This window comes from Microtus pennsylvanicus, chromosome 2 (assembly GCF_037038515.1).
Source record: "Microtus pennsylvanicus isolate mMicPen1 chromosome 2, mMicPen1.hap1, whole genome shotgun sequence".
NCBI classification, from domain to species: Eukaryota; Metazoa; Chordata; class Mammalia; order Rodentia; family Cricetidae; genus Microtus; species Microtus pennsylvanicus.
In genome coordinates this window covers 111,708,264-111,780,352 of record NC_134580.1, presented here as the reverse complement: position 1 = coordinate 111,780,352, position 72,089 = coordinate 111,708,264, and the positions used below count along the sequence as shown (strand labels likewise).

The window sequence follows — 72,089 nt, the reverse complement described above, 5'->3', positions numbered from 1 at the left end:
GCTTCTCTTTTGGTGGGTAAAAGTGAAGGCAGAATTTATGCAAGGTTGAAATACAGGGCAATCTGTTAGACACCGGGTCCTTAACTGGTTATGTATGCTACTCTTCCCTGAGAAGAGGTTAGACAGAACATAGGAGCCAGAGGATAGGGAGAAGCCAGAGGATGGGGAGAAGCCAGAGGATGGGGAGGATGCTGTGAAGCATCATCTTCCAGACATGGCATGCCTGTTGCACTCAGGAACTCACTGCAGCCTTGGGGACTACGTAATCCTGAACCTTGCAACAACCCACTGTGCACGGGGAAGGGCTCGTGAAGATCCACCCTTTGTTAAGGAGCTATGGGCAGCTAATAGTTGTTGGAGCAGAGGGAAATCACTCCTTACAGTGAAGCCACTGGTAATGTTCCTTTAGTGGACTAGATAACCTCCCACCCACAGTTCTGCAGACTACCTAACTAAATGTACTGGTTCACAAACAAAACAAAAAACCCACAAAGAAATGAAAATAGGAGGGGGACTTGGTTGAGGAAATGGTTCAGTGGGACTAGACGAGCCATAAAGGAGGAGGAGGAGGGAGAATATGATCAAAGTATTTTGTATACATACATGATATTGTGAGAGACTATAGTTAATAACTAACTTTTTTCAGAGTTATTTATGTACTTCTATGTATGTGTGTGTGTACTTTTATGTATGTGTACATGCACATGCATACCAACACGTGTTTACAAGTACCACATACGTGCAGGTACCTGATAATACCAGAAGAGGATGTCGGATCCCCTAGAGCTAGAATTGCAGGTAGTTGTGAATCACCTTATTCAGGTGCTGGAAACCAAACCTTGGTCCTTTGCATAAGCAGTAAGAGCTCTTGACCACCGAGCTATCTTTCCAGCCCCAAGGACCATTTTCAATAATAATAATAATAAAATGTTCTGTGATACTGTACTAACTAGTTGGAGGCAAGATGCTGTCTGCTGGGGGCTGCACTTTTAAAAAGAGTGGAGGAAACGTGGTGAGGAGAGTTTCTTTTGCTCTGATCGGTCCCCTTTCTGAGTGTGCCACCACAGTGATGGCTTGCGCTACTGTGGCAACCATCTTATGATGTGGGAGCAACAGAGTGAAAATACAGACTGCACACATTGGCTAGAACTTAGTTTCAGCTCCTGTTATTCACCTCAGAGAAATATCTCTAAATCTAAGCCCCACTGACTGGAAGGAGGCAGGGGGTCTGCACTTAACGCTGCAGCTATCCGGCTCCTGGCAGCTCTTCCGATTCCTTGCATAGATCTTGGTCTATATTCAATCTCAGTACTGTTCCTTCTCTGTGAACTGGTTTTCCTGTTTACACACAGGTCCCGTGAGTCCCGACTCTTTGAAACACAACAGCTAAAGGATTCTTCCAAACCACCTGCCAGTTTCTGTCAGTTCTCTGTCAAAATCTCTCAAGGCTTCATGTCAGTCAGGCTAAAAAGACTTTCACAATAGCTGGCAAGGTCCTCAGAAACCTGTCGACTTTGCCACCGCTGACTTTGCTGACTTGCCTTGGCTACACTGTCCTCCTACCCCAAGACCTTTGAAGATGCTGAGACCCGTGCTTGGACAGCTGCTCCCCAACTTCCCACATGGCATCCCCTCCCTTTATACCTCTATTAGATGCCAGGCAGACTAGGAGGCTTCGGTGCCCTTCATTCCTGAAGCAGAAACACTCCTCCTCCCACAGCCTCACTCTTATGTTCCCTTTTGGTTTTGACTTAAAAGTCCATCAGCATAAACTGGGAGGTGCCTTTATGTGCCTGTTGGCTAGCTTCCTCCTGCTGCTCTCTAAAGCCTCAACAGTAGGAATTCTGTTCAGACAGGCCAGCTGCTCAGTGAACCTTGTTGAGTGGATGAATGAACTGATGAATGAAGAATGAATGAATGAGTGAATGAATGAATGGGTAATGGAGTCTCATCACTGCCCTGTTGCTCAGTTTCCTCAACTATAAAGCCCAGGAGTGGAAATCCAAGGACTTCTCTTAGTGCACCTGAATCAGAGCAGGGCCTCCTCCGCCTCTGCAATCAAGGAGAGGAATATGGGCCCAGAGCCAAGATTGGGGAGTTTCTCTCTGGCCTTCCATGCCTGGCTCACCTGGCTCACTGGGTGGCCATGGGCAAGTCACTTAAGTCTGTTCTTTGAGTTCTCCATTCATAAAACCAGGCTAACTTACCTACCGCATGGAGAAGATGGGCGCATTAATTAATGCTTATAAAGCTACGTGGTAGTTCTCGATTAAAAGATTCAATTATAGTAAATTGTTACTATTAGGTAAAGGAAAACAAAATAATGAGACTGGTCTAGGCATCATAATTCACACCTGAAAGACCAGGCTTAAAAATAAAAAGCGTCAGCTGTGTTCTGATGTAGCCACTCTGGTTTTATTCAAAAGGATGGAGTTTGAGGAGTCAGAGAAGCAATGTAGCTCCCTCCTAAAGGGAACATAGCAATCTTTATTAATCTGGGTTTTTTGGTTGTCAAACCCGGGTTTATACGTGGATAGGAATACAATAAAAAGATTTACTGTTAAAGGAAAGAACTGAGTATATTTTAGTATGATGTTTACTTTGCCTATCTTAAAGATCAAAAAAAATATTTTAAGGCCAAAATATTTTAGGATCTACCTATCCTAAAGATCCCCCCTCAAATATTTCACAGACAATTTTCATGCAATAGCTTAATCTTGTGAAGACAGCCATTATTAGAGGAAAAGAGAATGCAAAAGTCTCTGTTTTGAAATAATAATAGTGAGAAGATGAGCTACTAATCTTAGCTAAACTGGCTTCTTTATTTTAAACACTTCATTAAATTAAACATTAAATCATTTGAAAATTCGCCCAGCCCTCCCAAACTGCTTGCCAAAGGCTCAGCTACATTTTAAGCAAGTATTTATTTTTAGTTGAATTGCAGTACTCCTCTCTCTGAAGAGAACTTGGTGGTGTAGGTACTCCAGCCTTCCCATCTCCAGCCTAAGACATCTTCCTTGTTCCCCTCATTTTCTCTTTCCCCCAGGAAGCACCCTGAAGTGGCTCTACATGCCTATGGCTTCAGAAATCCGAGAGGTGGCTTTCCTGCTGAAAAACCCAATTGGCCTCTCAAGATGCCAATGTTCAGGGCATCCACACCATTCCAGAAGCACCTGTGAACTTGGCAATGAGGATGCAGCAGCTCACTGCCAAGGAAGGACACTGCAGTGCAGGGCTGGCGGATTGGATGATGCAGTCCTGGTCCTTCAGCTCCAGCCTGGAATCTCCACTGCACCCAGTCCCTTGATTCTCTAAGAATGAGACAGACTGGTTTTGCCAAGAAAAGAACACCTGTCAAACCTTCAAGATTCTTGGTATTCTCTGGTACTGCCTTTTGAAAACAAAATTTTATAACCAGGTTGAATAGATGAAGTCTCCTTCCAGAAGAGACTTAAACAGAACTTTATATGTGATGGGGGTTGGGTAGGATAACTCTAAAAGTCAAAATCTCAGATACTGATGTACCCAAATCAGGAAAACTACCCTGAAGAGCTCAGCAGAGGGCCTTCGATGGTACTCTGGGTTATAAAAGCACGAACATTTTCCTAGTGGGTTTTCTGCTGTTTCCATCATGTTCCCAAAGTGATTTGAGGTCCATCTTCCCATAACTGCCATTGAGAATAGCTGAGCATAGATACTGGAAATGTTAAGTGTGATCACTACTTCAGACCAGTGGTTCTCAACCTTCCAAATGCTGCGACCCTTTAATACGGTTCCTTGAGTTGTAGTGAACATAAAAATTGTCTTATTGCAACTGTAGTTTTGCTACTACTATGAATCGTATTGTAAATATCTGATATGAAGACTATACTTTCAGGGATCATTTCTATAGTTCGTAAATATCTGATATGCAGACCCCGTGACGGTTGCGACACATACATTGACTATCTCCTCAGTCAGCTGTTTTGTGCATTATAGAGACCACAAGTCTTTTCTCAAACAGTAATGGACACAGAATACAGCCGCAGGTCATTTTTAAATGCTCTTGACTCCATAGGTTGGAGTCTTGCTTCCTAAACCAGCTCCCAGGTCGTACCGTGCCAACAGCCTGGTCACACTTCGAAGAACGAAGATCACTGAGCAGAAGAAGCGGCAGGAAGTGTTCCTTCCCCCACTCACCAATTCATCCCTTTCTACCAGACTGGATTCATCACACATGGATAAAGTGAGGAAATGGTCCACAGAAATGTGACTGCACAGGCAAAAATATCAAAAGACTCTGACACAGGTCAGCTGAGAGAAACGCCAGGTTAGTGGTAAACTCACGCACAGCTTGACTGGATTTTCCCCTTTGGTGTCAAGTTGTATTGATAAAGACCAAGTAGCGTAATCACTGCATGTGTATGTTGATTCACACAGCCAAGTTCTCAACATGTGGGTCATGGCCCCTTAGGGGGGGTCACATATCAGATATCCTGCCTATAAGATATTTACATTATACTTCATAACAGTAGCAAAATCAGTTATGAAATAGCAACAAAATAATTTTGTGGTTGGGGGCCACCACAACATGAGGAACTGTATTAAAGGGTCACAGCATTCGGAAGGTTGAGGATCACTGGCCTTGAGTCACAAGGTTATATATTTTTAAGTTAATTGCTTTTTATTTGTGTGTACATTTATGTGGATGGACATGTGTGTGTGCCACGTCTTTAAAGCACCCAGAGGGGCCAAAAGAGGACATTGTGGCCACTGGATCTGGACTCACAGGCACTTGTGAGATGCTGGGTATGGGTTCTAGGACCTGGACCTGTGGCCTTTGAAAGGCGACAAGAGCTCTTAACTGTGGAGCCATCTCTCCAGTTTGTCAGATCACCAGTTCTGACCCAAAGTCAGAGTTTCTGGGGAGGCAGCTGCCTGCGTTTTATGTGCACGCTGCAGCCTTTGTGCTTCCCTTTCCTTCCTTTAATAATACAGCCTGGGCCACTTACCTCCCTCGTTCACCCCTGTAAACTACCGGGCAGAGTTCTATCCGGCTCACCTTTCTCATTAGGATTTCTCACTGCTCTTAGAGTGCGGCTCCCCAGGCAAGGTGCTCATTCTGATCTCCGGTACTTACAGCTCCCTCGCAGCCTTTCAGAATGGTGGCTTTTAAGAACTTCATACTTCTGCTTCAAGTCCACACGTTAATGGGCATCGGTAAACTTGAGCTGAGGGAGTTTGCTGCTGCTTGCAGGGTCGTTTGTTGAAAATCGATTCCCTGAGTTCTAGTTCCCCTTCTCCAGTGGTGTGTTACCTACCGTTCTGCTGTTGTTGTAACAGATGAGCGTTGATTTCCAGAGACTGAAACATTCTTGCCGCAGGCAATATCGGCCCCTGGCATTCGGGGATGGCCCATTTTTCTCAATAGGGATGTAGAATGGGTTGTCTTCATGCCGCAGAAGCTGACTGAGGCGTGGGAAAGAGCAGTAACAACAGGTTAGGGTCTGAGCTTCCTCCAAACCCTCCCTGGAGTGGCTGCACTGTCCTACAGAGAGACTCTCGACTTTGTAAGCAGGGGCCATCATGTAGACTTCACCAGAGCTCTGCATGAGCCTGGGCTCCTGCTTCCACTCTGGTCTGTGACACTGGGGAAGGACTGTCTATGCTTTTTGGAAGGAGAAAATTGGATCAGTGGTGATATCAGCTCAAAATGTCACTTCTGTAAAACTACCCAAGACATCAGGAGAAGCCAGGTATCCAGTCAAACACCAGAGAGTGTGTCTCAGCAAGCTCCCTCTGTGAGGAGTTCTCTGCTTGCATTTATTAACTGTTAGGTAACCCAGCTGCTGGGCCCTTTGTGGACAGCTAGAGAAAATTAAGACAGGAAAAAAAAAAAACCTTTGGTATCTAGATCTAAATAATTTACTTGTAGGGAGGCAATTTGGCAGGTTAGAGAAAAAAAATCAAGAAATAAAAATCAGTACTACTACTACTAGTAATAATAATATCACATATACATGTAAGAAGAAAAACAAACTCCTAATTTAAATGTATGTAAATATATTCTTTTCCCAATTAGAATGGTAAAGACATATCCAGTACTTTTACTTTTTGGTTGTCATATTGAAGGCCCCACTTGTTACTCTGGCTTTCCTTTCCATTGCTTTCCAGTGATGGATGAGCTGTGGCTGCCAATGAATATATTACTAGGTATCCCCATCTTGAAGTGCAGGGCTGCCTCTTTCGTCCAGTCACAGTGTGTTAGGGACAAGGCAGCACCGATGGAGTAAAGAACTCCTGTTTCTACAGTGTGACCACCACATGGAAGGGTTCACCCTCCACTCCATCACGAGAGCAGGCCCTGCTTCGTACTTTTTTTTCTCCCACAATAACAAATCTCTACAAGGAATGTGTCCAGGGATTCTGGTTCCCTGAAAGACAATCTCTCTGATCCGTATCCAACATCACATTGAGAACTCTTTTTCCAAGAGTAAATCCTGCGTCTTGTCATGTGTCACTAAAATGCCCACGGTTGCTTCAAGGTCTTACCAGTTCCCAAGGCAATATTCCTAACACACGCTGTCTTGCCAACCACATTCATACATTGTCGGGAACAGGGATAAATGACATTTCTTAGTTTTCCTGCAATATCAGGATGGAATACAAAACAGAAGTCAGAAAGCAGAGCTTGGAGCAAACGTCTCCCGTGGGAACCTGATAAGCCAAAAGGTCTCCCTGCCTCTTGTGTATGCCTACCCTACAAAGTAGTGAGTCCTTCTCTGGCCGCTGCAACCATCTTTCAATTTTAAGGAAACCTTGGAGAAGATATATGCTAATTATGCTAAAGTAGAAAGATCAAGCGAGAGTCAAACCTTAATAGATAGAGAGATTTTTTTTTATTACATCTTTGTTCTACATTCTTCCAAACTTCAAATAAATCAAGGAAAAGAATCTTAGTTGGTTTAAGTCACTGTGCCATGAGACTCTAGCTTTGAAGCCCCAGATGGTGTGGCCCGAACATGCTATAAGTTATAGTGAGACTCAATTATACGCAGCCAAAAAAAATTGAACCTAAAAAAAAAAATTCCTCTGAAACTTCATCTAGTTCCATAAAAACCATGGGCAAAAATCTATATATGACTCTTTTAAATTGAATTGGGAAAATATAAACCAAATATGTCTGGAGAGATATGGCTCAGAAGGTAAGAGTGCATAGTGCCCCTACAGAGGATCTGGGTTCAGTTCCCAGTATCCGCATGGTGGCTAACAACTGTCTACAACTCCAGCTCTAGAAAACCTGACAATCTCTTTTGAAGTCCATGGGAAAGGCTCATGTGATTCACAGACAGACAGACAGACAGACAGACAGTCATACACTAACATGCATAAAATAAAAATAAATAAATCTCTAACTATATATTTAATATATTATTTAATATATTCACATTGCTAATATATTATCTAATATATTTGTGTTATTAATACTTTATTTGATATGTTAATATATGTGTATATTAAGGTATCTCTTACTGGGAAGTCTTGTGAGTTATCCTAATACATCACTCTTTATGCTATTTCATCTATAAATACCTCTGCTCTGGTTATGTCACCCACCGGACTACACAGAAGACAGCCTGTAGGGAAGACTTGAGGCTCTGCTCCCTGTGTGACAGCTCTGATGGTTTTTGGAGCAGCACCTTTGAGAATTCCCCTCTCAGGACCCTGGTCAGCAGCCTCACCCTGAATGTCACCCTCCCCTGTTCTTTGGCTCACAACCTACCCTCACTTGGTCATTCTGGTATGAGATAGGGCAACCAGAAGGTCTGAAGCAACCGCTCCTAGAGCGATATCATGGGCAAATGGGCTTACTTCCCCTTGAAGAAAAAAACTGTACACAGTCACTAAATTAGTTCATTTAAAGTGAATTTCATTTTTTTTACTGATATTTTCCATCTTCAAGAATAGAACTTTCTAAATTTTTTAAAGACAACATAAATATTTTAGAAATCATAGTCTTTATCAAGGTCTGGCAATGTGTTTTAGCGAGTCTCACAGAAGAATGTTACTGCAAAAATATTAGTCACCTGTTTTTACAAAATAAGGGATAAGAAAACCCCAGATGAAATCAAACAAAATACTCAATTCCCGTTCTACAGGAAAACAAACAATAGTACTGGACATTACAGGTCATAATATTTTGATACAGAATTTGTGTTATGCAGAAATTCCATCTGTTATCCCAAATGTCTTGATGGGCTTGAAAGAAACCACACGATTATTAAATAATTCACACCCTTCGGTTGCTAGCTCCTTAGTTAGGATATTTTTTTCAGTGAACTGAATTCTTGTCCAGAGATGGGATCTTTTCCATTGTTTGATTTTATTTAGACACGAAGAATTTATTTAACTTAGAAAATTTAAATTGAGTACTTTGTCCAATAGAGTCAAAAACATTTCTGTTTGAAGAAGGTCTTCTGAAGTAGGCCAGGAGACATCATCAGCCAGAGATAACAGCCACCAGGGAGCGGACCTTCCCCACCGTCTGCACTCCAACCTCAGCAGAACAGCAGCAGGTGTAGCTGCTGCTCCATTTCCTGCCGTCCGTGTGGAAATCTACCCGTCTGCACCAAGAGGAGTGAGGGAAATGTTTTCGCACCTTCCCCATCAAGGGAAAAGAAAGGTTAAGTAGCAAACTGCCCATTGTCTTTTTTCCAGTCCCAACAGTCCCCCAGTTCTACTCTGGCCACCCGGTGTCCAGTCTGAAGACCAACAACACCTTGACTTGAGAGCTTGTTAGAAACACAGACTCGTAGGTTCTCATCACACCTGCCAGACCTTCGCTTTACACAGGACCTTGTGGGGCTCTCCGGAGCCTGAGAAACACCTGTTCCTCAGCAGCACTGAAACTGGATGGCAGTGTAGTCAGAGTGCCCTGGCTTGCCAACCAGAGTAGTCAAAACTATTCTCATCCAGAGTTGTGTGGACTTTCGACTCAGACGCTGAATTTAAACTCACCTTCTGACTGATGAGAGGTCGCTGTTTCTCTTAATCCCTGCCACACATGCAATCAATTAACATAAATTAATATTAATGATGCTTAATATTAAAGTTCAAATGAGTAAGCCCTCAGAAGACAAGATGAAACACCCCAGATTCCCCGTTCATCCCCTCCTCCCCTGGTCCCAGGCACACATAGTCCTGGTGTCCAGTTGTCTGCATAGTCTCCCTGGATTTCATCTTTAGATCTGGCTTAGCTGTTCTTTGGTTTTTATCTTTTGAAAGACTCAATGTTAAGCATACACAGGCCTGCCCTTAGGAGTGATGTAAGAGACTTTCAGTGTTCATGTTTTACAAAAACTTGAGCATGTGTAAACCTATTAGCCACTTAATGTCTCTTAAAAACTTGTTCAGCTTCCTAGTTTACTAGCTCTCGTGTTGCTCTTTTAAATATTTGTTTACTTTATTCTATGTGTAGGAATGCTCTACCTGTATATATTTAGGTGCCCCCTACCCAGGGAAGCCAGAAGAGGGCACCAGATTACCCGATACTGGAAATACAGATGGGTCCTGAGCCTCCCTAAGGGTGCAGGGAACCAAACCCAGGTCCTCTGCAAGAGCACCAAGTGCTCTTAACCCCTGAGAACTCTCTCCAGCCCCACGAGTGCTTTCTCAATACATATCTTGTCAGGAACGTCTTTGTCTCGGAGAGGTTTGCAGCATTTGCACAACGCTTACACCCCACCAGTGCGCAGTAAAGTACTCGCGAAACTCATTGCGGTGGGAGGATGGATGTTTAAATAGTTATTGCCTAGTTTGGAGAGGAGATTGGCATATTAAGTAAAAAAAGAATAAAAAGAATGGGTGTGAGAAAGGGGGCAAACGCCGGAATGCTGGGGAGGGAAATGAAACCCACAGAAGTCAGGAAATCTACGCTTTAAGGCTCCCATTGCGCCTTTAATTCTGCCAGGAGTGGTGCGCACACCAGCGCTGTGTGTATCTTGCAGCTCCAGGTCCCTGAGCGCTTAGCAACAGAACCCACTTAGGATGGCAATGAAGAGGCATGTGGCTTCCTGTGAACCGAGCTTTAAATGCATCGAAAGGTTAACAGCTCGTCTAACAAGGTGCTTTCTCCTATAAAAGTTTAATGTTAATTATAAAATCGGATGGTGTTGTTATTGTGTGAAATATGTAACACACAGGGCAGTACTCCCCGGAGGCATAGTCGACACACAATGTGTTCACAGTGGAATTTTCCCAGGTTCAATGTTTCTTCTTGCTGGGAAAGAAATGAGAATTAGATTAAGTAGTGAAATGTCAGAGCCCCCCATTCCCTTCACTTTATGTAAGAAAGAAAATTCCAGTCTCTAAACGATAGTTAACAAAATATTAACAAACAACTGTAGGGTAGGAGACAGCAAGTGACTCCAACGCCCCCTCCCCTGATCTTGGAAAGTTGCTATTTCATTGTCTCTCCCTTCCTGCTTCTCTACCTAGTGATGTGTATTCTTGACAAATGAGCGGAGCTCGGAGTGTACGGGAAGAAGAAAGGATCACTGCATGAATGTCTCCCCTGGATATAGAAACAAAAGCAGCCAAGGCAGAAAGTAGCAATTATCATCTTCAAAATGACGGCTCCTCCCCCACAGCACGAAGACACAAAGACACGGTAAGTAGTTGCTGGGAAATGCAAGATGGAGATAGGCACATGCTGAAGCAAACAGGAGCTTCCGGAATGGAGGGAGAGCCTAGGAAGATAGTCACAGCAGGTGAAGTAGAATGGGTAGCCGCACTCTTGATATTCAATTCTAAGACTGTTTGAGGACTCCAGTGAGGAAATAGCAAGCAAGGAGAGGCGACAGGTTTATTTGATGATGTGTTACGGTCTCTACACCCGGGATTCCTGCCGCTGTCGCAGCACTTACTGAATGAAGGTGGCACCATAGCACTGGACACCCAAGAGCTGGAGAATGATGCCAGATCAAGGACCTGCACCAGACCTGCCAAATCTACAACACCAGAGCGGTGATCGCCTGGGGAACCAGACCTCGGCAGAAATAAGACCTAAGTGCGTTCCCAAATGAATTTCAGGGTCAGAGATCTTCACTGCCTGAGGCTCATTCCTCCACCTGGGCAGAGGGAGGGTGCTGGAGGCCACTGCTGAAGGAACCATGCTGAGTTCTAAGATTCAGCACCAGGCCTTTGGGGAGAAGGACATAAAAGGATTGTTTGTTTTCCTTAAGTATTGTTATGCCTTTATCTATAGGGTTTTTTTGTATTTCATATACATAGTACATTCTTCCTGTGGGCTTTAGATGTTTTAAAAGCATGGGTCTGGGTAAGAAGAAAGGGACCAGAATCCCAGGATCCTGAGGTCCCACACAACAGTGAGAGCTGTTCTCCAAGGGGCACAGAACAACCATAGTCAATGGATTTCCAGTGCAGGGACTTAAACCTTTCTGCCCCTGGGGAAATCCTGACAGCAGGGCCTCTAATTCCATGAAATAAGCCAGGTTGACCTGAAAACTGTGGGCAAGGAAATGGCCCAGGCGCCTCACACAATTCTCTCTTCGGGGCTTTCATTCTTTCGAGGTCCGTTTCCATGGAGATCTACACCTGCCTATTTCCCCTGGGATCTTTGGGGAGTCAGGGAGCAGAGAACAGGGATGACGTTCATTTCCTAGGCTTGCTTTTCTCGGCACTCTTGCTCAGAGTGTTTCAAAATCCTGTCCTGAGGATGCAGAGAAACTCTATTCCTAATACCGCCTTTATTCAGTGTGTTCCTGCTGGTGGGAGCCTTGAGAGCATGGGATAGGAAAGCAACTGTGCAGAGTTATCTGCTGTGTAGATATGAACCTGGGTCAAATGCCAAAAAACAGCATTGGTTTTTTTTTTTTTAGAATGTTTTGGTAACGATAAGCGTTCTTGGTGTTTACAATGAGAAATTCTTACTCAATAAACCGGGAACCTTGAAGTCTTTAAATAGTTGCCTTCAGCAAAGTAAGAACACAGATTTTTTTTTTTACTACTTTCAATGCAAAGTGTTGAAGTCACTGAGACAGGTGGTCACCAGCTGGTTAGCAGGAGCTCAGCCAGAGGTACCTCTGAAACCCCCTTAGCAGTAAGAATGCGTGATGATCTTGGTTACACCCCAGAATGGCCTTGCAGGCCACTGCCTGAGATTCTGTCCCCAGCAGATACCTGGCTCCATGCCCTGCTCCCCCCACAAGAATTTAAGTGGGGAACGGATTGTTTGTGGTTCTCCTCACACACACGGAGGGGACCGGGTGCTGTTTAAGGGGCATCCGTCAGCATTGCCTGACCTATGGCTTTTTGTGAATTCCTAAGGTGAGAGGGCTTGGGGGTGATGAAAAATAAAGAAAGAGACAAGTGTGTGGATTTGCTCACAACTCTTTAGGAATACACTGTGTGACCTCAGGCAGCAGCTCCAAAGAACAGAGAACTTGTGTTGATTTTTTTGCTCTCTGCAAAATTAGCCTTGCTTCGCTGGAAGCGTTTCAGCCTTGATCAAGATACTCAAGGTAAGGCTGACATATGTATTTGCGTACTGAATTTTGATATTGCAGAGATTTTTTTTTTGCATTTGGTTTGTGTCTTTATTGTTAGTTTTTGTTTCTTTTTGTTTTTAATCAACATAACACAAGCTAGAGTCACCAGAATAGAGAATACCTCCACGGAGAGAAGGCCTCCATAAGAATGGCCTGTGGGGCATTTTCCTGATGGATGCTTGCTGTGGAAGGGTTCAGCCCACAGTGGGTGGTACCAACCGTGGACAGGTGGTCCTTCAGCATATAAGAGAGCAAACTGAGAGGCCCAGGAGAGCAAGTCAGTAGGCTTCACAACTCCTTGGCTCCTGCTTCATTCAGTTCTGCCTCCAGATTCCTACCTGGAACGCCTAACTCGCCCAGGGATGGGGTGTGCCCCGGAAACTGTAGGTTGAAGTGAAGCCTTTCTTTCTCCAGCTGCTTTTCACAAGAAAACAAACTCTAGCAGCACTCCTTTTCTCTGTTTTTGATTGGTTTGACAACAGAGCTTTGGAAATTCCTTAAACAGTTTTAATGAGGTCAAGCTTACACACCATAATTTGCCAAGTTTCAGTAATTTAAGAGTTTTGAGGACACCTATAGAATTGTTTTACCATCATCAAAAACCAATGTTCAAACATTTTCTTCATCCCAAGAAGATCCTTTCCTCATACCACTTGCAGCCAATCTTTACCTTAGAAGGCTCTGCCTTCAGTTTCTACTGATTTCCTTTACTAAGAGTTCATATAAAAGAAATCTAATTTGATATACAGTCACATGCATACATATATAGTATATTATATTATTATACAATATTAAAAGTATATGTGTATATACAATATTAGTATATACAGATAAATGTTATGTATCTTTTGCCTCTGGATTACTATACTTAGCATACTTGCTTTTATTTTCATCCTGAGGCTGTAAAGTAGTTTATTTGATTACCAAGTAATATTCTATTGTGTGAATATGCCACACTTTATCTATAAATAGTTGATGGCATTTAGATGATTTCCACTTGGGCATTTTTATATAAAGGTAGTATAAGCATCCCATAAAAGTATTTAGGAGCAGAATAAAGTTGGATCTTTATTTAACACTATTTAAAAACAAAAAAACTCAAAATGCAACACTCAAAAGCTTAAAAGAACCCAAAACTCTAACTCCCTGAAGAAAACACAGACAAAAGTCCACAATGTTTCTTAGTGATTTCTTAGATATGACACCAGAGAAAGACAAAGACAACAAACAAAGTGGGGAAATCACATGTCATGAAAAATGGATAAGACTTTTGTGTCAGAAGCTAAAATCAGTAGAGGAAGTTGACAGGCAATGGAGGATATATATTTATCAGTGAGGCATTAATGAGAGGAACTGACACAGACCCCTGAACAGTCAACAACAAACCTCAGAAGTCTAACTCAACAAGAACCAACAAACCAGAGCAGTCCTTTCTCCAAACAAGGTGGACATATGAGCAATAAGCACACAGACAGGTGATCACTATGTTCACTATGAGGGAAATTTCCGATATTAACTACTTTGTCTCCTAGGGAAAATGCCATACGGACATGCTGCACAGCCCTTTACCTGTGGGATCTGACTTGCTAATAGTATTTCATGTGTGTTTTCAAAAGATATTGGTTTGCAAAGTCTTTCCCCCACCACTTTTAAAAAAAATAAACTCTAGTATTGAATAATACTGGTCTCACAGAGTGAGTAGAAGTGTTCCCACTTGTGATTTCTGCAAGAGGTTGTAAGATCAGTTATATCCCTTGACTATGTGATGGAACTCACCAGTGAACCTCTCTGAACCAAGGCTTTTCAATACAGGATGTTTTTATTATTATTCTGTCAGAGTCCTAGCCTTATTTTTATTGGCTTCCTGGGTCAGTTTGAGTCATTCTTGTCTTTGTGCACTTCTCATTTCACCTAAGTTGTCCTTGTTGTTGGATGAATATTCTTCACAGCATTTCCATAAAAGTCTTTACATTTCCTTAAGGTTGGCTTTGCTCTCCTTTTCTGGTCTTATTGAGTTTTGTCATTCTTTTTCTTGGTCAGTCTAGACAAATGTTCATCAATTTTGTATGTTCTAGTTTCTTAAGGCGAAAGCGTGGCTTATATTTATGCTACTGATTCGGTTCTAATATGGGTATTTAAACTTTTACATTTATTGCTTCTTCTAACCTCACCCTGCAGTCTTGACATTGTGATTTGATTTCTTCCCTCGGCTTAAAAAATTTTCTGATTTCCATGTGGTTTTTGTGAACCATGGACTATGATAAAATTATTAATTTATATTTATGAATTTACAAACTATTGACATGGGTTGGTGATGATTCTGACTGTTATTGTTAAATAAACCTTTATACATACCTTTCCATGCTTTCCTTTTTTTTTTTTTTTTTTTTTTTGATTTTTCGAGACAGGGTTTCTCCGTAGCTTTTGGTTCCTGTCCTGGAACTAGCTCTTGTAGACCAGGCTGGCCTTGAACTCACAGAGATCCGCCTGCCTCTGCCTCCTGAGTGCTGGGATTAAAGGCGTGCGCCACCACTGCCCGGCTTCATGCTTTCCATTTTTAGATCATAAATTTGTGATTTGGTGTTATGTGCGTATATGTTGATTGCTATAATATCTTCAAGATAATGGGCTATTTTACATGATAAAATATTGTTTTTCATTGCCTCCTTTTTCTGTCCCATCTCTTTTGCTTCTTTGTTTTCCTTAACTCTTTCCTTTTGTGGTCACTGTACTCTGATGAATAATGTTAAATTATTTTCATATATATATATATATATAAAACCTACATGTATATGAATTTTTAAATGGCTAATTCAAGACTTTCAATACAAATCTTCATTTACAATCTATCTCAGAATATATTAATTCTTATAAAACATAGGAACTTATTCTGATATAGTCCATTAGAATGGACTTTTTAACACTCATTTTCATTTGTATTAAACTTTTATATGTAATAAGAACACAAGTGTGTGCTGGCCAGATTTTCATGGCTGTGACAAATATATAAGAAGACATCTTAGAATGAGGATGGCCTTATTTAGGTTCATGGCCTCAGAAGCTCCAGTCTGTGGTTGACTGGGTCCATTGCTTTGGGCCTGAAATAAGAAGGAGCAACCAGTGTGATAGGAGCAACATGTCACAGAGGAAGATGTTCAACTCATCTTAACCAGGAGAGAGAAGGCCAAGAAGGGGCTGGGGACAAAGTAGAGCCGTCTTGTTATGATTCAACTATGTAACGTACCCTACAAGCTTGTTAGCTGAGTGTTTGGTCCACAGATGGTGTTGCTATGGGACGGGGGGGGGGGGGGGGGGGACTCTAGAAGAAAGGATCACTGGGTGGGAGGGAGAGATGCCCTTGGGGTGTATTATCTCTTCCTATCCTAAGCTCAGTCTCTAAGTCAGCAATTACCTTCTACCACTTGCTCAGCACATCAAGGTGTTCTTTCCAAGTGTGTCGGGCCAAGGGTATTGGTCCCAACCCTGATTTATCTGATAAAATAAATTATCTGATAAAATAAATCTCATGCCCTTAAGCTGCTTCTGCCATGTACTTTGTCACATGTGATAAGAAAGGAGAGGCAGGACTTTAAGGGTATAGGCTGGGTGATGCCTCCATCTCCCAAGCTCTACCTAGTATTAGCCTGGGGTCAGTAGGAAGTCATCCAAAGAACCAAAGATGCAACAAATGAGAGTCGGATCATTTTCTATCTAAACTACACCATGAGGTACAGTTACAAATGGACGCAAACATATCTTTTAAGGAAAAGAAAAGCATTTACTCTATTTTATGTCTTTGTATATTGATCTTTTAGAGCCTTTTGCTTCTTCCTGCAACTTCTAGTTATCAGTTTGTATAATTTCTTTTCAGCCAGAGGATTACCTTTAGTGTTTATTGTGAGACAAGTTGGCTAGCAGTGAATACACTCGTTTTTTGATTTTTTTTTTTTTTGGTAAGGTTACTTCCACCTTCAGTTTTGTGGATGGTTGTAGTAGATTTCACATTCCTGGTTGGCAATCATTTTGTCAAAGTCCTGGAGTGCTATCCTCGTGCTTTCTGGTGCCATTTTTTTTTCCAATGAGTAGTCAACTGTTAATAATGTTCTTGTTGCTTTGAAAATGATGAGTCATTTGTTGTTCTTTTCATGATTTTCATCTTTAGTTTAAGCAGTGTGCAATAGCATGATCAGGTGTGGCTGTATGTTTGTCTATGCTAAGTGCCCTTGTTGGCATGGTAGAATCTGTAGATTAGTTTTGGGGTGAAATTTGAAAATAATTTGGGCATTGGTTCTTTATATGTTTTCCTTGATGTTTTATCACTCCCTTCTCCTTCTGACGCTTCCATAGTTTTTTTGTGTGTGATCTATAGTAACTACGTCACATAACTGAAAATTGTTGTGATTGACACGAGGTGGCTTGATAGTGCCAGAGGAGGTCTTTAAGGTTTCTTCATTTTCAGAAACTGGTGTTTCAGTTTTAATAATTCCGATTGCTCTAGGTAAAGTCTTTTGATTCTTTCTTTAATGCATTTGAATCTGCTAAGGTAATTCTTCACTTTACTTGGTTTCTTTTCAGTTGTTAAGTTTTTACTTCATTGTTTTATATAAATTATAGTCCCTTACTAAGATTATTTGGTTAATCCTGTCTTATGCTTCTCTTTAATTCCTTAAAAGCTACATTGTTTGTTGCTTTCAGTAGCTATTGGAAAGAACAGCAGTCCATCAGGCCTTCCTGAAAATAGCAGGAATCAGCTTCTTCTAAATGTTGGTAACATTTTCCTGTTTCTGGGTTTATCTTGCCTTTTGTTGTTAGGAATGGTAGATAACATGGCAACTCTGAGGTTTCTATTGTTTTATTTGGGGGTTGCTGTCAACAGGCCATTGTTCCCTTCTTTGTCTGGTAATTTCCCTGACCTAATTTTGTAGGAGTCCCGCCTTTCCCTAAGTAGATAGCTTGCTTCTATCTTTGCTAGATCTTTGTTGTTTCTGTTTTTGAACTGATTTGTTGACTGGCCTCCTGGGGAGGTTGTGAGTCAGCACTAGCTCAGTGGAAACTCAGTGATTGGCAGAAGTCAGGCTAAACACTTTGAGCTAGCGATGCTTCTGTCATTTGACATTGCTTGTGTGGGGATTGGAAAATGTATTTTGAATTCAAGTGGTTTACAAGATTGCTCTAGTTTTGTTTTGTTTTGTTTTGTTTTTATGTGTAGGACACTGACTGTGCCTGTAGTCAGTCCCAGTGAGCGTCTAACTAAGCAACTTTCTCTGGCTCTCCAGATAATCATAGGTACCTTGATGTTCACCACATTTATTGTAACAGTGATTTTCCTGACTGAATTTCTCTTCCCCTACCAGCATTGCAGTTCAAACACAGTTATAATGTTGCTCCCTCTGGCCCGCACCCTCTTTTGTTTGCCTGGGATGATACTGTTTTCAGCAACAATGAGAGATGGGTGGTTTTCCTATACTCCAGTGCACACCTTGCTTCTTGTCTTTGCTCACCCTAGGAGAACAATGCTCACCCTAACACTGCCATGGCTCTCCAGATGGAATAAATGGGAACACCAGGCCAAAATGCCATCGATTTTCTCAGTATTTACCTAAAATTTGTTAGAAGTCTCTTTGTTTTGTTAGCATGGCATCTATTTTAAGGGTTGCCCTTGCTTTTTGTAGGGTTGTGGGAAATCTTACCTCAAAGGACAGACTTTGTGCCTTGGAAGTACTAGCAAAGGGGCTCCTGAGTGGAAGAAATCTAGTTACTATCACCCCATTCTAGAGTAAAAATCAACAATTAATTTGGAATTTGGAAATATTGGTCAAATAGCTCATTCAGAGTGCAGTCATATATAATACGTGCATGCTTCTCTTTACATATGCTATTTTAGTGTGAGACTAAGGTAACCTTGTTCTGGCACTGATGTCATAACACACAGTGGGAATAAGCAATGCATTCGTTTGTAAGACAGGCTATCATTGAGAAAAATCATATAATCAATTTTTACAAATGAACATTTCAGTTTTGGGAGAACTCTGTTTAGTATTTGTTGACATTTATTCTTCCGAGTCAAAAAGTAGTTATTTTGGCCTCCTCTGTTTGTAACTATTCCTCCCCTCCCCCATCACTCAGGATTTGGGGTATTTTTCTTTTTTCTTTCTTTTCTCATTTTTTAAAAAAAGAAATGTAGAAGGGGCAAAATGGAAAGGAAAGCAACAGCTAAATTCCCAAGGCTTCGCTGGAAGCCAAGGCTGCATTGCTAAGAAACTTTGATCAAGTAAATTGCCCCTAAGTGTCTCAAATTTTCCCTCTAGAAAACCGAAATAACGGATTACCTTTGATGTGAGGATTTGTCAGAGTGTTTGGAGACTGAATAAGACCCATCAGTTGGGGCTGCTCTTTCTCGGAAGTGGCAGTTGCTATACTTTGCCCTCTTTATCCCTGGGCAGTAGATAAACGACAGACAGACAGACAGATGATAGAATCACTGAAAGGTGAGGGAGAGGCAAGCAGTATATGAATATTGGGGCCTGGAAGACAGGTTTTTGGTAGTTTCTTTTTGCTTCATATGTCCCATACAAGATGATGAAGTCGTAACATACACACACATACACACATGCATGCACACACACATACAGACACTCAGTTTTTGTCTAAACATCCCCAGAAATGATTCCAAGGTGGACCATAGATTTATTTTTCTTTTCTATTTTATTTTTATATGTTTTAATTAAATTGCATTAACCCCCCTTCCCTTCATCACTCTAGCCTCACCTAAATCCTCTCCCTTCAACTGTTGCTGTATCCTCTCTCTCTCTCTCTCTCTCTCTCTCTCTCTCTCTCTCTCTCTCTCTCTCTCTCTCCTTTGCTTTATTTTTCAAGACAGGGTTTCTCTGTGGAACAGCTCTGGCTGTCCTGGAACTCACTCTGTAGACCAGGCTGGCCTCAAACTAACTAAGATCCGCCTGCCTCTGCCTCCCAGGTGCTGGGATTAATGGCGTGCGCTACCCCTGCCTGACTCCCACACTCTTTTATCAGTAGACAATTTTATTGATTAATATTGTTACGTAACTATAACTGGACAGCATGGCTTCCTTTAAGCTACCTACACATTCCTAGAAGTTGTGTATAGGTCAGCAGTGGACAGTGAGAGAGAGCTCCCCTTGTCCCATCATCTCACCCGCATCTCTTGTCAATTGCTTTTTTGATCTTGGTTATTCTGACTGGGATTAAATCTCAAAGTTGTGTGAATTGGCATTCCTCTAATTGCGAAGGATGATGAAGAATTTTTGAGGTCTCTCTTAGCCAATTTTATTTCTTCTACTAAGAACTAAGTTGAGATCCTAAGTCCATCTTTTACATTGAGTCACCTGTTTCCTTGACTGCTTTTGAGCTTTCTGTATATTCTGGGTATTAGTATTCCATAAGATATATGGCTAGCAGCCGTTCTCTCCCATTGTGTGGGTTTCTTCTTCATTTGGTCGATTGTTTCCATAGCTGTACAGAAGTTTTTTAGTTTCCTGCATTCCCACTTGCCGATTGTTGGTGCTAATGCCTGGACAAAGAGTCTTATTCAAAAAGTCTTTCCTATACCTAAAATGGGATATTGCCTATGTTCTAGCAATTTTGACACCTATACCTATCTTGGGTACTAGAATAATTAATGCCAGCTTTATAGAATGAGTTTGGGGGTGGTCTTTCTATTTCTATCTTTTTTTCATAATTTGAAGTATTGGTTGTAGTTATTTGAAAGTCTGGTCAAATTCTGCTGTGTATCCATCTACGCCTGGATTTTTGTTTTAAGTTGAAAGATTTTTTACTGTGTCAATCTCTTCTCTTATGGGTCTTGTTAGGTTGTTGATATCTTCTTAATTTAACTGTGGTAGTTTAGGTAAATGAAGAAATTCATTTGAATGAAACCTAGTTGTTAGTGTTTGTATAAAGGTTAACAACTGAACTATCACTTGTACCAGTTAGGAGAGGGACAATCAGTTTTCTACGATGAGGGACACTGAGCATGTCAACTAATTCAGGGCAAGTCTCACGTTCAGGAGTAATTGACCAACAACATATAGTTGGACTCCACAGGATTTTGTCTGTGCTTTTATTTGGTTACAAGTTGGGCTTTTTATTTGTTTTCATTTTTTTCTTTCTTTTCTTGGTATGACTTTCTTGTTTCTAAGTTTTGGAAGATTTTATTGTTGTATAGGATTTTTGCTTCTTGTTAAAGAAAGAACTTAAAGTTGGGTGGGTAGGGATGGGGGAAAGATCTGAAGGGACTTGAGGAAGAGGAAGAATATGATCAAAGTGTATTTGAATTTGAAAATTGTTTTAAATAATAAAAAATATAATAAATTAATTTAAAATTAAATTCATTCATTTCTTTTCTATTTTCTAGCTTGATTGGGTATAACATTTTAAATTGTACTCCCTTAAATGTTTCCTATCTCTTTTATATCTTTTATAATGTCTTTTTTCTGTAATGTTCATTCCTGATTCTGCTAATTTGGGTCATCTCTTTCTTTTTCTCAGTTGGGCCAGAGGCATGTTAATGTTGTTTAACTTCCAAAATAAGTCTCTTAGATTCATGGATTTTATTTTGTGTGTACCAGTGTTTTGCCTGCATGTATGTCTGTGTACCATGTGTGTGCCTGGTACCTTTAGAGGCCAGATGGCCCCAGAGCTCTGTGGGATTAAAATTGCAGATGATCACGTGCTACCATGTGAGTGCTAGAAAATGAACCCGGAACTTCAAGACTTGGGAAGAGCAGCCTGTGCTTTTAACAATTAAACTATCTCTCCTGTCCCTCATTTATTCTTTGTATTGTATTCTATGTTTTTTGTTTCAGTAATTTATGTTTTGATGTTGTCATATCAAAGAGTTTCACAATAACCCAGAATGGAGGATAACAAAAGTTTATTTATTTGGGAATAAACTCATGGTAAGGGTAGCACTCCACAGTCGTCTGTATATGCTGGGACCCCAGAAGGATATAATACTACCTAAGTGAACAGAAAGTGCACTGTAAGCAACTTCCAAAACTCTAAAATTAATAGAGACATCTCACTGCCTGGACAGTCACCCAAAGTTCTTCTGTTACATTGGGGCATCCATCTTCAGCCTACAGGCCCATAGCAGGAAATTTGAAAGACTGTTTCACCTATATTGGCAGTTTGTCAGTAACTTTCTTTTCTGTCTTGCATAATGTCTGGCAGTTTCTTCTGTGAAACATGAACCCTGAAGGACGATTCTGTCTTTTGGAAAGTTTAGCAGTCACTTTTCTGTGGGTCCTACATGTCCAGTTCATGTAGCATACTGTCAACCAATCCAGGCAAGAGCACTTTCTTGCCCAAATGGCTAGCTTTGTCACATGGAGAGCAAATTCCATAACAAGTTTCTTCAATGCCCATCAATCTCTCTGAAGTAATTGGTGCTGTCAGAAGCAGACATGTCTCACTGTTGAAAAAAATCTAAGATTTTAAAACATTTTGAATGCCATATTCTGCAGGTCTTTAAAGGTTTGAAGAATACCTATCCATCTGAAACATATCTTTGTACATCTAGAAAAACTTAACATGACTACAAGTTTGACTATTACAGATGACTATCTGTTAATCTATAATTTTTAATTATACATTACATTTTAAAATGAGCTGCACAAACACAATACCTTAAACAAAAGCAGAAAAACAAAATTGACCTTAAATTTGTATCAATAGACCAAAATCCACATCAATGTAAAGTATCCATCTCTATATCATATACCCCTTTAAATGAAAACAAACATTTTTAAACAATCATTTTGGGAATTTGGGTGTTGTTTTTTTTTCCCCAAACTGCTTTCTGCTGTTTGTTGGGCGAACTATTTTTAAGGTTGATGAAAACTTTCTGTGGGGTCTTGTTCCATTAAACCACATTAGCCTAGAATGAATTTACAGCTTTTCATCTTCTATGGAAACAAAAGCAGAACCTCTTTTCCAAAGCAATATATCCTTAGACCCAAATTTTGAAGTCAAGATACCTTTAATTTGGTTTAACTTAGCAGCCCCCGGAATCAAATGTCTCTCTAAGGTCAAAATTTTCAAAATAATAATAATAATATGTATAATCTAGACTCTTTGTGTATTTTCTGTCTTTACATGGCATTTTTTACTTTATTGCTTTTTAGTATTATTGTATTGTCTTTAGTCCTTTAATCTATGACTGTCCATACTCTTGTTTATACTCTTTTCCCTCTCTTTCCCAAGCCTACATACATTCTTTAAGTACACTGTGACCCATTCAGAGGTTCATTTTCCTCTGAATCTGTCTTTATTGTGCATCTATAATCATTTTCTTACCAGGAGCACCTTTTTTCTTTTTTAAAGTACGAAGTGAGCATAGCTAGTACAAACTCTGTGGCCCTACCTGTTGGATGCATCCCATTCAACATGGCAGAAGTATGTTCACTGCTTCTGTTAGCCATGCTACTGCCCCAGCTCCAGGGATGCAGCAGGTCTATGCTGTCATTAACTAATATAAAACTATATACAATAAGAACAAATATCAGCTATTGTCCGGGGAAAAGACGAGGCAAAAACATACCTAAAAATTTCAACCAGCATGAACAACAACAAACACAAAACATATGTTAAATATCTAGATGATGTGGGATTTCCCTCTGTATATTGTGCATATGTTTTATTACCATTTGTCAATAAAGAAGCTGCTTCAGTCTATGGTAGGGAAGAATATAGCCAGGCTGGAAGAGATATATAGAGTAGGCAGAGTCAGGGAAAAGCCATCTAGCTGATGAAGGAGAAAGATGCTTAAAGGTAGGCCACAGCCTTGTGGTGATACATAGATTGATAAATGGGTTAATTTAAGATGTAAGAGCTAACAAGGAATATGCCTAAGCTATTGACCAAACAGTGTTTCTGTGTGATTATTCAAATCTGGGTGGCTGAGAAACCAAAGTGCAGTCCCTGTCTATATTCTTCTCTTTTCCAATATTCTGCTTGAGTTTTTTTGTTGTTGTTGCTATTGCTGATATGTATTTTTTTAGGCTGCTTATATCATTTGATTTCTCCTTCAACTATAGAAATTTTTGAGCACAGTAGTCTATGTTGGCAGCTGTGATCTTCTAGAGCCTAGAGTACACTGCATCAGGCTCTCTGGCCTATGAATCATATATTAAAATATAAATTAGCAAATCATTTAGAAGAAAACAGGCAAAAATCTTCAAACCTCAAGCTTAATGAAGAGGTGTTAATTATAATAGCAATCCACAGGAGAAAAATAAAATGTTTGTGTTATGAAACAACCTGTCAAGAAGATTAAAAAGTGAACTATAATATATAATATTTACAAACAAAATACCTAACAGACCCATGACTAAAACATACAAAGAACTCTTAGAACTCAAAGTTAAAAAGCAAGTGAGCAATATAATTTTTAATATGAAAAAAAATCCAGAGACATGTTTCATGGAAGAGAAAAGAAAGAAGCAACAAATAAGCACTGGGCATTAGGAACTTACCCAATTACACCTGCCTAGAGAAGTCTCAGATGCTAGAGGAGATCTTACTACTGCCATTGTCCTAAGTCAACATAATTCTGAGTTGTGTTCTAAATATTTACCCTAGAGCCATAACTAAGTTTATATTCCATCCCTCAGCTAAGAAACTTCTTTATACAACAGACAGATACTACTACAAAAACCCCAACTGGTAAAAATTCAGAGAATAACCAACAATGAAATTCCTAGCCCCAGCTGGCACATCTATGATGCAACCACACACCTAAGACTCAGGAGACATGGTGGAAGAGGAAAGATTGGAAGAGAAAGAATTCCAGGATGCCTGCTGTCATCTATGTGGTACAGGGAAGTTGTGGCCATGAAATCTCATCAATATGGTAGTTCAATCAGGACCCAAATAATGAAAACACTAGTGAACATAGCAAGGCAGATAGGGGGAAATTAATAAGGTATCACTCCTAGATAAAAACCTACTGGCAATCAGTGGCTACTAAGAGAAGGAGACTCAGTCTTCTTCAGGGATGAGGTCCCTGATAAGTTACCCAGTCCCAATCAGTCAACCCTAAACATGTGCATAAGAGCAACACTAAATTGGACCAGTAGGTTGTGTGTGTATGTGTGTGTGTATAACAATAATAATTATAGAAGATGGAGTCTTGAACTCAAGAGGAAATGGGGAGACATGAGAAGAGTTAGAGTATGGAGAGGGAGGAGTGGAAATGGAGTAAATACTGTACTCACGAACAAAATTATAAAAACAATTTCTAATTCTCATTTCTAAAGATTAGAACACACTTTGAGTGCAGCTAAAATTTGAAGAAATATTATAAGGAGACAGAGAATTATATTATAATGCAGTTGTTCTGGAGAATAGTGTGATCCTTTCATAAGAAAACCAAAAAGTGATCATACCATGTGATCTAGCATTTATCAAAGAAAATAAAATGTACATTCATACCAAATTCCAATGCCTCCTAGCAACAGAAAGCTGTATTTTTGTAACAGTCTTATTCACAAACGTCTACTTGGAATTACTCAGATGTATAGTCAAACCATAGCACATTTACATAATGGAACCCTGCTTGGCAACCAGCTGCTGCTACGTTCAGGGATCTCCTCCAAGGAAGCAGGTGGAGTGGAAAAAGGCAGTATGAAAAGTTTGGGCACTCCTTGATCTCATTCATATAATATTTACTAAATGATGAAAATATAAATAAAAAGCAGATTCATGGTGTGGGAGGTCTTTCTGTCTATGCATGGGAGGAGGAAGGCAGAGTTAGAGAAAAGTCATGGAGCCGCCAGAGATAGACGCTGGGAACTTTGCCTGGTAAGCCATAGTCATATGGTAATATACAGATTGATAGAAATGGGTTAAATTAATATGAGTTAGCCAATAAGAAGCTAGAGCTAATGGGCCAAGAAGTGATTTAATTAATACAGTTTCTGTGTGGTTATTTTGGGTCTAAGAAAGTCAAGTGTCCAGGAAGCAATAAGCAGCCTTCTCCAACAGATTCATGGGTAGAGAGGGTTAGAATCTTGGTACCTGTCTTAGTTAGGGTTTCTATTGTTGTGAAGAGACACCATAATCACAGCAACTCTTGTGAAAAAAATCAATTGGCTTATATAATTGTTTATAGTTCAGAGATTCAGTCCATTATCATCGTGGTGGGACATGACAGTGGTGCTGGGGAGGTAGCTCAGAGTCCTATATCTTGCAGGTAACAGTGTGCAGTATCTTGGGCATATATGAGACCTCAAAGCCCATCTTCACAGACACACTTCCTCCAATAAGGTCACATCTGCCATTAGTGCCACACCCTTTGAGAGCCATTTTCTTTCAAACCACTATCGTACAGTATCTAGAGGAAGTCACATAAATACACTAATGCCACATTCCAGGGCTTTGTGAGGAAGCCTTGGAAATGGACATGCAAATCTCTAATTATAGTATGTCCACGTTCTTTTTGTTTGTGTGTTTTGAGATAAGACTTCTCTGTATAGCCTTGGCTACCTGGAACTTTTTCTGTAGACCAGGCTGCTTTTTGAGTATTGGGATCACAGGCCTGCACCACTACTGCCTAGTGTATGTCCATACTATTGTTTCTGAGTTTCACCTAGAAAAAAGTGAATGCTTCTACATATTCTCCATCCAGCTCCCTTAAAACTTTTCAGAGACATGGCTCTGCTTGAAAGATTTTTTTCTCCCCGGTTATTAACAATTTTTTCTTAGCATATGTTCAAGCGTATGTTCATGAGTTAGTATCACATATTAAACATGCACACATAAACTCATGCATATATATATATACAGACATACACACATATACAGACATACATACACATATATAGATACATATATACATACGCATGCACCTATATCCACTCACATACACATGAATACCCACAAACATACATGGACATCCAGACTTACACATACACATAAAAATACACACAAACATACACATATATGCATACATTCATATACAAATGCATATACGCAGATATATATATACATACACACAGTACACGTATACAAATCATACACTTACAACATGATATATTTAAGTATACACATCCACATATATAACACAAAAATACATAAACTTCTTTCAGCCCCACAAAGCCCTGACAGTACTGGCTTGTCACTTTGCTCCACTTTGCAGACAGACATCCTCAGTGAACTGTTTCTGCTCCATTCCCTGCTCACCTGACCCACCTACCATGGGTGTCCTTGACAATGCACATCAGTCATGTGACTGAGCATCCCAAGTATGATGTATGCTTTCCTCTCCTGTGCCTGTAGAGATGTGTTCTCCTTGCTCAGAGGGTAGCCTTGTGGTTCTCAGGACAGTCCGTGCTCTGCCTAGACTTGCCTTCTTTCCTTTAGGTCGTTTCTTTTCAGTACTTCAGGCTTCTTCGTTTTGGCTTCTGCTTTCTTTCTTGGCTTCCAGATGTCAATGCTTCTAAGACAAAGCTTCGTTTCCTTCCTTTATCCTGTTTGTTTTGCCTGGCCTTCAGCACTCTTCATATGCTAGTGAGTGCCGAGTTTATATTCCTAATCTAGAGTTCTCGGAGTTCGAGTCTCGTAGCCACTGGTCACTAACAATCTTCTAGGAAGCCCTTCTTATCTCCCTTTTGTCACACCCAGACTTGTAGTGGTTTCAATAAGAATGTCCCCAGCGGTTCTGGTGTGTAAACGCTGGGTCCCCAGAGGTTTGGGTGGCCTTACTGGAGGAAGTGCCTCACTTTGAGATTACAAATCCGTGCCCACTTAGAGTTTGCTTTTCCTGCTTTGTGCTTTTGGTTCAGGATGTGAGCTTTCAGTGTCTGCTCCTGCTGCTTGCTGCTGCTCCTCCCTGCTGCATCTGACTCTGCTGGCTTGTTTGTTTTTCCAGATGAGGTTTCTCTGCGTAGCCCTGGCTGTCCTGGAACTCACTCTGTAGACCAGGCTAACCTCAAACTCAGAGATCCGCCTGCCTCTTCCCCTGAGTGCTGGGATTAAAGGCAAAGCGTGCACCACTGCCACCTGGGTCACAATGGACTCAACCTCTGGAACTGTAAGTCCAAGTCACTGCTTCTCACAAGTTGTTTTTGGTCTTGGAGGTTTGGCACAGCCACAGAAGTGTAACTGATTTAAGACTGAACTCAGAAATCTGGTCCTCCTACATGCCCCTCTCCCAAACAAACTGCAGCGCTAGACATTCATTTGTTCAACGGAAGCATCCTTAAGCATTGAATGTTACTTCTTCCTTCTTCTCCAACACTTAACACATCAGCCCTTAACGTCAAATACACTTATAAAACAGATCTGGACTCTGTAGGTCTACACCCTCCTCACCTCAAATACCATGAACAGCTTATTCCTTCATCGCCTATAGAATGGTAACTCAACAACTTAAACAAGTAACACAAATTTATTACCTTGTCTTTTACCTGGGGCAGAAGTCCAGGTACAGGACCTGCTCACTGGTATGGGCTTCAACGGGGTGTTTACTGAGACTGTGGCTTCACCTGAGGACCATAAAATGCTATCCTCATTTGAACTTATTGATTGTCCTCAGTGTTTATTTTCTCAGGGGTCAATGTGTCTGCTTTGTTGTCAGCCACTGACCTGGGATGGCTCGGAGCAATCAGAGGACCCCCTACATTTTCTAGTCACATGAGTCCCTATTGTCAGACTGCTGTTTGGCTTTTCTCAGTTAACTGGTGTGCTCTTGCCTTCTACAAACGGTTCAGCTGCCTAGGTCATTCCACTCAGGATAATCTCCTCTCGACCAACTCAAACAACAGGTTTTCTTTCATCAGACTTACAGGCCTACTGCCCCGAATGGAAGGGCAAGCCCTTCCGTCGGATCTCTTGGTAGGCATCTTAGAATCGCTCCAAACACAGCCTCTCCACTGTTCTTCATTTTCCTTTTCCTTCTCCCATCCATTCTTCATGTAGCACTTTGGCACCTTAAAAAGAGAAACCTGCCAGGTGGTTGTGGTGCACGCCTTTAATCCCAGCACTCGGGAGGCAGAAGCAGGTGGATCTCTGTGAGTTCGAGGCCAGCCTGGTCTACAAGAGTTAAGCCCCAGGATAGGCTTCAAAGCTGTAAAGCTATAGAGAAAACTTGTCTCAAAAAAACCAAAAAAAAAAAAAAAGTAACCCATTCGAATGAGTCCAATTTCATCTGCCCTCCTTTTTAGAAATTTAAATAATTTTCAGTCAGATTTAGGTCAACAAAGGGATACAATATGGCTTCTGCTTACTTCCCAACCTTACCTTACATCCACTTTTGACTAAGATGTTTCTCCTACAACCATTCCCATCTTCATTATAGACACTAAAGTACAGAACTCGGGGGCGCACACTGGACCTGTTTTTAAGTTGGTTTTAGAAAGGTAGTTTAATGATTGAATATTTATAGTGAATGAATATGAGAATAATCTTACTTCTAGAGGTAAGTTAGCAGCCAGGCAGTGGTGGACTGCCTTTAATCCCAGCACTCAGCAGGCAGAGGCAGGCGGATCACTGAGTTTGAGGCCTCCTGGTCTACAGAGTGAGTTGCAGGACATCCAATGCCACCCAGAGAAACCACGTCTCAAAAAACAAATAAATAAACCAACAAAGGACAGAGTTGAGGGTGTTGAGGATGAGAAGAATAGATAAAGGCCATTCAGGACTTGTTGCCTGGCCCTGCTGTCTTCTGCTGCACCATTGCTTCTGGCTTTTGCCTGTTCCTGGTACCCTGGCTTTCGCCAGCCCCTGTACTAGGGCAGAGAGCAGCCGAGTTAGAATTCCTTGAGGATCATCTGCTATACAAAGAATTATGGTTTGCAAAGAATAAGAGCTGTTCTAACAACTGTGGCATTTAAGTAGAGATTCTATTTTTCAGACTCCAGCAGGATCAAACACTTTCTCAGCACAGCAAGGCTTGGATCTTAGTCCCTTGCAGAATGAATTTGGTGTCCTGTCCACTTTGTCGTAAAGGTAGTGAGGGCACACAGTTTGGTAAAATGTGCACACGTGTCTGGATGGTTTGGTTTTGAATGGAACTTACTATCCCTCCTCCCCTTTCCCGTCAGCCTGGGCTGGATTTTGTAATTTGCTCCAAATGAATGACGAGGAAACGACACATGGACCCTTCAGTTTTCCTTCCTCCTTGTCTTGTCAGGCTGCGAAGATACTCAAGCAGCCATATGTAGATCCAGGGAGGACAGAACAGAGGTGAGTGAGCCCTCCTCCTGAGAGGGGGTCTCTCGGTTGCAGACAAGCCTGCAAATGACTTTAGCGCTGGCCGACGTCTTGACTGCAGGATCCTGAAAGACGGAGACAATACCGCCTGGCTTCGTCATTCCTGAATTTCCAGCCTACAGAAACTATGCAAAGTGCTAAAGCTTTGCTATTTTAAGGCACCATTTGCAGCAATTTGTTTCATAGTAATAGTTGCCTGATGCGAAGTCTAATCACTCCTTCGGTGTTCCCCTTTGAGCAGACTGGCTTTTGTCAGCTTGCTGCAAACCTAGACCTACTAGGGAAGAAGGACTTTCAGCTGAGGAACCACTTCCATCAGATGGCCCCCAGGACTCTGTGCAGCCTTGTCTTTCTTATGACTGACATGGGAGAGCCCAGCCCACTATGTTATCACCCGTGGACTGGTCATCCTGATTGTCTAAGAAAGTAGGCTGATCAAGCAAGCCTTGGGGGGCAAACCAGGAAGCAGCATTCTGTTCCTGCTTCCAGGTTCCTGCCTTGACCTCCAACTTTCGGACGGACTTTGAAGGGAAACTGAAATATGTCCTTTACTCCCCCAAGTTGCTTTTGGTCATGGTCTCTTTCACAGCAGCAGAAACTTAACTAATCCAATCTTCACATTCAGAAATAGCCTACATTTGTATTGTATAGTGGGGCATGACTATCACTATCTAACGCTCTCGGTTATTATAAAAATCTACGAACTAGGAAGGGCTGTTTTAAACAGGGGAAGAGATGGAGAGTGTGATAGATAAAGCTATCTTCCGAGGGGCACACTTTTAGTTATAAGAGGCACACATTTAGCTATCTGCAAAGCCGCAGGAACCATACAGACTCCAAGAACCGAAGCACAGCCTCTGTTGTCAGCTCCCTCGCTGTGGCTGGGCATAAGGCTACACAATGGTTCACTCCAGATCCACCTTTTCCCTACAGTCTGAGAAATTCCATCACCCTGGAAGTGAATGTGAGTAATGCGGATGCACTTTAATGTATTGTTTTAAACTGGAGTGATCCAATAGAAATGCAAATTCTAGCAACGTGAACATTTAAAATTTTTTTCTGCTATATTAAAAATAATGAAATAAAATGGGAAATAATTTTCATTCAAACTTAATGTGTGTATATATATACATATATATATATATATATATATATATATATATATATATCACGGCAGAAACAGCAATTATTCATATGATGTTTTCTTTTCTGTCTTTTTAGTTTTTTTTTTTTTACTTGCCATGAAATCAAGGACATATTCAAAGCTACAGCACACTGCCGTTCCCATTAGGCACATTACCGAACTTTCATTGACTCAATGGGCAGCGTCAGCTTCATTGAGCGGTGTGTTTCTGCTTATATCTTGTGTAAAATCACGCACTTTGTTTCAACAAAAGTGGTTAGGGCCACACTTCACAACCGATTTGGGTATGCTGGACCCAGGGGACTGTGTCTAATGTTCTTTTCTTCTCCACAATGCCTTCTCCTGGAGAACAAAACCAGAAGGGCTAAAGACAATGGTGAGAGGGTCCTGTAGGCAGAGTCCTAGGACGGTCTGTGTCCTCCTAAGCATTAATAAAAGCAGGCATGAAAACCTCGTGAGGACCTGTCAGCACTGCCTCTGCAAACTCCTGCAGTCAGTAATTACCAATTTATAAAGTACACTTGCTAAGCTGATTGAAAAAGCAGCAACAACTGACTATTCAATGACTTTCTAAACAGCAGTTCACTGCACGTATTCTACAGCTGTCAAAATTAAGAAAGCAGCGTGGTTAGATGAACCCGGTATCTAATTAACTCACTGTAGTCTTTCCCATAAGAGTCATCTATCATAAAGTAAGAACAATTCATGGCTGTAGAGCAAACTAACCATTCGTAACTTCACTTCATACTGTCATGTTAGTGAGAAACTAAGTGTGTTTTTGTGTGTGTGTGTGTGTGTGTGTGTGTGTGTGTGAGTGCCTGTTTTCATCCTGTGACAACACACGTCTTTCCCCCATTACTCAGAATTCCTACAGTCCTCTCTGAAAAGCCAGAGGTTAAGATCAGACTCATAACACAAACACAAGAAGGATTAACCCATTTAGCAATGTTGCAACAAAGACCAGAGGAGGTAAGTGACAGTGTTTACTGCTCAGAGCAAGATAAGAGAAAATTTTAAGATAAAGCAGGCTGGCTAACAGGCAACATTAGGGAGCCGGGGAATGTCAGCTGCTGCAGCCGTGTGTGGGCAGACGTGGAAAGAAACAGGTCACAGCCCTGCTTCTGTGTTTTGCAATTTAATGAAGCCTCAGAGCATCGTCCCTTTCAAAGGGAAACCGTGTATTCTCCCCGGTGAGTGTGTAAATTCCTGAAAAGTAAAGAACAGTTTCAGCCTTTTAAGTTCACATTAAATTATCAGTGAGTCAGAAGAAAAACGCTACCGTCAAAATTAAAGTCAAATGAATCACTGCTCCTGGCTATGGAGCTGAAGCACTCTGACCCGGACACACTCACTCTGACGTGTGCACCCTCATTTTCTGGGCACACTCACTCTGCTCTGTGCACACTCTTCATGACACACTCATACATTTACTCTTCTCTGTGCAGCCTCAGTTTTCTCTGTGCATTCATTCTTCTGTGCACACAGTCTGGTCTGTGCAGAAATGCTGGTCTGTGCACGCTCTGATTTGTGCACAGTCTCCATCTGCTGTGCACACAAACTCACTCTGGTCTATGCACACACTTATTCCATAAAGTTCAATGCTGTCAAGGCAACCCCCAGGAGCAGCTCTTCTCCCCAGCCTTGTTGAGGTCCTTTGGCATAGAGGACAGGAAAGTAATTTCTCCTTCGCCATGAGCATTTTCAGGAGGGAAATCAGTGGAACTATTTCTCCCCACAAACTCTGTCCCATAAAGAAAAAACATGATAGGATCTTGTTCATTGCTCAAGAGGGCATTTTGGAGGAGACTTTCAGCAGTTTCCTGTGTCTTCACCACACCCCTAGTCTGTGATGATGTCGAAGATTTCTCTCCCTGTATTCCAGTAGGTTGATTTCTCTAGCCTCTTATCTCCACATAAGGCCCTGGCATGGGGAATGGGGGGAGGAGAAAGAGGGAGGGAGAGTAGGAGAGGGGAGAATGTGAGATGCTGGAACAGAAAATGCAAACAGGAAAATTCACAATACAGTCTTTCCTAGGAATCTGGTAAGAGATGGGGACATGGTTCCAGAGGATAACTTCTATACCAGCCAAATCGATATCCCCCTGCCTGGGACACCTTGTCTATCTGTTGTGCAGGTTTCCAGAGCACTGTATCAGCCCATAGATGCCATCAAGAAAAGTTTTAATTTTGTCACCACTGGAATTAAAATACCACCTGTTATTTTTCTAGGAACTTTATATAATAACTGGACTAACCTTCAGTCCCTGCCCTGCAGAGTGCCTTCATTCATTTTCCAGGATTAATGGCAGTGTTACACTTGCAGTGTCTGACCCTTGATAGCTCTGGATATGGGAACCCTCTGCTCCACTCTGAGAACAGACCCAAATGTGTTGTCAGATCATTTAGCAATACCTGCTATGCTTCATCATGCCACATTTTTAAAACGTACCTGTGTGAACTTGCAAGTGTACCGAAGATGGGGTGGTACAAAGATGACCCTTCCATCATCCTGACGTCAGTCTGACTGTATCTTGTCAAAGGGATTGTGAAACACAAAGGATACACCTGAGAGAGAGAGAGAGAGAGAGAGAGAGAGAGAGAGAGAGAGAGAGAGAGAGAATTGGGATTCACTCATGATCCAATTGGACAGTCAACTAATAACATATTTCTGCAAAATGTAATACCTGAACCTGTGTATCAGTCAAGAATGTATTTTCCTTTTGGGTAGCTGTTTCTGGCTAAAGAAGTCTAGACATCTTACCCTCCACCCCCACCCCAGCCCTTTCTCTCTCTTTCTTCATGCAAGTCCTAGTTAAGACTAATAGAAAATCAAACATAGAACCAGCTGTGACTAACCCTAAACTGTCTGTGGGGGAAAAGAGAAGCTGGGAGAAGTGGCTAGGAGACAGAGTCCTATCAGTGGATGCATTCATGAGGCAAACAAGGCTGGATAACCAAACAAGCAGTAAACAGAAATGTCGTGTCTATGATCTAATTGATGATAAACACAATGCGATTGGTGCAAGGTTTTTTTTATATACATATATTCTCCATCCAAGAATTTTCACTTCAATGTAATCCAAATGAGGAGATTTCAGCACCATGATTAGGGTGATTGGGGAAAAATCACAACGATGAAGCTACATCCATGTTTTCACAGAGCTAACCTGAAGGGTAAACCTTCACGTTAACTTATTCTTTGGACAAGGCTTTGTATTACTATAACTCAGTCATGCCAGACATGATTGTGTCTTAAATGTCCCCGTGTTTCATCACAGTTATCTTTTTATTGAGAACTAGTCTTTATCAGAAATTTAACAAAGAGGAAACTGTTTAACTTCTGAGAGCTTCTCTACACAGAATAAAAGGATGCCACCAGCATCACCAAGGTGGTCTTACTCCGCAATGCCATTTAGAACGATTCCACTCTAGAAATTTGCAATGATTATGAATATGTAAATATGCATATATTATATTTGAAGTATATATGCATAGATATTTATATTTATATCACAAAAGTTGCTAAGTTTTTACAGCCCTTCCCCTTTTTTTACTGTCCGGCCTGATTGAACTTAATGGAATTAGGAAATCTTGAACATTGTGAGTTTTCACCTAAGACTGTTATTTCTATTTTTATTTATTGCTCCCCTATAGATTGCCGTTTTTTGTTATCCAGTTCATCCCAAGCCTTTGGTGCTTAAACCTCACTACTTTTCATACTGACGTGTACCTTAGAGAACTGCAGGCTTATTGGAGAAACCAAGCGATCGGAAACTTTTTAAGTCCGATGGTGAGGTTTCTCTGTCAGAGGCTAGCTTGTCAAAAGTTCTCCGTACAGGCCAGATGGGCTTCAAATGATTCTAATTTCTAAGGCAGTTTGCGATGAACCAACCTCAAGTCCTCCTTCCTTGATCCTCCTGCCAGGAAACCCTGCCTTTAAACGAATCAGGAAAGTGGTTAAAGTTTTCCACGGATTTGACTGCATTCCAGCCCAGGGAACCCCACAAAGAGAGGAGCCAGAGCAGCAGCGGCATGTCAGAGGGTAGAGGAGGAAGAAAGATCTCAGCGTGGAGCCCCGTCAGCTGCCAACTTTGTACGCATGCGCATGCCAGTGAACTTGTGAACACAAGTCCAACTTGGCCGGTCTACAAAGATCCCGATTTTACAACATGCTCCTGGAGCATGTTACAGAAATCAGAAAATGACTTTGATTTCAAATTAAGCTTTCACGAAGGTTTTAGAAAATATGTTCAATACTATCTACCAGAAGAAAACTTGGGGTAGCTTCCTGGAGAGAGTGCACTCCACACCCGGGCCCTGTGCTTCTGAACATTGTCTAGGAAAGGAATCTTTCCTTTGCTTTGAAACAATCGGAGCTTGGAGCTGTAGCTCAAGTTTATTAGTGATTTAAAACACACCCTTGGAAACCAAGTTAGCTTCCAGGTGGGAAGTGAGTTCCAGCAACCGGGAACAACAGTCAGGAAAGCTCGTGGACAGACAATCCTGTGGAGCCTGACTTCAAACAACTCTTCTGGGTTAGGAAGATGGCTCAGTCAGTAGAGCGCTCTGCTCTCTGCACAAATATAAGCAGCTGCATTCGGATCTTCAGCACCCGCATTAAAAACTAGCTGGCCATGCTGAGCCCTGTGTCTGTAGCCCCAGGGCTGGGGATGTGTGGGGACAGAGGCAAGAGGAACCCTGGGGCTCGCTGGCAGACAGCCTAGCTAAACCAATGCGAGCCAGGTTCAGTGAGAGGTCTTGTCTCAAAACCCAAAGCCCAGGGCTATTGAGAGGAACACTGGATGCTAACCCCTGGCCTTCACCTAGATGTACACACATGTGTGTGTGCACCTGCAAACACCCAAGCATCTCTCTCTCTCTTCACACACACACACACACACACACACACACACACACACACACACACACACACACGCTGCTCTTCTACCAGTCAGCCATCTATCCAACAAAAGGCAAGGGGATCTTCGTAAGAAACACACACCTTCTACATAAAGACGGAGATAAAAGGGTTCAGCCGCCCAAATTTGGCGTCTCTAAAAATGCCGTTTGAATCGCTAAATTTTGTCTGCTCGGTTGTCTAGCAACCAAGTGCAGAAGAGAAACTCCACCCAAACACAGTGAAGCAACCCATTCGGTTCATGGGGCTGGGTGCACACGTGTGCGTGTGTAGTATCGCCAGTGTCGGGAGACAGAAACTTGCCTGCATCCAAAGCAGAGAAAGTCCCGAGTGTAGATGGCAGGAGAGGACGTGAGGAGCGAGGCAAAAGCAACGAGAAAATGTGCAATGCAGGATGAGGGTATAGTTTCCACACACTGGGCTAAAGCAAGGTTTACACTCTTAAGCAATAAAAACAAACCATTAAGCGAGGCCCAGCACCATCAGGAAGTGTAAAACAGTTCTTGAAGCTTTGCAGTCGCTCTACAAACGCTTTTCATAAACTCTGTTTCCTGATCTTCATTAAACGTTAACATCAAGTTGCCACGGGGCAATTAGCTTGCCTCCTGAAATCAATAAAAAATCAACAATTTGGAAATAGTTGTACAGTAAAATAGTTCAATAATTATTCTCTCATAGTGTTGTGGCCAAGCAGTTCCAGGGTAAATTCGGTCCAGATGAGTTCCTGCGCCTTACGAGGGAAGCTGTGACCAGACCGGAGCTTTGCTGGGAGACCTCCTCATCAGAATGGACTGCGGCAGTAATGGACTCCCGGCAATGCCCTGGCGTGGGGCCCGGCACACAGGCAAACATGAGCTTTTAAGTGCTGTTAAAGTCAGCATCTGCTGTAGCACCTCAGAGGGACTCAATTCAAGGTTTAGAGACCTAAACACAATGATAAACCCATCAGGGCAAAAATAGCGCCTCTACTCTTCAGCGCTCAGATTCCAGACAGGAGCAAATTAAAATGTCTCTCAGAGACATGCATGCATGTGAGGGGGGGTGTGTGTGCATGTGTATGTGCATGCGTGCATGTGTGTGTGTGTGTGTGTCTTACACCACTAAAGACTGGTTGAGATGGAGAATTTATTCATTCCCTCTTTTGTTCCTTCAACCAACACTCAAATCTGAGGTGCTTGTTAATGTCTTCTGAGCTGAGTAAGGAGATTCATAAATCACTTTCCGTGCCCAAAGGTCATTGTGCTAACAAGAGGCGAGGATGTGAAGCAAATACAAGAAGCTATTTCTGCGCTGACCCTCTGCAGAGGGAAACATATTCCTTTTGGTTTTTCTCTAGCTTAAGCCATTCGCATAAGCCCTTTATTCCAAGCCAAGTGCAGCCTAGAAAATTCCAACTTCCATTAGATCAAACCTCAAACACCAGCTTTGGAGTCTTCCTCCGCCCTCTAGACTCAGTGAAGTTATACCTGGTACTGTCTTGTAACTTCCAAAAAAAAAAAAAAAATCAAGCATCATTTTGTATAAACAAATGCTTCGACTGCATGACATCCACCCGCTGCCTTCAAAGGGAAACCTTTAACTCGGATGCTTGGCACTAAGATCACACAGGATCAGCTCGGTGCACTGTCTTAAGTGTTAAAAGTTCCTTAAAGTGCATGTTCAAGGGCTTGCACCTGCTCACTCTCCATATAGATGTACTGACACGTATTTGACTGAACTGACTACAGCATGCCCAAGCAAGCAGGCGGAGCAGATTTTACAAGATAAGCAACCAAGTGTTTTCATGTCGAAGAGGAGCTAGAACACAAGTTCGCCAGTCATCTTCTAGTGGAAAAGAATGTCTTCGGGAAAACATGCAGGGCACTGGGTTAGCCGCCACTGCAACACAGCTTTGCCTTCTGTTTCTTTCCATCTGCGTGCGGCTGTTGATCGAAGGGGCTACACTCGATGCAGCTTCTGTAGTTCCGACCGAAAGAACAGTCAACAGAATCTCGCAGCTCAAACTGTAGTCCTCTGGCACGGGATGCCAGGGTTTCACCTGGGACTTCATTAGGAATTCAGGACCTCGGGCCCCACCCGGACCACTGTGGCAGGATTTGTAAAGTAGCGTGACTCCGTGAGGGCTGTATCCACATCGAGGTTTTATTTCCCTCAAGGCATTGCTGAGGATTGAGGTACACGTTAAAGCCGAACCCGTTTTATTTAGAACGTAGGCACTGCAAGTCAGGTAAAAGTTCACTTTGAAGTCTGTAGAGCGGGGAACTGGTCAGAAAAGTCTGCCCTAGAGAATACCGTAGGCTGTAATTTATGCCAGCGATGTGAAGGAAAGGAGAGAGGCAATTTACCTGAGTCGAGCAGATGTTTGGGCCTCCCGCTAATCTCACCCTACCCGCCCTTTCCCGTGCAAGACATGAAACAGAACCTGGATATTCTGATTTCCTCACGTTGCCAATTTACACCCACCGCCTTTTTTTTTCACCACCTTTTTTTTTCGCTGTCTTTTTTTTTTTTAATACTTTGAGCATTCTTCACTGCAAAGCTCTGTTCCTTTGGCCTTTCAGTCGAAGGAAGGAGAGTGTGAGGGGTATGGTGTATTAGTACCCATCGAATCAGTATCTCAACAGCAAGGCAGCTGAATAGACATTAGCTAAGTGATTGGATGCGGCTTTGATTGTACAGATGGATTTCCATCCTAAAAAACTAGAGGGAAAACCTGAACCACTCAGGTTAGAGAAGAATGACACAGCTCATCTCTTGCGAAACTTCTACACCTTAATGGAAACCAAAAACGTAGCCATCCACGTATGTAACACACATAATCTTCATATATGTGTATGCATAAATTAGAACATATACACACTGTATACATTGATATGTATATACATACACATCACGCGGGACCTGTTGTTCCTCAAGTAGTTTTGACCAAGAAAATCAGAAACAGTGAAGCAGAAAGCATGCCAAGAATGGGCCTGCCAGAGGATGGAATCCTTGTCAGATATCCCCACTCCTATCTCCAGAACTTGGAGAAACATGGGAAACGCATGGGCCATTCTTTTTAAGAAGATGTTAAGACTGTGGTTTGTTACTAGTACCCATGGCAAGACACAGCAAAGAATGAGTGAAGGACTTCGCTAGCCATAGTTGGCTCTAATGGTTTCTACCTGTGCAAAGGGAACAGCAAAAAGGGATAAGAAAGAACGCTTGAAAAGATAACCCGGATATTCATTCAAAATAAGATCTCTGAAACTTCAAAGCCTCTAAAGGTAAGCATGCTCAAGGTCATCCCATGTTAATACTGGAGAAGAATTTAATTCAAACAGCCCTTCTCATTGTGAGCACACTGCTTTCTGATTCCGTTTGAAGACAGGGGTTGAGAAAGGGGGTAAGAACTAGGCGTCAGCCATGAGGGGACTACAGGAGGACCCACATTCTGGAAACGGACCTGAAACACTACCTTAACCTGGCATTGTGGATTCCCTGGTCTGCAAACATAGCCACAAGCCCTGCCTAGGTTGCACTTCTAATCTGAGTGTGGAAGCTCAGCCACGGCTGCCGGTTAACCCTCCTGGGCTGTATTTGACTTCACTCCCTTTGGGCAGCTGGCCAATTGGCAGATGTCTTCACAGAAGCTGATCCCAGACACTCTCTCCTTCTAATTTGTTGGCATTGTGGCCTCCGTTGCAAGGGATGGCATCTCTGGAACTTTACCGTGGGCTTGTTCTGCAGTCTTTGCCTGGTTCTAGCCTTGGCTTTCCCTCACTTTCTTTCCTGCTCCTCGTGCAAATGGGGTTTGTTTGGAATTCTCCAACTGTTTAAGTCACCCCCCCCCCCCGGCCACCTTTAAATCAGTCACTTCAGCAATGAAAATGCAAACACAGATAGACCCTGGGAACACTTAAAGATGCACCATTTGCTCTCATGGGTTAGATTTTATAGGATGAAATGTCAGAGTTTTTGATATTTATTATCGGAAACAGGGTTAACATTTGGAGAAATGTGTCCAAATACACATCCCTGGGAAGAAAAGTAAGCCGACAGGTCAGAGAACAGGGTGTAGGCAGAAAAACAAGGTGCTCAATGTTGCTCAGTGTTGGGCAAACGTAGACAATTGGGTGCTTTGGTGAATAAAGAGCTTGCTGATAATGGTAAACACAAAAATACAAATCAATTTCCACTTCTTTATGAGGGCCACAAGATAATCAATTGTACATATATATGACCACAATGTTAATAAAGAAGAAATATTATATTTTATTTAGTACTTTGGCCAGATCAGCCCCCTGGAAGGGATCATAGGTTTAGGAAAGAACAAGACGCCATTATCATTTCCTGACATGGTCACAGTTTTCCTATTTATTTCCACTCGTTCTGCTTTATTCTTTCTGCAAGGAGAGCTTTGCTAGCAGATCAGTAATGTCTGGTTCTTATCCAAATATCCCCCCCTAATAAGAATGAAAGTTCTCACGGATTGGACAAACCACTCTGCAACATTCCTGAGAATTGAATAATATAATAATCTTGAAAGTCAGCAGAGTGGATTATCCATTTTTTTTTTGGACTTGAACTTGTGAACTTAACAGTAGTGCTGCGAAAAACAAAAAGCAAACGTGCAAGCACTTTGCCCAGTAACCTTCCATGTAGACTTCGCATCTTAAATACACACAACTGACAAACAACTACAATTTTTGGAAAATTATATACAAACCTGATATTTCTTTTGATTACATATAAATACAAATTAACTATCTTTTTTTTCCTAAAAAGTGGTTATAATAGTAAATAAATACAAAATAACTCTGACCATTATACTTCATGTGCTGGAGTTGAACCCATATAAAATGTACAACTAAATACATTTTAAATCTTTAAGGAATAATTCTCTGATTAAAATATTTGCTTTCCCAACTTCTTTTTCGTAGATATAAATATATTTTCAAAATAGCTGTGTTTTTTTTCCATTCCGTTCCATAAATAAAGTCTTCATTGGGAAATATTAAAGTGTCAGCTGGTTTTTTTGGGGGGGGAGAGTAGGGTTTTTTCTTTTTCTAAAATATATATATTTATTTATTTATTTATTGTTGCTGTGCTAACGACACCCACAGCCCTCCACAACCATGTCCTGATAGTTTTTTAGCACAACCTTTTCATTCTCGTCTAGGTACAACATGGAGATTGCGCTGAGCTCCGTTGGCACACAACATGCCTTTGGGATTTTGGAATTCACGGAGTTCACGAGCGTCTGTACTATGGCATGGTTAGTGGAGTTCAGGTGATCCGCCAGGGGAAAGGGACATTCCCCGTGGCAGTAAAAGGCATGATAGCCTGGAGGGGCCACAATCCAGTCGTTCCACCCCACATCGCTGAAGTCCACATACAAAGGGTGTCTCTTGCAGCTGGACTTGAGGCGCTTCCGTTGTTTGTGCTTGGCTTGACGCTTTTCTCTTCTGTGGAGTGGATGTCCTTTGCCATCGTGGCCAAAAGTCACTAGCAATGGCCTTATCTGTGACCAGCTATGTTCATCTTGGTGCAAAGACCTGCTAATCCTCACATGTCTCTTGGAGACACCTGGTTTCTCCTCCAAATGGGCCACTTCCACCACAAACCCATAGTTGGCATGTCCCTGCGCAGTCCACCGCGTCACGGCCGGGGTGACATCAAAACTCTCCCACTGACTTGTGTTCTGATTCACTAATCTGGTGTCCAGTAGTCTGGTCACAGGGAATTTCAAGCTGGTTGCTGCAGGCTTTATAATTTCATAAATATTAATTCGGTGCTGGAAACTATCATTTCCCAAAGTTTCCTGTATCTGTTCCCGAAAAATCTGGAGTTCTGCAGACGTGATGAACTCTTCTGTGGGGACAGAACTTAGGTTGAAGAAGAAGCGGCGGGCTGTTTTCCCACTCATTTCTGGGAGTTCTTCTTCGGCTTCTAGTTCGATCAAAGTGGGGAGAAAAAGGAAAGCATTCAGTAAGAGAGCCAATGGTAATTGACTTCTTTTCTATGAAAAGTCTAAAACCTCAATGGACAATTCAAGTTAAACTGCATCGAAGTTTGCAACCAGAAAGTAAAAATGTCAGGGCTAGAGGGACCCTGTCTGCCTCCTTTCCTTGGCCCTGGGTTTAATGCTCAACACTTTAAAGGAAATAAAACTATCTCGTCTCTAAAGTGAAAAATAGAGTCTCATTTTCCTGTTTCTATATGATCGCATTTAGTTTGTAATTGCTATGCTTTTAATCCAATATCTGAACCTAGCTCCTAGGTAGCTATAATAATGGAGGAAATAGTGAAACACTTCTTTGGAATTCACAGACTTTAGGGGGGGGGGGGAAGTCAGTACTATAGTTAGCAGAGGACTAATGACTGAGGGGCTGAGGAAATGATTGCGTTTCTTAACTAAGAAAACGAGCTTTCATGTCAATCCCTTAAGCGGCATGTGAAAACATCACTCTACAATTTAGATGATTTACAAATCTCAATATACAGATTTCAGTCTCTTAATTAGAGACTCTGAAACGCAACATCAATGATGACATTTTACAAAGCGCACCCTACCATTTTGCTCGGAACTCTAGAGACAGAGGGATGGGTGGCACTGGGGCACTGTAGTAATTAACGATAAAGAATTTCAGGAGAAATGGCTCCCGACTGCCTGTGCTCTCATCTCCACCGCATCCTTATTCAACCCCTGGGCCGACACAGCAGTCTTAGACTCTGGCCTGCAGAACAGTTGCTCTGGGAAGGGGCCCGCGAGCCTGCATTTCCATCAAGCTCTTAGTAAGAGATGCTGCGAGCTATGGACCACGCTTCGGTGTCAAGGATACAAAAGATGTCTCTTGCATACAAAGGAAGAGTGAGAAGGAAGCAGATTTGCAAAGCCCCTTTTATAGACGAGGCCTAAGTATTGGCCAGTGAGTAAGGATTCAGGCTACCATCAGCCAGCCAGGGACTAAAACAGGGGAGTCAACTAAAGCTCTTCTGCTTTGACATGAAGAACACTAGGCCAGCTGGGTACCATTCATGGTCCTCTTGCACATGCTTGCCAATAAGTTCTTGATGATACCTTTGGGGACCCATTCATGTTCTGAACTCCACTATCAGTTAATGGTACTTTAGGGCAAGGACATTCCTACAAAGTCTGAAGGACTGTATGTAGCTTCTTTTGAAAAAAACTCATTTTGATTGCTCTTCTTGGGTCCCTTTTCTGCCTGAGGCACTTCTTCAAGGGAAAAAGAAAAAGAGTAGCAACATCCCCCAAATCCTAATCACACCAAATCACACTGACTTCTCCTGACATTGGCACAGAAGGTACATATGACTTCCTTTAAAGACAGACTATAAAGGCAAATTACCCAGGGCCTTCTACAAACAGCTACATTAGTCAACAGAAAAACACAGTGGCCACAAAATCCCTGAATCCCAATTCACAAAGAAGGAAAATGTGACAATCAAAAGTACACATGCATGCATACAGACACATATGTGACCATAGGACAAAAGCCAAGGGGCAATCCCCAAGATAAATATGGGAGACAGGTCATTGAAGCAGCAGAGAATATTATCTGTCTAAGAAATAAAGTCAAGCTTGCCATCTTCCAGCCAGAAGCATAGAAACAGCCACTTCCTATGGCCTGTCACTCAGGAGGTAAGGAGTATCAGCAAGACAGAGTAAGTTCACAAGAGAGAACAATGCACTACCCAATACTAATGACAAGAGAAAGACCTATCTCCAATCTCCCAACAGCATTTCTATTGCCCTAATCCTTAGAAGACCCCATTCAGCCTTCATTCCAAAGTATCTACTGTTACTGTTCACTGAAACCATACACAGAAGCCAAGAATTGAAAGAATATCTCAACACAGGCGGCCAACTGCCTAAGTAGGGTCAGGACACAAACACCTTTTCTCTTTCAGGAAACAAGGTGCAACCTCTTCTTGAGGGTGGGGAATTGAAAATCTCTTTTAAATAAAGTAAATTATAGGAAAAGGCCTCTACAAATGATGGCAGCAAGCCTGGGGCTCAGAAAATACAGAGAGGGTAATGTACACTTTCTGGAGGCTGAACTGCCTGCTAATTCTCTGTAAACATCCCCTGTTGAATCAGCTGAACTTGCTAAGGGATTTCAAGATTTTTACCTGGCTCCAACCTGAGTATCAGGCTCTTCGTTCTTAATCACATGGAAGGAATGATTAGCTGCAAAAATGTTAAAAAGAAAAGGGGGGAGGGGAAGAGAAAATAGGACAGCAATGCCATTCCATTTTTTTTCTAGAAACAAAGCCCAGATTTAACATTCCACACTATGACCATCTGTCTATGAACTACCTTACAACAAGCTCATTAGAGGGGAACCGTGATTATCTCCATTTTGTGAATGAAAGAGCTGGAAATTCAGAGAGTTTATGTGAACTTCTCTTAGGTCACAGAACTAACTTGAGTCTGCGGCAATGCCCAAGTTCTAGCCATCGGAAGGCGTGAGGAGAGAAATCAAATCCTAAGCAGCGGTCCAAATCCTTAGGAATTGGTACCTTATACCATGGTAACTGCCGAGTGAGGTTTTGTTCTGGGAATGAAAACATATTGCCCAGCTGCCCTTTGGACATGTAGACAGAGCTGAATGAACAGAAACGCGAAGTGACACCACCGGATAGGACGCACAGACATTGTTCGGAACCTGCTCTCTGTGGCTACTTGTTTGCCCTGAAGTAGGGCGAGTTTTATTTCAGAAGTTATCATTAAGCTTGGAGGATTTTGCAACCCTTTTTGGACAGAACACATTCCTCCATCCAAACAACAACAAAGCCTGCGGCTGCTCCAGACCAGCAGCTGCATCTCACTCCTGCAACAAGATTCAAGGGGCTCTGGGCCACACATGACTTACTACAGGATAAAGTCAATGACACACCAAAGAGAGAGAACAAAGTTAAAATACACAGAATTAAGTTTCAACCTTTGAGATAACAAAGGAAGTGGTGGGAAAGGAAAGCGGACCCTGGCGGTTGCCAGTAACTCCACATGGTCTCTGCTCTCCTGAGCACAGCACCTTCAGGAAGGCTCTGCTTCTGGAGGTCCAATCTAAAGACTGAGTGAAATACCCCAAGGGCACAAGGACAAAAGCAGTCTGGAGATGAGTCAGGAGGGATCCAAAGGGACCACTGACAAACAAGAGGCACTGGAGACATCAGTGGCAAGGACTATCTGCAAACTGAGCAACTGTTTTCCCCACAGGGTCTCTGTAATTACACCGTGATAGCTAGAGGCAGGTAGATAGGGGCATTCCTGGTGTCTGTGCCCAAATGCATACTGGAATTTTGGACCAGGCTTTCACCATCACAAGGCAAAGCCACTCAACAATGAACAGTCTTGCAAAATGTCCTGTGTGTGTAATGATGATAGAAAAGAGATGTTGCAGTAAAAATGACATCTAATTACACCAGATAGGCTAGTGCACGTTACTCTAAGCAAGTCCATAACTTCTATATAGCTTTATACATGAAAATCACATTTAAAGACAGAAATTTTTGTTATGAACCCAAGCACACCGAGTTAAACTAACACAGAGAGACAATGCTTTGCCTGTGTTTATCAAGTCACTTCCAAAGGAAGATTGAGAAGATGCAGATTTTACTCAGGAAACTTTTATTCAATTGTAGCTTTGTGTTTTAATGGACTTAAATGATCCTTTTAGCTTTGCTTAAACAAGGATAAAGTATATACGTGGTTTATACAAATACAGAATAGTTTTCATGCTAGAAAAGACTAGTACATAAAAAAAATACACAAATAATCAGGTTTTCACGTTAAATCTCCAGAGGCATCAGGGGAAACAGCTGTGTGCTCCCCCCACCCTCTTATCTACAAAAGCTTTCTGATCACTGTCAACTGGGAGAGATTAGCTTTGGACAAAATCACCTCAGGGTGGTGGGGATGGAGTGAAACACACCTGAGTCTCCCTGCTCTCTGTGGGCAGATCCTGAAGACCAGAATGGGGTCCCATTATCTTTCAAAACTGAGAAATCTGTTTGAAAGAGATGGATTTTAGAGTGCCCTTCCTGAGTAGCTGCCTCTGGGAAGATATACCTCTTGCTATGTGACCTGCCTGTGGGACATTTTCCTATAATCAAGCAGACTTCTCAAAGTTTAAGCCATCTTATGGGGGGGGGGCTACCATTTCAGGGCACAGATGTTCTTTTGCTTGAAATTTATAGTCTTAGCAAGGCTAAGCAGAATCTTAAAAGGGGAATGTCTCTCCTAGCTCCCTACTGTTCTAGAAATTGCTGCTCACTGACAGACAGCTCTGCATGCTCCTAGAACTTGAAGGAACTGATATTCTATTTAGAATACATTAAGCCAAAAGAACATTTAAAGTCACACACACACAGACACACACACACACACAGAGAGAGAGAGAGAGAGAGAGAGAGAGAGAGAGAGAGAGAGAGAGAGAGAGAGAGAGAGAGAGAGAGAGAGAATTGAGACAGAATTGAGCTGAGGCGTGATGTTTAACTAACTGAACTAAGAACTTTGGTGCAAGTCTCTAAGACATTTCGAACCCACTAAATGTCTTTCTGATGAAGTGAACAGAAATGCCCTACCTTGGGAAGCCACATTCATACCCAAAGGAAAAAACAACCCACTGCCTTGCTTAGGAAGGTAGCGCTCAGTAGAAGAAACAGCTTTTATCTGAAGGCTTGCCCTGTCTCCAGTTGGTGACTAAGATTTAAACACGAGACTGGAAGGTCACTGTGGAAACAATAAGATTGATTGTGGAATTGATCTCCCACGGGGATTAGATAGGTATTCAAAATCTTTCAAACTAGGCCCAGATCAACAGTAAATTTGAATGCTTTGGGGCCCTGGGCTTTTTAGTCTGTTAATATTATCCTTGAACTTTCGGCCCTTGGTTCTGTCTAGCTGGAAACTCCAGCGTGAACACAAGACACAGAGCTTTCGAACAGATTTTAAGGAAGCCAACCCTCCACCTTCTCCTGTGCAGTTCAGGCACGTTTAGCTGACTAGGGACTGGCCAGCCTTTTACCCTCTTCCCCATCACTCGTTTTCCCTCCAGTTCTTGGAGGAGGAGTCTGTCTTTTGGCTACCTGCCAGGAAAGGGTGCGGACTCACCAGTGGGGAATCCCTGGCTCGGGGCCACAGAGGGGATGGTACAGAAGCGGAGGGGCCGTCCGCTGTACTAGCGGAGGCCCGGGCTACCCGCCGAGTCCCCGCCCGCCGTCCCCGCCCCGCCGCCCGCCACCCGCTCACCTTCGTGGTGGAAGCTGCGCACGGTGTTGGCGCGGCTGGTTGCCTTCTCCAGCCGGTGGTCCGGGGCGGGCGCTCCTGGCTGGCCCGAGTGCCGGCGGTACAAGTCCAGCATGTAGGGGGGCACCACGGCGTCCTTGCTGGGGGTGGGTCTCTGCTTTAGGCCGAACATGCTGAGCAGCCTCAACTCAAACTCACTGAGAACGTCGTCCGAAGGCCGGGACAAGGGGCGGCCGGATGCCGCGGCGAACTTCTTGCGGCCCAGCTCCGGAATGAGGCCGGCCGCGCCGCCCAGGAGGACCTGGGGAAGCAGCAACACTAGAAGACAGCGGGTCCCGGCCACCATGGTCGACCTGCGGACAGGGCCGACGTGAGTCACCCACGTTCCCCGCCCAGTCCTTTGCCCGCCCCCGCGGCCCCGGCTCCCATAGGGCTCGCTGGCCTTCTCCAGGATGCCCTCCTGGCATGTCATGCTCACGGCTGCATCCCGGATGATCAAGAGGATGGAGGATCCCAAGTCCCTGTGCTTTCCCTCCTCTCATCCCATTCTCTGCCTACATTGGGCTTCTCACTTAAGGCTTGGTCTTCACTCCCAATAAAAGTCAATGACCATCATTTCATATGACAACCAGCTAGGAAGGTGGTGTCAGGAAGCAGGGAAGCCACCGGTTGGTCTGACACACTGCATCTCTTACAAAACTGTACTGTGCAGCGCTCGTTTGCACATAAACAGACCCAAATGCACATGTGACTTCCTTAGAAGCGCTGTTTAGAACTTCCTGGTAGGCGACTATATCTAACTTGTAGATTCGGTAAGCGCTAAATTCAAGATTACAACTTCGGACTCCACTTTCAAGTTGTGGCCCAAGCCCCTAACCTCGGGGTTGACCCACTGGCCACTCTGTCCCCTTCCCTAGACCCCTGTTAAGTCAAGGAAGCCATGCTCTTTACTGCAATTATGTAAATGGTAGTTTCTCTGAATGCACGTGTAAACTGTGACACATCACGTCCTTGCAGTAAACACACAGGGAGCCCAACTGTAAGTACCTTCCTTCCTAAATGGACCTAAGCTCTTAAGACAGACTCCAGGTCTCAGGCATAATTTAAGGACAGAAAAGGTATCTATCTCTACCGCAACTAACGGGTGAAATCCACTGAGTTTCTGTAACTTTTTTTTTTTTGTAAAGCCATTAAGTCTCTAACAGACCTAATTATATACCGAAAACTGGGGAGAAGGACGGACCGGCAGAAGAGCACAGGCAGGCCAGGTGGGCAAGGCAGAGGGGTCTCGGGTTTGGGATGTCTGACCCCCTAGGGCGGGCTTCACCGCACGTGCACCGGGAGAGGGTCTGTTTACGTCCACTCGACCGGTCCTCCGTGGCGCTCAGCGCCGCATGGAGAGAACGCGGTGTCACCCGTCAGCCCCGGGTCCCGGCCCGTGTCCTCTACCTTTAGGAGACCGCAGTCCGTCTAAGAAGCACTCGAGGGCACGTCCATTGAGAGAGTCTCCACATGGAAAAAGCTCTGTCCGAAGGACTTGGAGCAGCGACCGGGTTTCTGTTGTCTTTCTTCGCCTGGTCCTCCTTCTCTGGGTGTCAGCCGCGTCGTCCTTCTCCCCGTGGGGAACGGTGTCTTGGGGTGGACCAGGTCGGCCGAGGAGCAGAGAGGTGACGGGGTTGGAGGCAGCAAGACTGGATCCGCCGGGCGAGGACACCGGCGCGAAGTGGGGAGCCTAAGTCACTCTCCCGGCAAGTTCAAGAAGTCTCCAGCCAAGTGCTGACACACAGCCTCGAGCAGGGGGAGGAGTGCGGGGCAGGGACGGGAAGGGAAGGGAAGGCAGAGGCAAGGCTGCTGCTGTCGTCGTCCTCAGGGATCAGCGCTGGTAGGGCGCGGGGCGGGCTCCGGGACTCGCCGGGCGAGGGTCGGACGCTCCGCGCTAGCTCGGCCGCGACCCATGACTCGGGGCAGCCATCCTGGGAGACGCCGGGTCCGGGAAAGGGAGCAGCGAAGATCTGGGCGGCGGACGGGCCGCCACTCCGCATCCCTCAGCCTGACTCTGGCGCACCCCCATCAGCGCTCGCCAGCGGAGCCCGCACGGCTGCGGCGCCCCGGCGTCCTGGGGCGCATTCTCCAAGCCAGTTCAGCCGCGTCCCGGGCCGCCAAACCGGGTGACCTCGCGGTCGGAGCCCTAGGGCCAAATGTCTTTTGAGGCAGCCTGGGGTCCGCTCACTCCTCGGCTCGCGCGCCCCGGACGCTCGGTGTTTGGTTGGAGTGGCCCCGCATTCCGGGCGCGGCGGGACTGCCGACTCCCGGCTCTTCGCGTCGGTCCGCGGCTCCGGCTTCTCCCGGGCAGCCGAGGCCACAGCGCCAGGCGCGCACAGTCAGAAGCTCCAACCCGAGGCGTGCCGGTGTCTCGAAGCCACGAGTGACCCGCGCGCCGCTCGCCCCGAAGGCGTCCGGTGACCGGCGGCGGCTGGGGAGGCGACGTCCCGGGCTGCCTATCCCGGGCAGGCTGTAGGAAGCGCAGCGGCGGGTGCAGCGCGAGCCGGGCTCAGCGCGGCGGGGCGAGGACTCCGGCGGCGACGGCGGAGGCGCCGTGGCGCGGCGCTCGCGGCTTTTAAAGGGGACGCCGCCTGCCGGCTCCCCCTTGGAGGCGCAGCGCGCCGGGGATCCCCGAGCGGGCGGGAGCAGCGCGCAGGGGTGTGGACGGCGCGCCCAGCGGGGCGGCCGCGGTGGGGCGGGGCGGGGCGAGCGCGCGGCCGCTGAGGGTCGGGTCCCAGACGAGAGCGACGCCGACCCTCTGGGACCTGGACTTGCGCCCACAGCAGCCCAAGTCCAGGGCAGATCCAGGGTCTGGTCGCCTCTGGGTCCCCCACTGGGCCGTTATTCAACTTGAGTTTGAAGTTTTTAGGTAATAGAGCATAGAAAAGCAGAACAGAACAAGTTAATCAGACATCTCGGCAGAGATTCGGGCAAACACCTCTATGTTTGGAGTGATGAGAAGACAATGTCAAGAAATACACATTGAGTGCATTGTTATGTTTGTATACACACACACACACACACACACACACACACACACACACACACATATATATATATATATATATATATATATATATATATATACACATATATATTCTCACCCATGTGAGTGCATTTATCTATACTCAAAATGCATATAATCATATTAAAAAAGATGCATGTATTTTATATGTATCCATTTATGTAAAATATACAAATGAAGGCACAGGTTCTGTACACAGATATACACATGTAAAATGGATGTCTCCTGTGTAGTTCCTATGTGTGTTTCCCCATGTGAGGTGACAATGGGAGTCGATTCTTTTTCTAAAGAAGCCACTCCACGCGATATTTATCTCGACTCCCACCTCTAGCACAGAGGCAGGTAAGAAAACAATTCCGGTTTGAGACCTTAGAATTTTCTGCCTGGCCCTGCTCCACCAGGTCTCCAGAAGCAAGGCTCTGGCTGTGGCCAAGCCATTTTTCTTCCTCAGCTGGAACGTCCCCACAGCTGCTGAGCCAGGGTTCCACTTCTCCCAGAATTTCAGGAGTCTTCATGCTTCCTGCCACCTGGTTGCCCACATGACCCCCAAAGCCAAGGGCAGAATATTTCTCTAGAAGACCGGATTGGTAACATCGGCTTTTGAACCAGATCTTTCAAGTTTGCGAAGCTGAGACAGAGAAAAACCAGAAGCAGGGGCGTTAGTAATCTATTATCCATGTGTATTAGCATTTCAGTTGGGGAGCTAAAATAACTCAGGGTTCCACTCACCTAAATCGGATTAGCAACCCACAGAGGGAAATGAGGCCCTGGCTGTTTCTAGAGCTGTAAAGGTCAAATAAGGTATTTTGAAGGAAGACTGTCCACTAAGAAAACTAAAGGAAGGGGAAAGATTCAGGAGTCTGCTACTGTACTGCTTTTTTAAAAGGTGTTATAAACGTTGTCACTCTGAATCATGAGACACCAAACAAGTGAGCAATAAAACACTCTACTCAGACACCTAAGTCAAGAGTGCCCGATCTCTTCTGTGACCGTTTCCTTCCCTACCAAGTTTAATTGAGAAGTTAACAATTGCTTCTGTCATCAGGGAGGCGGGAGAAGCAAACTAAAACCCCAAACCTACGTGAGATTTAAATCAGAATGTTGCCTTCAGTGGGGAAGAGAAAGCTGACAGCTGTTGGACCCACCCCAAGTCGAGATGAAAATGAAACCGCTGGTGATGACCTCAACGGTGCCTTGCAGCTTTGGGCCTTCAGAATTCCACGAGTGGGGGGTTGGTTGTTTCTGATCCCCGTAGAAATCAAGACCTAAGAGAAAAGGGATGCTTCCGGACAGTTACTCCACCTTGGTGGGGCCCGGTGGGTTTTCTTCTTTGGTAGAGCATGCAATCCCTGACTTGCTGCCCAAAGCCTTTTCCCGACACTTTCCTCAAGTTTGGCCCAATTTCTCTGAAGAGCAGGACTTTTGTTTTTTAGAGCTGGCTGCCCTCTTGTGGTAGAAATGAGTGCCCACACCTGGGAGGAAGAAGTGAATCCAGTTTGAAGAAATTCTTCTCTGAAGGATTTGGAGTTCAAAGTGCATGATAACGGTCAGTCCATTTTCCGTGAAGCAGAAATAGTAGAGAAGAAACAGATATAGATATTTATTTTTTTTAAAAAAAACATTCTGCTTACGGTCACCTTCCATCCACAGCTAAGGATGTGCGGTTACTTAATACTCCAAGAGGACAGTATCCATCTTCTTCTGAGAATATTCAGGCCTCCTGACCTGGCTTGCTCTTGCTATTCACAATATTTCTCTCAGACCCCGTCATTTCAGAAAGTGGGACTAACTCAAGTTTATCATATTTAGTGTACTCGTCAGCAAATGTGTAAATAAGTCAGAGGAGACAGGGAGTGTTGAGGGCACGAATTACAATTCCAAATTCTTCAGACGGGACAGACAAGTTGTACCAAAACACAGACTACTGGCAGGGATTCTACATAAAAGAGGCTGCTGCTATTCTATTCTAGTCAGTTCTTGCCAGTTTTTCAAGAGATACCGGAAATCCTCATTTGATTGTGTGTGGACATGACCTGGGATGAAATTAAGTACTTAAAGAGTCATTCTCTGGCAACTTTTCCTTTAGCAGTTCAGCCCAGATAATGTTTAATTTTATTGCATCCTGCAGCTATTAGCATTCGACATTGTTCCTGCTAGGGCCGACCATTATGCAAATTAACATTAAAATAATGATCCTCATGTATTGTAAAGGTCACAGCAGGCGTGACATGATCCATCTACCTTGTAATTGTCATTCCATTGGAACCTGTGGCAACTCCCCTGAGAAACCTCTTAGCCTGTGTATCATTTGTTACTGGTGTGACACCCAACCCAGGCCTAAAATTCTTTCCTAGGAACCAGAAGCCACAGCCAAGAGTAGCATTTGCTCTACCAAGAGCTTACCTAGTCAATGTTTGATTAGACACAGTAGGAATTATGGGTGGAGTGATTTGTATGCCAAACTAGGCCAGGTTGGCCAAGTCACATTATTTGGGACAGCCATCAAATCTTATTTAATTACCATATAGCAATATACTTGCATTTGTGACCAATGATATTAAAATGTTCTGCTATTGTCTTAGGTTGTGGAGAGGGAGGGTTTGGAGGAAATACAGGAAAGAGAAAAATGGTGTAGCTATCATCTCAAAAAATAAAAGAAGTCATTGTTTAAAAAGGACTCAACCACAGTACTGATGCATTTATGGCTTAGCTACCAAGTGAGGGCTCTTGCCCAAAGCTTCCGTATCGAAGTGCTCCCACAACACAAGCGGTCGTCGGTGTACTTTGGGGGATGTGACTGGACCATAAGGCCTTTGACTTTGTCAGCAGATTTATCAATTGACAAATTCCAGTTTGGACAGCTTTATTGGAAGGTGAAAGAAGTGTCAGGGCGTGGGGACTGGTTGAAGGAAAGACACTGGAGATAGGCTTTCAAGTTCCTTCCCGGGTTCTTGCTGGTTGCTCCTTCCTGGGGTTTTTCCTGCTGCCCCTTCCTGAGTTCCTTCCTGCTACTCTTTTTGCTTCCTGGCCACCAAGATATAAGTGGCCTTCTTCTTCATATGTCTCTCCCACTATGCTTTTCTTCAGTTCAGGTCTAGAAAACAATGGAGCCCTGAACTGTAGATGGAAATTTCTGAAAACCAGAGTCCAAATAAATAATTCCTTTTTCCGAACTGTTTTAGGGATTTGTTTCAGCACTAAAAGCAAAAGCAAAAACAAAGCAAGAACAAACCGACTAATACACACTTAGTCTATTTAATCTTTATTGAAGTTCTATGACGCTCATAACACCACGTTATTTGGATCCAGTGGATAAAGGACATGTAATCTCTGTACATAATTTATTTAGGAGTCAGTGGAAGATGTATGATATGTCCAAGAGGTTAAAACCAAACCAAAACAAAAGGCAGCAGCAACAACAACCGCAAACACAAGATGTATGATGTGGCCACTTTAAGAGAGCAAACAGCCGCTGGAGGACTAATGAAAAGCAACCTTCCTTTTACAATGTGGACTCAATAAGTTCTTAGTAAAGAAAGGATTGTGGTTTGGGTGTGAAATGTCTCATGGACTCTCTCCGACTTGAGCACTTGGTCCCCATCTGGTGGCGCTATTCCAGAAGGTTGTATGATAGGAACACAGAAGGTAGAGCAAGTCGGTCACTGGGGCAGCGGGCTTTATGTCTGAGGTTTGATACCCAGATTCTCATTGGCTCTGTGCCTCCTGCTCTGCTCCCTCCATTAGTCCTCTACCAGCACGCTTTCTCCACTGAGATGGGCGGTTTCTCTTCTGTTTTAATAGCCCAAACTGACCCTTAAGTTGATTCTTGTCAGGGGTTTTTGTCACAGCAATAGAAAAGTAACCAGTAGCAGCAGCATTTCAGGGTGTGTTCAGGTGAATACAGCAGCTGGGAGAGCATTCAGTAGGTGAATTCACAAACACCAGCAGTGGAAATCTCATAGAATCTCATAGGAACTATTCATTGTGACATTTCTTCCTTCCTTCCTTCCTTCCTTCCTTCCTTCCTTCCTTCCTTCCTTTCCTTCTTTCCTTCCTTCCTTCCTTGTCCTTCCTTCTTTTCTTTCTTTCTTTCTTTCTTTCTTTCTTTCTTTCTTTCTTTCTTTCTTTCTTTCTTTCCTTTGACAGGAGTTCTCTGTGTAGTCCTGGCTGTGCTGAAACTCACTCTGTAGACCAGGTTGATCAGCCTGCCTCTGCCTCCCAAGTGTTGGGATTAAAGGCATGCACCACCACTGCCGGCTAATTTCTAAGTTTTACACACTAACTGTTTGCCATGTGTTATTATTTAACTTTTACAAAACCCAGTTCTTGGTGGGTGTCATTAGCCCTGCTATAGACAAGGAAGCTGCCTAGAGAGGTGAAACCGCTGCCCCGAGTTCACACATCTAGCTAGCAGCTAATGGTTTCTCAGTTTCATCCAGGGGTAGCAACCTGGAGCCAAAACATCAGGTAAGTGAACACAGAATGATGTAGGAAGAAGCAGTCCCAGTTTGGAGGTAGGTTGGGATAGGAAGAAGTAGAGGCTAAAGAGTAGATCTACCCTCAGGAAAAACATTGATGGATCATTCTAGAGGGGAAGTTGAAGCCAGTTTAACAATGAAATACTGTATACAGTTCTGGGCAGAGTGAAGGGACGTGGCAGAGAGTCAAGTCCCCTGGCTCTGCTGGAACCCAGGAGGGGCAATTACAGCTGAAGGGCAGTCACTGGCAGAAGGGGAGTGTGGTGGGCATGAGAAATGCTGCAACCTATCTTTCTCTCTCTCTCCAGCATTTGATCTAATTTAACCACAAGGGCAAGTATCTTAGGTAGCTACTGCTGTGTAACAAAAGATGGCAACTGTACTGGCTTAAGGCCCATTTATGACTTCACAGTTTCTGCAGGTCAGGCCATCCAGATACAGGTTAATTGCTTCCCTTAGGATCCCACAAGGCTGCAATCACTGTTGCCCGGGGCTGCGGGCGTCATTTGACACCCTAGATCCTGTTCCAAGTGCATGGATTCACTTTCTTGCAACTACAGAACTCATCTCTGGTCTTCTTTCAACAGGGCCAGCAAGAGAGCCTCTTTTTTTTTTTTTTTTAGTATTCAATTGGCCTTTGAAAGACTTGCCTGTGATGGTAGGCCCCTCTGGGATAATCTACATTTTGGCTGACTCACGTTCAACTGAGTCCACCTGTGGAAATGCCTTCCTTGTGGCATATAATACAACCCAGCCACGGGAGAGGCTATGTCCGCAGACACAGCCTGTACTCACAAGGAGGGGATTATACAAAATCTGGACACCCGGCACTCAGAATCCCAGTTCTAACCCACGGAACTAAATGGTCCAGGTAAAGAACAAGGCTGGACCTAGGGGTAGAAAGAGAGATGATAGTCACAGTAGAGCTATGCGAGGCAACTTTAGGACATTGAAACTCTTGGCTACTCGTCTGAGGGGCATGCATCAAGAGTAATTATTTGACCAGAAGAGGACCAAGGACAGAGAGGTCTCTCAGGAAGGTAAGCAGAATGTTTGGTGGTTGTCAGGAGAAGTAGTGAAACCGCAGGCAAAGGATCAATGGGTAACTTTGGAAATCATATGGACACATGTTTTCGTGAGTGGGGGTGGGGAAGCCCACATGAAGGCTGTCATGTAGGTTAGCAGGGCAGGATACGGATCGCAGATGCGTGGTGGAGCTTTGTGTGAGAGAAGAATCAGCAATGCTTTCCCTGGCAAAACAAACAAATAAAAATGGTGCACAGGGAAATGCCATTGAGAGGCAGAGAGACTCTGGTCTAAATAGCCTCAGAGGAATCTAGAAGGGGCATTAGTCTCTAGCCTAAAGCTGAGGTTAGGTATCGGGCAATGGAATGGTAGATTTCTCCGATGAAGCCCAAACGTCTGGAGAAGAAACAGTTGTGGAGAAGAGACGAAGATGTTCCTAAAACTGTATTCAGAGAAGGACCATAGTGGCAGTACTGCTCTGTCTTCGGATGCAGATGATGCGAGTCTTTAGAAGGCTGCCCTACTATCTCAAATGGCGGTGAGGACAGAGGACGAGAAGATGCAGTGACCGATTCTTTAGTGATGTTTCTAGACCATGGGTTCAGAAGGAATTAGGAGATCACGTGAAGCAAGGTAAGAAATGGTGCTGAGACTGGAAGTTGACAAGGGGGAATTTGAAGGGGCTGGAGGTGGGGTAACCCGGAAAACTTGGATGGGAATTTAACCAATAACCAGAAACATGCAATTCTTTAAGTGTGCTAGCTTTCGACTGAACTATAGATTTGATCAAATCTGTCTCCGTATGATCCTTTAATAGATTTAACAAACGTTTTCACCCCATTTCTTCAATATTACAGAGTCAAATCTTGACTCTCAATGGCTTCTTTGAAATCAGTCCTTGTAGTAGAAACCAATTATTGGCAATATACTTGCTCAAATGCAGAAACTAGTGGTATTTTTCTCCTTAACAATTCAAACTTAAAATAGCTTTCTGCCTGGCTTATCACACCAGCCTCCAGCCTTTCTATTCCTGGGTGGACAGAGCTCTACTGACAAGTGACTTTTCACAAAGGAAAACTGTCTCTTCTGGAGACAGTTGTTAGTGGCTTACTTCTTCAGTGCACCTTGGCAGTGGTTCTGGGAAAGTCCATCACTTTCAACCTAGACATCAGATTTCCCAGAAAGTTCACTGTCAAGTAGGGTTTGAGTAGTGTCCTAGTTCCCCTGAAGATAAAGATTTTCTAAGGAGACACCAGATATCTGGAAATGCTTTGTATCTGAGCCTCATTAAATATTGTATGTGTCTAGGTCTTTGAACTGAGAGCCCTAAGAGAAAATAATTCAAAGGAGCAAAGGTATTTGTTTTAGGAAATAAGACTTAAAATGTAAATTTAGGAAATAAGATTTTGTTCCAGTCCGAGCTGGTCTTAGAGAATTTCCAGTGCAGTACATAAAGACCTTTGCCTCAGCTGATTTCCCAAGGGAGAACTTTGCAGAAGACGGGAGTGAGCTCTCCTGACTCTTGTACCTTCCTCTTTATTACTTTATTCTTATTGCTCTGGCGTCAGTTCTACTGTCTACACACATCAGTCCTAGGCTCCTGGTGTTCCTTTCTCTTTCATTTTGTCCCTAGGGAGACGTAATGATCTGTCCTCTAAATGGGTCCATGTTTTTGAGACCGAGATAGCAATCAGCTAATAGGAGAGACCAGGACAGGTAGACAAGGGTGATCCCAGCAACTTAGGCATCTGCTTACTCTCCCTGTGAATGTTTCTAGACCTGAGCTGATCTCTTTCTGTGACACCCTTACCTAGTCATTATCTCTGCCTGACTGAATTTGTACTATTTCTAGGTCAAATCAAATGTCTAGAGTTCCACTATTTTTTTTTGCAATTTTCTTAGTTTTATGAAACTTTTAAAAACATTTATCAAGGCTGTCTGTCTGAGGAGTTAGTTAAACTGCAGTAAAGTATTTTTAGTTTATTTTTATTTACAAGCTATAATGATTCTATTTTCACTTTTGTATACATTTATTTGAAAAGTGAAGGACTATCAGAGAATCAAGTAGATCTAAAGAGGTTTCTCCTTTGACTGTAAGCTGCTTAAAGCCAGCAATTTTAAAAATCAATAAACTAAAATAGTTATTAACTGAATGCATAGACTATTTTCAAGTCCTTGAAATGATTTCTGAATATGCCACATTAAAATAATCAGATTATTTTACATTTTGGGTAGGAGTGCTGCTCTGTTCGCTGATTGGTTTTGCTTTGGTGTATGTGTGTGTATGTGTGTGTACACACACACACAGTCACAGAAGTCTGATGTCAGCCTTAGGTTGGTTTCTCAGGAACCATTGTCCTTGTTTCCTGAGACAGCGTATCTTACTGGGATCTGAGGGCTTGTTGATTTAGCTCTGCTAACTAGCCAGGGAGCTCTTGGGATCTGCCTGTCTCTGCCTCCCCAGTGCTGGAACAACAATTGTTTGCACCCTGCCAGCTCTTTAGAAGGGTGCTCGGAACGAAATTTGGATTCGCATGTTTGTAGAAAGTCCTTCCCATCTTGGCTATCTCCTTAGGCTCAACAATCAGTTTTTAAATAAAAGTTTGGCGATTTTCACAACTGTTATAAATGTTCTTTAGGAACGAGTTTTTCCTTTTATGCTTATTTCTAATAAGTAAACCGAATTTGCGAATGGGAGAGGTGATAGAAACCAAGAAATAAAACAAGGCCGAGTTATCAGTAGAGGAAGTGAATGTCCAAATAGTGACGCCTACTCTTTTCATGACTCATCGCATAGGATGAGCTGGCATCTTTTTGATGATTTAAAGACTGGAAAAATAAGATTTTCTAGTTCTGGAGACCTTTAGCTATCAACCACAGGTTCATGTGTTGGCCTTGTTGTAGAATTTCTAGATGAGTATTTGTTCACTACAAAAATCAATCTCATGAGAAAATAATACAGTTGGAAGCTCTGACAGCTAAGGATTTGTATCACTTAAAACAATTTGAAAGCTTGTGCACCTTCAACCTGGTAGACCCCACAGGATCTCTTGTGCCTGGCAAGTTGCCTCCCAACTGCTGGTTGTTTGCTTCTCTCCACAGGTCCATGAGGGACTGACAAACTCAGAATTCTACTCATCCTGGTTACTCCTTAATTCAGTGAGAGAATTTTGCAAAGCAAACAAGAATTCAAGAGAGGTAGCTTTAAAATTTAGTTGCTTTTTTTTTTTTTTAAAAATCATTTGGAGGTTGGAAAGATGGCTCAGTGGCTGTTCTCCCAGAGGACCTGGGTTCAATTCCCAACACACACATGTCAGTTCACAACTGTCAGTAACTCCAGTTCCAGGGAACCTGACAGACACCTTTATACCAATGCACTTGAATAAGTTATTTTTTTAAAAAAAAAAACCACTTGGGTTGAACAGTAGCATCCTAAGAGAATTACTTTGACCACTAAGTCTTAGTGGAAATACCATTTAGGGATTAAAACATTTTGCTGAGACATAAATGGATTGCTTCATTTCCATTCCTCCCCCTCCAAGAAAACAGTGTGGGGTACACATGATCTTAGACATTTTGAGGTGTATCTTTCTTTTAAGGAGGAGAGCATTGTCTTGCGGTGTAGTCCAGGTTGACCCTGAGTGCTAGAATTTCAGAGAGTTGTCAGCAGATCTAGTGAGAAATACCGCATTGCACCTTATAGTGTTTGCTCTGCACTTGTGCAGAAAACCAGATGTGGCAGATGTGTCTCCCCACCGCAGTCCCCACCACCCTGACCAAACCAGTGTTGCTTTGCCTGTGAAGCTTCTCCCATTCAGTGAAATTGGTGCTTCTCATGTATGCTGCTGCCCAAGCCCTCGACCGATGGCCACTGAGCATTAAAGTAGCAATTCCACAGTAGCTGGGCCCCAAAGCTCTCCCTGGCTTAAGACCACATCTGCATCCTTTGCAACCCCTTCTCTCTTCCTTTCTTTCCCTCCTAACTTGGTGTCACTCAAATTCTTGCCACCAAGTCAGAAACACTGGCTATCCAACTGACACGAGAGAGTCTTTATCAAATTGCTTTGACTTTAAGGTTGAATTGCACTTTGACAACAACGGATGAATATCGCGGATTTCAAATGCTCCTTGCTCTGCTTGAGTCCCGCATTCCCTCGCCGACTTTCACTTCTCCAGGCACTGCGAAGTTTGTGGATGACAAAGCCAAACACATCAATTTAACAAATCAACCAAATAGAAGTTTATACATGGCCCAGAAACTGAGCCAAGAATAGAGTTCCCACCTTCACCTGAAGGTCAGAGAAGCTTTCCTGGGAGGACGCAACACTTGCATTGGATCATGAAAATTGAGCAGGTGTTAGGCAGATACCCAGGGGTGGGGGAGGGAATTCCAGGCAGGAAGAACAGCAGGGGGAAAGGCAGAAAGGCATGAAACATCAAGATGCATTAAAGAACTGATCTGCAATTAAGTGGGACTGGGCGGAGGAGGGGAGAGAAGTGCCAGCATTTTGCTGGGCAAAGGAATTTGGTCTTCCCCCCCCCCATAGGATCTACTTTGCTCATGAGAAAAATATTGTTGGTAGAAGTGGGCATGATGGCTTGGCGTCGAGCCAGGTTGCAGGCGAAGACAAATTAAAAGGCTGTAATTACTTAGGCACAAGATGGGGAGCCTCCACTCAGCGGCTACGTAGTGTGAAGGGGAAGGCTCGAAGAAATTGAGAAGATAACATTTGATGGGACTGAAGGGAACACGGGGATGAACAAGGAGTTGGGGTGACAGGGTGCAGAAAATGCAGGAGCGTGCCCTGCTTAAAAAGAAAAAAAAAGTACAGGGAAAATTCTTAAGAAAACCTCATTGTGTTCCCCAATCCAAACCCTTAACCCCACAAGGGTCAACGATGAAGTTCTTATGGTGGTTCCTTTAAAGCTGTTCCTGGTAGTAAATGCATATTCAAAGGTAAGCAAGTCCTTTCACCAGGCAGCTGCCACCTTAGCAAGCCCTTTGTGCTCTAACAACCCATTACCAAAGACCCATTTGCATATATAAAATGCTAACGGAGGGGAAAATATTTGGTCTGACCTGGAATGGAAGCAGTTATAAGACCAACAAGGAAAACAGGTATGATTCCATTGAATGTCTTGAAAATTAATCTTAGCAATAGATTTTCTTCCCCACAATTGAGCTTTTGCTGATACGGCATTGACTCAGTAGATGACTGTTTCCACTTTTTTTTTTTTGACAGAAACTACTAAATTCCAAGGAAACATGGGGTCCTGAGCATTGATTATTTTGATATGCAGTTGAATGAGTGATGATGGAATATGTAATAGCTGAAAGGTAAAAATAAAAATAATTTTACAATTGTATGGGCAGACTACATATAATCATGAGAAAGTGTCAGTGAAAACGATTAAGTGTGCTGAGGTTCCTCTAATGAAAGTGTGGGGCCCTGTATCGCAAAGGTTGCCCCTTGAGCCAGCTGCTTACCAGGAAACAGACAGAAGCTGTCCGTTTGTCCTGACCACTTGGAAAACTACAGAAGAAAGCAAAGAAGGAAGGAAAGAAGGGGTAGGGTTCAAGAGAACTCTAGGGCTCCAAATGTTCTACTAATTCAGAGCGGCTCTGAGCCTTTTCACTTTACAGAGCCCACAGTACCCAAAGTGGCAGACGGACTCAGACAGAATCAAAACTCTGGTGGTTAGTTTCGCTGTGATTTCCCTCACTTGCATCAGGAGGGGCTATCACTGTGGAGGTAATAGAAAGACCTGAGCTTCCTTCCTTCAGGGCCTACTACATCTTCAGCAATAAACAAACACGTGGGATGCTTTTAGACGGAAAGGAGCTTCTCCTGCTTCATGTTCTCAACAAAAATTAAAGATTCAGATAGCAATCCCCCCATTCTATTGATCTCATGTTCACCCAGAATTAAGCTACACAAGGACCTGAGTGAGAATGGCTTCTCCATGGTCATCTGTGCCTCCTTATTTGATGACTATGCTTATTGCTATATAGAGTGCTATGTCCATGCTCAATCAATTATTGTCTGATTTTCTTTGTAAGGAGATCGAGTGAGGGGCTGGAGAGATGGCTCAGAGGTTAAAAGGCACTGACTGCTCTTCCAGAGGTCCTGAGTTCCATTCCCAGCAACCTCATGGTGGTTCACAACCATCTGTTATGAGATCTGGTGTCTTCTTCTGGCCTACAGGCATATATGGAGGTCAAATGTTGTATACATACTAAATAAATCTTTTTTAAAAAAAGAGATTGAGTGAGGCAGATTAGCTGAAACATTACGACAGTGATTTAATGAGCACTTTCAGGATTAATTCTGAATTACTTCTCCTGGGCTTTAAGCTGTGTGTGAACTCTATGACCGCACCTCCAATTCTAGCTAATCAGAAGCCCTCAATGAATATTTGATTGTTTTACTTGTTTATATTAAAAGAATATAATTAGCAAGTAAAGATTGAATCTATTCAAGATAAGTATATATAAGTTCATATACATATGTGTTGTGTAAATTAATTTACAACTCCACAATCACTCAGGCTCTATATTAAATCCATAGATCTTGTCCATGTTGTAATAGACACTTGGTACCCTACCCTTGATCCAAACTCTCCCCATCTCCCACGATTATCCTCCAGGTAAGCACCATTCTCTCTGCATCTGTGAGAGTGATGTTTCTGGATTCCTCATGCATGTGAAATCAGTTTTTTTCTTTCTGTATCTGCCTTATTTCTGTTATCACAATGTCTTACTACATCCATGTTTTTGCAAGTTTCCTTCTTTGAAAGCTAGCTAGGATGCCGTTGTACATACGCATTACAAATTCTTCTTTATTGTGTTTGCTTATGCATTTGTATATTCATGTTGTTTCTCTGTGTGTGCACATGGAGGCCAGAGGTCAACTGTTGACCCTGTTCCGTTGACCTTGATTTCTGAGACAGAAACCCTTTACTTCCACCTGTTGCTTACCAATCTAGCAAGGTTGGCTGGCCAGCAAAACCCAGGAATCTTCCTGCCTACATTCCTTGCAGTGGAATTACAAGCAAACCCCAGCATGTCCAGCTTTCTCCCTGAGTGGTGGACAGCTTGTGTGGGCAGCACTTTCTCCACCAAGCCTTCTTCCCAACCTGCACACATTCTGATCAATTAACTTACCCAAAGATTCTTAAGCTACTTCTGTGTCTTGGTTATTGTGACTTGGACAAACTTAATCAAGGCTGGGAAGGATGTGAACACTGAAAATGACTCAACAGTGATGGAAATGGAAGGATACTTTGAGTAAATGGATGAGATACTACGTATATATGAACTAGAACACTGGGAAAATTCACTCCACCCAAACGCATCCACAGATCCAGAACAGCCCCAAGCAAAATTCCAATTCTGTGTTTCTGCCAGAAAATGGGAAAAAAACATCCTAAAATTCTTTGTAACTAGAGAAAATCCCAAATAACCAAAGATATTTTAAACAAAAACGAAGAAGCAGACACATCACACTGATTTAAAACTATATTCCAAAGCTGAATTAGTCTAAGGAATATAGTCTTTGCTTTAAAAACAAACCATTGTAACAAACAGCTGAGAAATAAAGCCCCACACCTCCCATTAACTAAAATTTAACATCACCAAAAGTACGCCAACTCTCCATGTTCTGAGGCTATAACAGAATATCCAGGAATTTATAAAATGTGGATATGTGGGGGTGGGGATTATTAAACAGTGACAGCATGTGTCTACTATGTGAAAGACCTCAAGGTTTATCCTCAGCCTTACATACAATCAAAACGAATACCACAGATTTATGGAAGTCACAGTTGCAGGGGCTGAAGTTCATGTCAGATGGTTGCTTCTCTCGAGAGCTTGGTGTTACACGGCAGAGCAGCTGAAGGGTGAGAGACCATAGGAAGAGCTGTCAGGACAAAAGCCGTGGTCTTCATGTATAGCCACTTGCTCCTGTAGTAATAAATCCAGGCCCGTGAGAACAATATTAAATCTATGCTTGAGGGTGATGCCCCCATGATCTAAGATTCTGCCACGCGTCAGTGTTGCAACATTAGAATCTAATTTTCTATACTCAAATTCTTTGGGACATACAGAAATGTGGAACGGAGAACCTCTTCACAGGATGATGCTGGGGAAGTGGCCTTCACATGCAAAACGATTAACTCTGACCCTGTCTCATACCATAAAAAATGTTAGGAACCTGTTAAAGGTTGAGATACAAGATTTAATGCCGTAAAAGAAAACTTAAAGGGCTAGTTCCTAGACATTGGCCCTGACAATGTTTATTTTTTGTTTGTTTGTTTGTTTGGTTATGATGCCAAAAAACAGGCAACAAAAGCAAAAATAAGTAAGTAGAAATACATCAGGCTAAGTGATTCTGTGCAGCCAAGGGGGAAACTCAAGAAAAAGGCGACCTGTGGTTGGGAAATGCCAGCTTAACAGACTTCCTTTCAGAAGCAGCGGGTTCAGGGTCTGGAAAGAAGACCACACTCTCCCATGTGGATCAGGCATCTGTCAGGGCAAAAGGAGCAGGCACCTGCAGGCTGTTCCCATAATAAAAGAAAAATGCCGGCATTGCCCTTAGAACAGCCCATACTTGGGCTTTACAAATTTACAGAAACTTTCAGGGAATTGTTTTCATGTTAGTAAGCAACGTTTATAAATTATGAAGACTTGTATAATCACATAACTTTATTGCTAACAGTATTTTATTAGAGAAAAGAAAAAACAACAAACAAGAATTACCCAGAGTTCTCCTACTGGATAACCTAAAAATAGCGAAAGACCCATATGTTAGAACATTTAAGCTGCATCAAAATGTGTAACTTGTAAATAACAATCCTCTTTGCTTCCTTAAGTGACCTTCTCCAAAGGTCACCAGATAAACAGGCATGTAGATAAGCTTACTAAAATCAAAACATGATATGTTTGCATGTGTAAATCTTTGTACTTCCTCATTTTCTCAGAGAGATCTGGTATCACAGACACTAATCCACATCTTTTTTTTTTGCTCTTCAAATTATTATTTTATTATTATTATTTTGTTTCCATGGGGGGTGCTTTGCATACCTGGATGTCTGTGTACCAGGTGTGTGCCTGGTGCCCACAGAGGCCAGAAGAGGGCATTAGATCCCCTGGCACTGGAGTTAAAGGTGGTTGTAAGCCGCCATGTGAGTGCTGGGAATTGAACCTAGGTCCTCTGAAAAATCAGCTCACTTTTAAACCAGTGAGCCATCTCTCTAGCCCCCTTTTCAATTTTTAGAAAGCAAATGTATCTTAGAGATCTTCCTACACGTTTACCTCACTGTTTCTCAGTGGGAGCATGGTTTGATTGGGATTGCTGCATCACGTCACTTCATTTCCCCTTCTCGTGGGCATTTAGATCTTTCCTTCCATTCTTTCTGTGATAGGGAAAATGCTTAGTAGGCTTATCTATAATTATGCCATTATTTCCAGTGGGTAAATTTAAATTAGATTTTCTAGCTATGTGTATATGCTTCTTAAAGCTATACCCAGTAAACGGGAACATAAGAGGGTGCCTCATTTATTTGGCATTTCCTATTGTGTGTGCAGTTGCAAAGTCTTATATGTAGTATCCACTCTATTTCAGTGTTTGATTAGATTCTTTTAGTGTTTTCAGGGAAGCAACTTGCCTCTCCCTCGTTGACTGAAAACGCACAGACCCAATGCAGTATCATTATCACGTCTACGTTCTCCTTTGTAATCTTTACAGCTTATTGTACATTAAGGAAATATATATCTGTATATAGAACTTAAATATTTATGTAATTGAGTATATTAATCTCTAGTTTTGTGTGTTTTCTGTGTGTGTATGTGTGCATGTTCATGCTTGGGAATGTGGGCATTTGTATGCCAACCTCCTGCATGGAGGTCAGAGGACAACATTAGACACCAGTCCTCACTTTCTACTTTATTTGGAGACATGTCTCTTGCTCACTGCTGAGAGGTACCCCAGGCTAGTTTGCCTAAGAGCTTCTGAGGACTTCCCTGTTTCTGCCTCCCATCTTACCGCCAGAGTGTAGGGATTATGGATTCTAGCTACTGCATCCATCTTTGGTGAGGTTTGGGGGTTTGAACTCAGGTCCTTGGTGTGGCAAGCACTTTCCCTACTGAGCCATACACCCAGCTTCCAAAGACTTTTTCCTACTCTGTTTATACATTCACCAGGGTCTTTTTATAATATTGTAACGGATTCATTATTTCTCTTTAAATCTTGACTCATCTGAAATTTATTTTTATTTGTCAGTTTCCCATCACATTTATTGAGTTATCTGTCTGTTATTATTGGCTTGAAATGATATCCTTAGAATATAATTTTCATTCATATTTGGGACTATTTCACTGACATATTTTTGCTTATCTAATTGCCTTTGTTGGTCTCTTCTCATCTGAATGTAATGAATACAATGTGGGAGGGAGCAAAGAGAGTACATGCTTTGCTCATAGTTATGTGTAAACCACTTAAAATAGTAACTGAGAAGAATGAAAATAGATCTATATCTATCACCATGCACAAAACTCAAGTCTAAATGGATCAAAGACCTCAACATAAAACTAATCACACTGAACCTCATAGAAGAGAAAGTGAAAAGTACACTCGAACACATTGGCACAGGAGACCACTTCTTAAATAAAACCCCAGTAGCACAGACATTGAGAGAAACAATTAATATATGGGACCTCCTGAAACTGAGAGTCTTCTTTAAAGCAAAGGACACGGTCAGCAAGACAAAATGGCAGCCTACAGAATGGGAAAAAAATCTCAACAACCCCACATCAGACAGAAGGCAGATCTTCAAAATATACAAAGAACTCAAGAAATTGGTCTTCAAAAAACAAATGATCCAATTTAAATTACGGGGTACAGTACAGACCTAAACAGAGAACTCTCAACAGAGGAATCTAAAATGGATGAAAGACACTTAAGGAAATGCTCAGTATCCTTATCCATCACAGAAATGCAAATCAAAACAGCTCTGAGATTCCATCTTACACCTGTAAGAATGGCCAAGATCAAAAACACTGATGACAACTTATTCTAGAGAGGAGGTGGCCTGAAGGGAACACTCCTTCATTGCTGGTGGAAGTGCAAGCTGGTACAGCCCCTTTGGATATCAGTATGGTGATTTCTCAGAAAATTACAAAACAACCTACTTCAAGACTCAGCAATATCACTTTTGGGTATAAACCCAAAGGATGCTCAATTGTACCACAAGGACAAGTGCTCAACTATGTTCATAACAGCATTGTTTATCATAGTCAGAACCTGGAAACAACCTAAATGTCCCTCGACCTAGGAATGGTTAAGGAAAATGTGGTACATTTACACATTGGAGTACTACACAGCAGAAAAAAAAATAATGACATCTTGAAATTTGCGGGTAAATGGATAGAGCTAGAAAACATCATATTGAGTGAGGTAACCCAGAAAGACATATATCATATGTACTCACTCATAAGTGGCTTTTAGACATAAAGCAAAGAAAAACCAGCCTATAATTCACAATTCCAGAGAACATAGACAGCAAAGAGGACCCTAAGAGAGACGTATTTGGATCGAATCTATGTGGTAAGTAGAAAAAGACAAGATCTCCTGAGTAAACTGGGAACATGGGGACCATGGGAGAAAATAGAAGGGGAGGGGAGAGAAAGGGAAGAGAGCAGAGAAAAATATAAAGCTCAATAAAAACAATTTAAAAAAATAAACCAAAAACCAAAACAACAACAACAGCAACAAAAAGCAGCAACTGATATATATGAGCCATTCAAATGCTATATGAATATGAAATGGTAGATTTCCTTACAAAATGTGGAAAATAGCACATGAACACATCTCCCCAGCTTTGCCCCCATTCTCTCAATATCTTGTTGCTCTCTTATTGCTCTCTTATATTTACATTTTAAAGACTGAGAATATAAAACTGGGCATAGTGGTGATTCCTACAACCCAACTACTAAGGAAGGTAGAGATCTGTGTTTCAGAAGTTCAAGGTCATCCTTACCCAGCTAGTGAGTTCAAGGCCAATGTGGGATACTTGAGACTTCTCCCCACAAAAAGAATGAGAAATGAACCCCTTGCCATGTGTTCCACATCACCTTAATCTTAGTTCTCCATGTGTGAGCCCAGTACACACACCTCAGCCTTCTGCATGTGAACACAGTACACACACCGCATTCTTCTGTGTGTATGTCCAGTCTTTTACCTCAGCCTCCTGTGTGTGAGCCCAATACATACACATCAGCCTCCTCCTGTGTGTGAGCCCAATACATACACATCAGCCTCCTCCTGTGTGTGAGCCCAGCCCCTCACCTCAGTCTCCTGTGTGTGAGCCCAGCCCCTCACTTCAGCCTCCTGTGTGTGAGCCCAGCCCCTCACTTCAGCCTCCTGTGTGTGAGCCCAGCCCCTCACTTCAGCCTCCTGTGTGTGAGCCCAATACATACACATCAGCCTCCTCCTGTGTGTGAGCCTAATACATACACATCAGCCTCCTCCTGTGTGTGAGCCCAGCCCCTCACTTCAGCCTCCTGTGTGTGAGCCCAGCCCCTCACTTCAGCCTCCTGTGTGTGAGCCCAGCCATTCACCTCATTCTTCTTGACTTCTCATGCTAGAATCAATTTCATTAAGAACAATGCATATAGTTCACGAATTTTTATATAGTAAATTAACATTTACATAATACATTTAATATATTATACAGTAACATAAGTTATTTAGTAAGTGTAAAGTAATTGAATCATAATAACTTACAGCTTTGGATTTTTTTTGTAGCTGGTTTGACTGACATTAAACATACATATCTCTTGGCTTGCTTAAATTTTTACATCAGACCTCTCTTTATTGTGGGAGATACCACAATGAATATGAAGCTATTTCTCTACCCTTCAGCAAATAGATATGGTTTTAAAGATGTCTAGGCCCATTTATTTACTCTACCTGCATTCCCAAGAACATTGTTGTGATCTTCAAAGCTATACTTTTATGGTCCATACCTATGCTTGTTGTCACTAATTTAGTTTTTTATAGAATACAGAACATAAATATTGAATAGACTTGTTAGTTTAAATGTTTTTCATGCAGGCAATACTTTCTTGCAGTATATACATCAAACCTCTGCTTTTTTCTGACTGTTAGGAAATTCCCTCACAGATTTAACTGGCCTGTCCTCATACCTTCTGTTACAGCCTTTCCTCTGGCAGAAGCACAGTAGAAGTGAGGGCCTCTGGGAAATGTTGAGGGCATATCAGGGTCTGCCGCTTCCTGCCGATCTGGTTTTGTCCCCCTGAGACATATGCCTTGCCTTTTCTGTTCTCTAGTGGTATGTTTATTTTTCTCCTGTTTCCTTTGAAATTCTAAAGTGGCGGAGTGAATTTTGTTTCACTCGACATTTTTTTCTTCAAACAACACGTGTTTATTTGTTTATCTGGCAGGCAGTATTTCAAGGCCTTGATTAAAGCCATCCCCCTTGATTATCAGACAATGTCATTGACAAGTGGGTTCCTCAAGGGCCACAAGACCACTGTGTTAGAGTAGGACCTATTTGACTTTGTTCAGGGATGGTGGCAAGGCAATTTATATTAAAGAGATATAAGGAATCTCAGAGGCCTCCTGTAGAATCGGTGGTAGTCACATTTACTGAGCGCTTAGGTTATGTCAATCATTCTGAACATATATTAAGTCATTTGATCCTTTCAAGAATGTTAGAAAGTGGGTATTTATAGAGGATAAATAAAAAGCCCAGAGTGATTAAGTAACATATCCCAACCACTCAGGTCCAAGTTGTAGAAGTGGGATACAAATGCTAATGCCCTCATCTAGTTCTGCTCTCTAACATGGGTGAAAGCCGTATCATGCTCTCTGTAAATTACATGTGCACTTTGTAAAGAAGGCAGAGACAGCTTTCTGCTGAGGTCAACTTGGCCATCTCTGTCAAGACATCCCATGCACAGCCAGCCCAATGACCAGGTTTATGTACATTCGAGCTACGCTGCTTCAATTTGGCTTCCTATTGCTTCAGCCTTAAGCAATAAAAACAGCTTCACGGATGGCTCCTTTAACGATTGTTTGCACACTCAGAAGAGCAACAACATGGCAGGAGAGTATGAACAGTCACTGTGTAGGGTTGTCATCTGCCTGAGTGTGTAAGTGTGAGAGGAAAGGACAAGGCCATCCGCATAGTTAAGATGAACCCCGGCTGTGAAGGGGGAATGGATGAACCAGTCAATCTCTCTGTATTGCCTGCGTGTGTAATTTCTATTGTAGGCCTCACTACAGAAGGAAATGTTCATCTTTTGAAGCTTTTCATTATGTACCAATCAAATTGCTCCTATGGGATGTATCATAAAGAAATATCATTGGATTCTCTAATTGTGGCAGTCACCAAAGCTGTTTTTTTAAAAAGCAACATTGGTCAAAAACTCAGCTGTTAATCAAAACCAGAATTTTGGTAAATGGAGTCTTTTTCTAATATTTTTCAGCTGAACATATTTTTGCCAGTCTCCGGGGTCATAAATTGAACCTGTACTTAAAAGATTTCAGCAAAACGAGTTCAGTGCTTTACAGTGAAGTTAACGTAGAAAACCTGTATTTCTCACCGAAGATGATGCACACACATACACACATACACACATACATCGACCAAAACACACACCTATACACAGACATACACACACCCATACACACATGTATACATACACACACATACACACAAACACATACACACATATATACATACACACACACACACATACACATACACACACACACCCCAATACTACCACCTCACCTTACCAAAATAGTTTACAAATTCATCACTGAGTATTGCTCAAAAGTGTCTGAAAGTTTAAGGTTTAAACTTGGCAATTGTACAGTGTTCACAAGGGAGAAAATCCAGGGGAGTTTAAAAAAATATTGGCTTAGCCATGTGTTTTGAATACAGGTAACAGAACATTTCTGTGTTGGTAAAACTGCATCAGTAAACCTGAGCCAGGGGAATTCTTGTTAGATGTCATTTAGAAAGCTGGTGGAGTTAAGGGAGGTGTCAAAATACTAGCTGGAGCAGGGAAAGACTGCCTGAGAAAGACTATTTCCTGATATGTGTGTGTGTGTGTGTGTGTGTGTGTGTGTGTGTGTGTGTGTGTGCGCGCGCGTATGTGTATGCATGTATAAATATATATGTATAATATATATATACAAAACACATATATTTACATACACACACATATGTGTATATATGAAGGCCAAACACAAGCAGTCATAGGCCATTTCAGTGAATAAAAACCAATCCACCCTACTGTGTATCATATATTGCAGATACTGGTGCTAGTATTTTGTTCACCGTGAGGGAATCAAAGCCTGACTACAAATTCTTTGACACTCTGCCACCCCTCCCACATATGAGTAGGCTTGTCACTGCTGTGACTGAGAGATTAAAGCAGGCATTACACTCAGTGACTTCTGAAGCCACATCATCAAAGGCCAGGCAGGTTCTGCCTTGTTCGCTGGAACGCTTGCTTGTGGAGTTCTGCGTGCCACGCTGCAGCGCTCACTGCCTTTTGCCTGCCATGTTGGAGAAACAGAAGAGCGTGCTGTCTAAGAACACAGGCAGAGAACTAGACTGCCTCGCTTCTGACTGCCTGTGGCTTCACGGCAGAACTTCAGGGCTGTAATTTCAACTCTGCGTGCTTCGTTTCTTCGTCTGTACAATGGAAAAGTGATGCTTACAAGTTCCTCAACTGAGCCTCTCATCAGCTCCTTTATTACTGCTGCTTAAAGAGTCAATATGATAATATGATAATACATGTTAAACATTTTGAATAATAAAGCATCGAGCACCAGGCTGTTAATTAAACGTGCATGCCCTTACAGATGAGCCTACCAGGCTAAGAAGCAGATTCCACTCAAGGTGGTTCAGAAGGAACTCACCTCTCTTTCTGATGGCAGAAAACAGAGTCCCCTAGGCAGTCGTCAAAAGAAAGGACTGGGAAAACTCTGAAGAACTTAAGTGGTTCAGACCAAAGGGAATAGCAGGGACATTGCTAAAAGACTTCTTTTGCTAATATTTCCCTTCCTACATCCCTGGTGTTTGCTGTGTTTACATCATAGAGCCAGGTATTGCCCTACGCCTGTCCGAACACTAACATATTTGAACTTATAAAATTTACAAGTCGAAAATAGTTCCCAGCGTGTCCTCTCCCACCCCCACCCCCAGCTTGCCTCACCCTCTGAGGGATTAGGTTATAAAAAAGAATGAAGTCATCATTCCTGTTTACTGGATAACCCTGCTGCTAATATTCAGGAAAAGTAGATGAGAGCAGGGACAGCAGAGAACATTTAAGAGAAAAAAAAAATGGAGAGAGACTGGTCCGGA

At 42.8% G+C, this 72,089-nt stretch overlaps 1 protein-coding gene across 2 annotated transcripts; it reads right to left on the bottom strand.

Annotated features, from left to right (window-relative positions):
• Positions 1–40,887: 40,887 nt before the first annotated feature.
• Positions 40,888–49,718, bottom strand: Bmp2 (bone morphogenetic protein 2). 2 transcript variants are annotated; one of them, XM_075962275.1, is made up of 3 exons: positions 48,567–49,718; positions 47,121–47,470; positions 40,888–41,791 (listed from the first exon to the last, which is right to left on the bottom strand). In XM_075962275.1, exons 2-3 carry the CDS (start codon positions 47,461–47,463, stop codon positions 40,950–40,952), a joined length of 1,185 nt encoding a protein of 394 aa, XP_075818390.1. In that variant the 5' UTR covers positions 47,464–47,470; positions 48,567–49,718; the 3' UTR covers positions 40,888–40,949. The 2 variants fall into 2 exon arrangements, with proteins under 2 accessions (XP_075818390.1, XP_075818391.1); XM_075962276.1 differs by having other exon boundaries at positions 47,121–47,418.
• Between the last annotated feature and the right edge of the window lie 22,371 nt (positions 49,719–72,089).

Excerpts from the sequence above, each read along its gene's own strand:
- Bmp2 (XM_075962275.1), bottom strand. The coding sequence starts at position 47,463 with ATGGTGGCCGGGACCCGCTGTCTTCTAGTGTTGCTGCTTCCCCAGGTC. Across the intron at positions 41,792-47,120 it reads GCGCAGCTTCCACCACGAAG|AAGCCGAAGAAGAACTCCCA; the intron begins GTGAGCGGGTGG and ends TGATCGAACTAG.